The sequence below is a fragment of the Xiphias gladius genome, chromosome 22 (genome assembly GCF_016859285.1).
Source record: "Xiphias gladius isolate SHS-SW01 ecotype Sanya breed wild chromosome 22, ASM1685928v1, whole genome shotgun sequence".
Lineage (NCBI taxonomy): Eukaryota > Metazoa > Chordata > Actinopteri > Istiophoriformes > Xiphiidae > Xiphias > Xiphias gladius.
Window position 1 is genome coordinate 27,819,673 of NC_053421.1, and position 71,727 is coordinate 27,891,399.

Genomic DNA, 71,727 nt, shown 5'->3' on the forward strand with positions numbered 1-71,727 from the left:
TGCATTTCAACAATTTAACACATTTCGACTCTCTGCCCTAGGCGTTATGGCTCCTACTGATGACGTAAATCTTTAAAAATACCTCCCAAACATATAGTTTGATTGTTTTTAAAAGTCTCAGTAATTTCCTAAAACAGCTGCCTCAGTAGTTTTTAGCAAACATTACTCAACAGGAGGAAACAGTCAAATCTGTTGGGGACTATTTTCAGTGGTGGATTAATCCACATTTAGCGCTCTAGGTAGTACTTGGGAAAGTGGGATGGTGCCTGTGGGATTGACTCAAATTAAACTACAGCGTGCGTGTGTGTTCATGGCGATGAAGGAACATGTACCCACTGCAACAGTGTGACTCACCGCGTTTTTAATAGTTTTTGCACAACAATTGAGCTCTACGGCTCAGGGGAATAAGAGCTATCCAGCTTTGATACACACACACACACAATACTTTTTAGTAGGATGCTTTCATTGTTGGTTTGGTTCTTCTCGTGGGACTTTATTCAACAATAAGAAAAATGCAGAATATCACCAGACTTATGTTTGACCGAGTTGTAAAATGACCTGTTTTGTGGTGTTGGGCACGTCCTGCCGGTAGTCGCTCAGAGAAGGCTCATATGAGTCCTTTTGCAGGGCAAGGACAAACAAACAATTTCCCCAGCTGTGTGCAAGGACTTGTTGAAATCACGGGTGAAGAGCGGACACTTTGGCCTGATGGAAGTGCCGGATGAAAGGTCACTGAGTGACCTTTATAGAAAGGGGTTCATCTTCTTGGGGAAAAAGGGATGTTTTAACGTCATGGTGGCGCCGAATGCATTAATCATTAAAATCATTAGGAATCATCACCTGAGGATCATGAATATTCTCACCAAATTTCATTTCAATCTGACCAGTAGATGTTTGAGACATCTTGCACGAATAATTACTTTTAGACAGACAGATGCCAATTTCAGATAGCAGGAACTCATTGGATCATTTTAACCGAATATGATGAAAGATTTATACAAAAAATAAGAGCGAAAAGTTCATTCTCTTATGACGTCACTATGAAACTGTAATAAACATATAAAAGAACTGAAAGAAAATACTGAATGTGTAGGAAGATGGCATTTTTACGAGCAAACAAATGCTTGGGGTGAAATTCTCAGTGTCTTTCCTCCTCTACTATCAAATTAGGCACCTTTCCCTCTCAACTATCCAGGCATTTAGCTGACACTCTTATCCAGAGCCACTTACGAGTGCCTCAGGAGAGTAAGCTTAAAAATTTTACCCAGGTCGCTTCTCCCGTGAATACACCCTCTGTCTGACTGGTACTCACAACACAGGGCACACTGTTAGCAGTCCACATTGAGTTAAATTCTCCGTTTAGCCATTTAGCTGACACCATTATCCAGCGTTCCTCACCATGAGGGCAAGAGTCGGAGTAAGTTTCATTTCTCAGATCTCCTTCATTACAAAGCAAACATCGGTGTACAGAGGCAAATCAAATGAGGAGACGGCAGCGGGACTGCCGGGCACAGAAATGATCTCAGAATCGAAAAGTGTGTCCTTTATCGAGAGAAAAACCTCCACGTTTTGAGTAGATGTCAGGAATCTGCTGACAATGTCCTGTTCCAGCAAGTCCACATGAGGGCTGGAATATTTCAAATATTTGGAAAATTGCATAACAGACATGATTAGAAAGATGTTATTCTGTGATACAAATGTCATATCTCTGCCCCCCTCCCCAGACGTCTTCAACAGATTTCTAATCTAAAGACCCTGAAGTAGCAGTTCATTAGGATACGTTGGGCAATGTTAAGAGGGGCGAGTAGTTTAGGTTTTCCTGCCTTTCCCTTCCATCTTTGGTGTTTCAGCACTCTCCACTGTGGTGAGCCTGTACCGTCCCGGAGATGGCTGGACTGTGTCGTCCTTTATTTATTTACTTTGTCCGTTGTTGAAGTTTGAGTTTGGGAGCTTCTTTATCTGGTCCTTTATCTGTTGGGGTCAGAACCACTCGCGCCGTCGAACCGGGTCTCCTCCTTCTCCCAAAGACACAATCGGTTTACGCATGTGTCCCGTGGATATGCGCTCACCGTTCAGTTCAGCTGAGGCCAGTACAGCTGATGAATTCAAGCGTGCATTTTCTGTTTTGGTGTGATCTCCAGATGACTGTAACTTTATTCAAAGCGAAACCAAACATGTGCAACGCGCCACATCCTTTGCAGCTCAGTATTTTTCCTAGAAAAAAACCCACCAGACAGTGTGTGTTTAGCAAATATCAAATGGAAAGGCTTTCACGCACTGGAATCTGAAACTCTTAATTGAATCACTACAGTGTTATGTTTATCCTTTCTACTCACGCAGAGGCCAGTAAGTCGGAGCTGTGACCGAGGTTTAAAAGCAGTGAGAGGACACTGCAGTCTGTTTCTTCCTCTATAAAAAAAAAAAAAGAGTTTGACATATCCTGTTGTTCAGACAAATCACCAGCAGTCCAAGGAGACACGGAACATGCTGACAGGACTGTGGAAATCCTTCAGGCTCCACAGGGCGTCGGCGGTCTCTCTCTCAGCTGGCATGTTGGGTTGCGGCCCTGCAGAGCCAGGAGGAAGATGTAGCGCTTAACATGTCAGCATATCTGTGTCTTCCCCTGCGGTGTTACCATGAAGAGGGTCAGAAGGTGCGACCCACCCTTTGGCAGCTGTACTGAGGAGCCCAACCACTGGACAGCGATGGCTCAGAATGGCTGGTTGTGTAATTAAACTATATGTAGGCATAAACTCAATGATGTCGTTAAGTTCTCAGTTATCTGTGTCTGAAACAAGCGGATGAGGATGGAATCTAGAAAAGAGGTTTGGATGGAAATCTTTTCGTTGATTGGCTGTAGTGCAGCTCACATGACTGATTGACTTTTTCGTTTTCCAGCATGCAATGCTGATAGAGCAGACCTGAATTTTTGACAACACTGTAAACATTATGAGTGCAAAGTGGGTTTTTGCAGTCCTTGAAATTTTGTTTTAAATTTCAAATTCCTCTTTAAACCTTTGAGATCATAGTTACAAAACTTTTAGATCCTTTAGAACTTTAATTTATTTCTTTAATATTTATTTAGATAGTTTTGTCAAATTTTAAACCTGCATGTTATCGGGTTCACTCAGGGCTCTAGCCGGGACTTTAGGGATACTGAGGAGATAACCCCCCTAATGTGCCCCCTTTTTTAGAAATTCTGACCAGATACAAAAAGGGCAAGTCTCTGAATATGACGACTTATTATTGTTCATTATTTGGATATTTCTTATTTTATTTATTCAACTATCTAGTTATATTTTCTGCATGTTTTATTTCCCCACATAATGGTCCAAGTGCTGTTTCAAAGCATTTTCCACAGAGATGGAATTATAGTGAGGAAAGAGTGAGTACTTTTTTTATTCATTAGTTTCTCTAATTTCAACATATTGAGTCTAAAAATACTAGAACCACCCAACTGAATATCATACTGCGATATGAATTCCACACTTACAAGAAAGAAGAAGACAGTGTTTTAATACCTGGCTCTTAGGTTGTTTTGTGCACCTTCAGGTTACTGGATTAATCCCTGTAAACTGGGTTGCTGAGGGAACCGTGAAATTTCACCTTAAATCACTTTAAGATGATTAGTCATAGTAATCTCCCTGTGCATTACAAACACACACTTTTGGCTTCGACAAATATGAAAGTCTACCATCCAGTCTCAAAGGGGATGCTTTTGTCACTGATAAGTAGGTGGAATATTCCATGCGTTCGCTCAAATAGGTGTTTCCATCTTTATCCTTTTGTGATCTTTAGGTGAAGCTGCCGAAAACTGAAAGCAAGGCTACTTGGACAGTAACTTAAGGTTTTCCCTTTTTGCTCGGACGACTGTCTCTCCCTTCTTTAGTGCTTAAACGTCCAAATTGTTTGTGTCTGAGCGGCTGCATCGGCCTCCGTCCCTTGAGGCGAGCAGGCAGGTTGCGCTGGTTCGGCAACCCGCAACCTTTACAGTCTGCGTGCTCCCTGTGCTTTCTCCTCTGATGAGCAGGAGGAATGACAACAAAAGGGTACAAAAGGGTGATGCCAGTGTGTCCAGAGAAAGTCTGTGAGACTCTCTCCGCAGAAACCCCGTGTCCCTCTATGTGTGTATCTGAAATGTTTTGAGAGGTATGAATGAGCTGTGTTTCATTTTACAGCAGAGGAAAGTCCGTCTGGGGGCCTCTAGTATATTCAGTTGGAAGTTGAATTTGGCTTGTTGGCCCTCCTGGCTTGCAGGATCCAAATTCCAGTATACTCACTGTAGCTGAAAGTCTGTGTGTCAGTTTTGGAAGTGTAATGCAAATGTTTTCAATTTCACGTGCCAAGATTTTGCAGTAATTTACCTTAAGTCCAAGTCTTTTTGGAACCGCCTTTTGATAAAACGGGCCAACAGTGGCACGATTTCAGCTTGGATGACTTTTATAGTTATAAAACAGGACAGGGAGTGGGGTACACAAGCCTAACAACAGGGTTCAGAGGGTGATCTCAGTTCAGAGACAGAGCCAACTCTTACTCTACAAGCATTTTAAGGCCAGAAGGACAAGATTTTATTAAACCAGAAATGGTTCCAGGAAACTCTGTTAACAACCTCTGTTGCTGCCGCAGTAACGACTGAACAAGAAAACACGCCCAGGGCACCGCGGACGGAGCTTAAATTGGGACATTAAGAGAGTCATGGTGAGTCCTCTAGATATGAATCTAATTATGATGGAGATGAGTTGGTGTTTGTGAAATTTGTTTTGATGAAGATAACACTACATGCTCAGACTAATCAAATCCATTTGGCACGTCACACATGGGCATTAAATAAAACTCTTTGCTGCTTGAGGCACAGAACTGTGTGCAGCATGTGATGCTTCATATCTAACTTAGTAGTAAAAGCCTATAATTAATTCATTTACCATAATTATATTACGTCTTGTTTCTCAGTTTCCAACTTAATAAAATTCTCTGTATGTGCAGCTTTTGTTTGTTGTTGCCTTTTGGGACAGTTACGGTTACGGTGGAATGTGTGGAGTGCATCATAAAAAAAAGGATATCTTTCAGTGAGTCAGAGAAAAGAATGAATTTCCCTGAACAGTCAGTGGTGAGAAATTAATCTCTGTGGTGCTGCTGCAGAGACCTGTGTTACAGTACATTTTGACACACATACAGTACACGGGACAACACAACCTCACATTGAGTCCAAAGGCCAGGACCTATCACACAGTGGTGTTGAAATGGATACAATCTTCTCTCATGGTGGAGGCCGTTTTACAGTGAGATAGCATTGTATATCATGACATAGAACATTTGCTGGAAATTCAGTTGGGACAGAGCCAAGTACATAATCACATTAATGCAAAAATTCTTGAAATGCAACATTGCCACGAAGCAGTCCTGGCTCACGAACATGTCTTGACATTACACAAACCCAGGAATTACAACAGAAGAGGGCACGCAGATGGTAGGGTCAGAATTTGACGTCAAAAGCATGAACCCATGGACCCAAGCTGCCCTGGGTCCACAGTCCGGGCTGGGTCAGTGTACTTCAGTGGCCTCCCCAGCCACCAGATCTAACTCCAACAGAACCCGGCTGGGATCTCAAAGAAAAGTATCCAACATCGAGCGGAATCCAGGCCACAAAGAACCGAGGCTGTTCTGACAGGAAAGGGAGGGACTATCCAGTTTAAGTAAGGTGTTCCTAATAAAGTGCTCGCTGAGAGTACATGCCAGTTTTAAATATTCCTAACGCAACTTTGCCACAAAGCAGTCCAGGCTTAAAAATATAACAAGAGCTTGACATTACACAAACCCAGGAATTACAACAGAAGAGGGCACGCAGATGGTAGGGTCAGAATTTGACGTCAAAAGCACGAACCCATGGACCCAACCTGCCCTGGGTCCACAGTCCGGGCTGGGTCAGTGTACTTCAGTGGCCTCCCCAGCCACCAGATCTAACTCCAACAGAACCCGGCTGGGATCTCAAAGAAAAGTATCCAACATTGAGCGGAATCCAGGCAGGAAAGGGAGGGACTACCCAGTGTTAGTAAGGTGTTCCTAATAAAGTGCTCGCTGAGCGTATATGCCAGTTTTGAATATTCGTAATCCGCCATGTTGTCAATCAACCAAAACCACCAAATCAGACGTAACGACGCTTCGCCGCTGCGCGGCACTAATCACTCCTCATACCGCCCACAGCCTCGCAGGAGGGGGCGTTCCCGGTCCGAGGCAGAGCTCGGGTCATTTGCGCAGCCGGCTCAGAGCGGAGGGAGAGCGCAGAGCGCAGAGCGGAGAGCGGAGAGACCCTGCCGCCGCTGCTACTGCTCCTCAGCCCCGGCCCCGGCCCCGGCCCGTCGGATACAAGCCAGGATGTTCCTCCTCTGTTAAAAAACGCAAATCACTTGAAGCCGGGGACACAGGAGCTGCTCGAGAATCCAGCGTGTGGCGACCGGCTGACACAGATGCGCCCGCCCTGCCCGTGGTGTCCGTAGGCAGCGTCGGTCTTTTGTTCGGCTGAGGCGTCTGTCCTCCAACCCCCGACATGGATCGCTCAGAGAGGGAACACAGGTCGGACGACGAGGCGGAATATCAGGACGAGGAGGTGGACCCCAGAATCCAGGTAACCAGTCCGCACCTCACCGTCATCCACCGTGTTGATCGAAACGTTTTCGTTGCGGAGCAGCCGACAAGCCTGCGGCTAGCGGCGGGGACCCGGGTCCCAGCACGAAGCAGCCTCGGCATCTGTCTCTGGCTTCGAACAAAAGTTTGTGTTTATTTTAAAGAAATCCTGCACTCGTGACCCGTTCGCTGCCGACGCACGTGACGTGACGACGACTGGCTGAACTGGTCGTCCATCATCATCATCATCATCATCATCAACAGTTGCAGATTCATTTTCTAGCCATCAGCTAATCGATTAATCGATAGTGCTGATCTACAGCGCACTTCTGCTAGTCTCAGTGCAGTGCCCACCAGCGTGATGGCTTTTAGCCTGAATGACAGCCGTTGTAGTCGGTCTTAAAAGGTTTGATTATGGTTTTCGGGAGGTCATGGTGTCCCACCCCCCCCCCCAGGATACTTTGAACTAATAATCATTTCAGTTATCTGTGAAGTGATGGGTGATTTTTAGTGATAACTGCGTGTTTTGCTCCTTTCTGTCTTGTGACTCCTTAAAAGACCCATGTCACTGGTTGCATTTGTCTACCGGTTATGACCAGTTTGACCAAAGAGTGTTTTTATTTATTTATTTATTTTATTTTAGTTCGATGTTTAGTCGACTAATCGATTAGTCTATACACGGAAAAATAATCTGTAGCGACGTTGACAGTTTATTATACGTTCCGGTCATTTTTCAGGCACAAATAGTGAACAAAGGCCGACATTCTCCGATCCCAGCCTCTCAAACAGGAGGATTTTTGGACTCTCGGTCAAACATAAAGACATTTTGAAGATGTCGTGATGTTGCCATTTTTTTAATCTTTTTATTTTTTTGACTATCTAGACTAAGTGATCAATCAGTTAAGACGATCGGAAAATTAATCGACTATGAAAATGAACGCAGTAACAGTCCTAGTCAGAGTGTCCTTGAATATTTGGTGGACCGACTGGGGCAAAAGAAGAAACTTATCCTTTTAAAAACCCCAAAATCTAATGTGAACTTCAGTCAGTTGCCTTAGTTTAATGTGAATGTGTTACCCTTTATTCGGTCGGGATGTTGCTAGTTCCCTCTCCTGTAATTTCAGGTATTATCTTACGTTCCTTTTCTCCTCCTCTGCCTCTGTTTTTTTTTTTTTTTTTTTTTCCATCACATCTCTCTCTGATGTTCCCTCTCTTCCAGGGGGAGCTGGAGAAACTCAACCAGTCCACCGACGACATCAACAGATGCGAGACGGAGCTGGAGGTCAGTCCATCGACGCCCACGGAGCATGGGCGCTGAATGTGTTTTGCAGGGCCGTCTGTGTACTCGTGCAGGGTGTCGGGTCTCGACTAATGGAGCGTGTAATCGCGCCCGTGTAGCCACTGTCGGCAGATACGACTTCACATCCGCCGCTCACCTCAAGCGTTGACTGACAGCCTGTGAAATCAACCTGTCAGTTTACATTTTCAGACAAGTGTTGTTTTGAAGGTATCGCTGTTTGCAGCTACAGCAGTTTTTTTGTTGTTTTTGAACTGAATTACAGCTCGACCTTTGCTCTGTCTCCAGGCCGAACAGCTGTAAAGTTCACTTTTGTCGCATTTTGCTATGTGTCAGCGGGTTTGGGCGTACAGTGAGTTGACCTGCATCGCATATTGTGGTACAATAAAGTAATCCGGGCAACAGTTTGCAGTGACCAGGCAGGCAGGTTTCAGAGTCTCAAATAAATGATGTTTACCTAAAGGAAGTGGAATACTGCGGGGATTTAACCCTTTGAACAAAACCGTAGTAAAGACCTGCAGGGACACGACCGTCATGTCAAGACCTTGGGCCATCAGGGCCATGTAACTTCAAAACTGATCTTTGAATCCCATTAAAATCGAGCAAAGGCTGAGCGCTTGCGTCAGTGTGGGTCAGCAGCTTCATGTGCAGCTTTATAGAGGTGAAAGTCCAAAGTCTGGCCTCGCTGCACAGTTCTAGATTTAGACATGGTGTCAGTCGGGCAGCTCACAGGTCAATTTGAGCAGGGGTTGAGTTTGTGTCATCACAGGGTTTTGTCTTAAGTGGTACATCTGTTGTTTGGGGAGAAATTCTGACCAAGTGATTAACAACAAGATTTGTAGTTGAGCTGAGACCAAAAGACCAAGTTTCTTTCTTGCCGTCATTGCATAAACGCTGATCAGTGACAAATTATATAACTGGCCGACGATGATGTTTGTCACTTTAACTGGCAAAAATGAAGCCCGGCGCTGTCTAAAAATGCTAGTGAACAAGAACAAGGTGAGATAAAAGATGCAAAAACTGAAACCGATCCAGGTGATCAGAGCCGCACTGATCAGTTCCCATCGGGGATTTTTCTATTCTTAGCAAAAGCTATCAGCTGACAGCTTTTGCTAAGACTGTGCTCCGTGTTTGCCGATATCTGAAAATAACCTTCCTGCAAATCAGAGCCGAGCATTCTTTATGGTCATTGTACACACATCAAATGGATGACCGAAAATAAAAAATTCTTGGGTCAGGGTCATCAGTTTGGTGAGTTGAACCTGTTTGCACGTCTCCTGTAGATGCAGGGCCACGTGCCCGATGGAATCAACCCTGTGTTGACTGTTAAACCCTGACTGATTTATGTTTTACGACCTTTCCTTAAGGCTGCACTCACTATAAAATCCAGTCAAGTTGTTTTCACGTCTCTGGTTCGGAAATGTGACCGTTTTCTGTCAGGAGGGGACAAACAGTTGACTGCAACTTCTCATATGTAAATATTTCCTCAGTTTCTCTGTTCCCTGTGATAGTAAACTGAATACCTTTGGGTTTAAGACTGTTGCTTTGACAAAACGAGACGTGTGAACATGTCTCCTCGGGCTCTGGAAAAATTATAACCGGCATTTTTCGCTATTTGCAAGGCACATTGCTGAATTGAGAAAGTACTAAGTGGCTTTATGAATAATGAAAATGATTTGTTAGCTGCAGCCCTACTGTTCCTGATTCAAAGTCACATATAACTTAAAAAAAATCTGACAACACAATGTAGTCCATGTCTTTCTGGCCCTTGGGTTCAAGCCCAACACGACAGTCGGTTAGTTCTGATATCGGTAACATGATACAATGCGCCATCAGTGGTGAACTTTTCATTCGGTCTCCTCTAGGGCTAAAACATGTCAAGTCAAGTGAACAGTAATTAAGTGGAAACTATTCTGATAATTGATTAATCGCCCAAGTCATTTTTCCAGCAGAGATGCCAAAAATTCTCTGGTCCCTCTGGCTTGTCTAATTTGAATATTTGCTGGTTGTCTTTGTCCTTCATGATTCTAAACTGAAAAACATGGGGTTTTTTTTTGTTTTTGTTTTTGTTTTCATTCCTCCTTTTATTTGGTCTGGATTCCAACCTGGGCTTAACCAGCTGAGCTACCAGTGCGCCACATTTTCCGACATTTTATAGACTAATTGATTATTCGATTGAGCAAGAAAACAAATTGGCAGACTAATCGATGGTGAAAATAATCTCCTCGTGGCCCCATCCTCCTCAGTCTTTAGAGGGAGGTCAGAGATGTCAGCGTCTTGCTCAAGGACACTGAGGGAGGACAGTTGCTCGTCGTCACAGGACCTTGACGCCGAATGTTCCCGTAAAAGTGTCAAGTGTCCATATAAACATACAAAGTGCCTTAAATCCTGTGTGGATTACTGGCAGAATTAATATCTTTCCTCAGAAATGTTTCCAAATTGCCATTTTCCACTTGTGCGTCTGAAGGAGCAGCTTTGGCAGAGCTTCCTGTTGTTCTATTCAAAGATTGAAATCAGCAGCAGCGGCGGTGGCACTGTGAGACCGAATGAAAGGTCCACCACTGATGGCGTATTGCATTTGCTTTGAACTGTGCATGCAGCCGATGAGGGGAATAGAGAGACAGCGGTTGGAGTATTAATGAGGCCAGTGTTAGGAGATATTCAGTGAGGAAGCTCATGCACTTTCATAGCAGTGATGCAGATACTGATTTTAGCGGATAAGTTGTAGAAAAAAATGCCTCGGGGCGCTGCTGTGTGGATAAGGTGAAGTGCGACACGGTGTTTGATCGTCCGAGCCCTGAGTGGGAGGACGGAGACACTGCACTGCAGACTGCATCAACAGCAGTGTCATCTCAGAGACAGTGGGACACGGAGGAGAGCACAGAGAGGGGGAAGGACAGTGATTATACATTCATGGCTTTATAACCTCTTTTACATTTCGCGTGTCATTTACAAAGTGGGTCTGTCAGTATTTTGTGCTGACTTTCATCTTTCATTTGAGGGTGTTTACACCCACATCCGACCGACTGTGTGGTAACTGTGGCACTTCTTTACAGACCGTCACGTAGGTTAAAGAGTGTCACGTCTCCTTCCTTCCCTTGAAACTTGAAGTCAGCACTTTAACCTCCCAGAGTGATTGATTCACTTGAAATCCAGTGCGGTGGAGTACAGAACCAAAACATCTGTACTGTAAACTGTCTAGATTCCTCTTTTGTGTCCGCGAGGCAGTTTGTTTTAGCCCTGAAATGTTTGGTTGGTTAATTGATTAGTCAATCAAGAGAAATAAATGTACAGTGATTTTGATATGAATTGGTAAATCATTGTGATAATTAATCAAAAACATTCACTGGTTCCAGCTTTTTTGCTGCTTTCTGTTTTCTATCTTTATACACGAATTGATTAGAGCTGACACTAACCATTATTTTCATTATCGACTAATTTGCCAATTATTTTCTCAATTTAATCGTTTAGCAAAAAAGTAAAATATCAGAAAAACAGTGACACATCACAATGTCCTAGAGCCCAAGGACACATCATCAAAGGTTGTGTTTTTGTCTGATCAACAGACTGAAACCCAAAACATATTCAGTTTCCCTTTGAAAGCAGCAAATTCTCACATTTGAAAAGCAGAACCATCAAATGTTTGGCATTTTGCTCAATAAATCCCCTAAATGATTCATCTATAATCAAAAACGTTAATGTTCGGTCGAACGACAAATTGATTAATCAACTAATCGTTGCCAATTCAAAATGAATGACTTTGGGTTTTGGCCTGTTGGTTGAAAAAACAAGAGATATAAAGACTGAATGAATTGACAGAAACTCAAGTTTGACAGAAAAAGACAGGGGCTAAAAGTCAGGCTGGAGAGGAATGGAGAGGACTGACTGATGTTAGTTTCAGCTGCCTGTGCAGATCTAACGCATCGGACTGCCACAGCCCCTCGAAGTCTGAGGCCTTCTGGGAAATACGTCCAGAGAGACAGTGTCCTTTTTGAAGCAGAACAGCCGATCTCTAATACATTTTGTTCGCATGTTGAACCTACCTGCAAAAGTGACACACTAAAACTCTCTTAAATAAAAGAACCTGCAGTTACTGCTACTGTTTTTGTCATGTCCTACATCAGTCATGGCTAGTGGTGGAAAAATAGCCGGGAAAATTGCATTTCTGGGTAAGCAAGACAGAAGAGCTTAAGAACAAAATGTGATGGAATCAGTCCCATCAAAGCTCCATTGATGTAGACGATACTGAAACTCAGCAGTCTGTCCGTCTGTGCTTTCTGGTGTGAGAGCCTCTAAGGCGCTGCCGGTTGTTACACTGCAGACATAGGTTTTTGTTTTTTTGTTTTTTCAATAAGTGGGTTTTTGGCATAGATCTCCAGTAGGATAAATAAGGAAGAGCTTTTTTTTTTTTTTTTTTTAGAGACTTTGGCATCAAGTGTCATGAGTTTCCTTTTTTAGACTGTCTTTAAAGATGAAAAATATTAACTTTGAAACATGGTTTGTGAGCAGTTGAAATTTAATTCAGCCTTTGATCCAGTCCAAATCCAAAGTGGATTACCAAATGCCTGGAGAGGCAAACAGTTCCATGCCTTCGGCTGTCAACCTTACCACTCTCGCACTGCACATATGCAGTTTACAGTGATAGTAGTGGTAGTGGCAGATCTACCACTTTGAATTTGTGGGAATTTTTGAAACAATGGGTTCTTGAAATCAGACGGAAGTAGACAAAAGCTGCTTCTCCTTTTTAGCCTCAGTTGTTGCAGGCAGATTTTTATCAGCTATAACTAGCCGGCTGATACAGCTGATAAGTTCAGCTACGTTAGTTGATGGAGAAAACAGCCTCCAGCCGATTTTCAGTGGTGCCAGCTGACTTGTATGAAAATGTGAAACACACAGAAGGTTCTTAAGAAGGAATTTGATGGCTACATACATGATATCATGCAAATTCAGTGCTGTGTCTAGATGCAAAAAAGACTAAGGCGAAAGCTGAAAGTCGGCATCAACACCAGTTGATAATCTAAGGAGACATAGAAAAAAAGAACTGGTCTTTTATCACAGGAAAGCTAGTTAGCCCTAGTGTTAGATTACTGTATTGTAACACCGTTCAAACGTCCACTATAGAAATTCTTAATAACCTACTTGGACAAGCAACACAAAGCTGGATTTCTACTTTTCTTGTTTGTACTGTCAAACGCTACGTTCCACTTTTGGAGGGTGAGGACAATCCCGTGAGTTTTTGCAAAATGACCCCGGTTCAACTTCCCCAAATCCAATGAGGAGCAGGATAGAGCCGCTAACATTAGCGTAAACGCTGTTCAAGTGACGCTAGGTGACTACTGTAGTTAACTCGTTAAGCAGGCAAGCTCAGGTCATCAGCTTATTTTGTGGCAGATATTTCAGATATTTTTTATTTTTTGGCACAGTGTCATTATATTTTTTTTGTTGTCATTTTATTTTTTGGAAAGACCATGAAGGCATCACCGGCCGGAAGCTTCCTACTGTCTTTATTGTAGTGTTTTGTTTTGTTTTTTCCCTCTTGGGAATCTCTCTTATCCTCCACCACGTATAATGTGGATAAACTCATCAGACCCAGTAACACAGGTGTTTTTATGTACAGGGAGAAAAACATGGCCAAAAAGTGAACATTACAATGGCTATTTAACGCTCTACTAAGAACCATTTACAGATTGCGAGAAAGAATTGATCGCTCCAAGTGACCTGATGTTTACAGGACATATGCAAAAAATATGCATTTTTAAATCACTTTGGACCATTATCAATTCAATATTTATAAAAGCACAACACAGGTTGTTGTTTTTCACATTAGACTCAGACATTAGCAAGAGGAAAAGCCAAACAGCTATGCTCACTGTTGAAGTGAGCGCTATGCCCTGAAGTAAACCTTCACATTTTTGTGAGTGATCGCACAGTGCGCCATACAAAATAACTCTGGTAAAACAAGACTTTAGTGAACGGACTTGAACTGCAATTTTCTCATCCTTCCATAGCCAGCTGACAACCTCACAGTTTGGCTACTTATCAAAATTTTTGTTTGGTTGGACGTCTGTAGACAGCTCACTTTCCCAGTGGCCACTAGTCAGCTGACCGAGTTACTGTAGCGAGTCGATTCTTCTCTCTCTCTCTCGCATAACTATTTTCTCTGAAAGTTAACATTTTTCGGGCTTGAGTCTTTTTGAGTTCATCATCTGTGACAGATGTAATTCTCCATGGTTCATTTCCACAGTAAAGACACTGGGAGACGCTAAGAACTTGTTTTCACTAGACGTGAATTTATTTCATCTGTTGCAGCAGAAGATGTTGCACCAGCCTTCAGCAACTCTCGTAGGTTAAACTAGTCTAACACTTTTATGGCTGATTAACCCTGAAAGACTCACTATAGACGGATTCGAAAATGCTCACTAGTCTAGCAACATAATGAAGCTACAAATAACCTATAATGCACACTGTGCTTTTTATATAGTTACACTAGTACTCCATTCAAAAAGAGTATCTTTAATTGTAATGAATGAACACGTAACTATCTAATCTTGAATATAGAACAACTTCCACTTTTTGAAACCTGAGTTTCAGGAAAAAAAAAAAATTGTTTTATCAGGGCCAACATGGTGTCCTTTGTCTCCAGAGCGGTCGAGAACTCTCAGCATAGTTTTATTCTCTTGTTCGGTTTAGGCGCAATCAAAACACACTGGAAATGCTGTAACGATAAGTTCTGAGAAGTTGTTGTATAAAGTCTAAAAACAGCAGCATAGATCTGATTAAGTCAATGAAGTTCAAAGGAACTCTGTCTTAGATGGAAGCAGACAGTCCTCATTCATCACAGAAATGAATTTCTGTTAAAATGAACTTATTCATTACAAGAAGTACGCAAGAGCTCATCCAGAAACAAAAACATTAACGTTACAACATGGTTTTCAGCAGTCGTGAGCTCTTTGTGTGCAGGGTGACACTGGCCTGAAAGCCTTAGAGGCTTATTTCACCAGATTTGCTACATGCAAGAAGCAATTTGGAATATGAGATCGTTTCCTCTTTCTCATTTTGAAATGTTTCAAAAGTTAAAACAAACTCATTACTTACGATCTGCAATGTGCAAGCAACAATCATTCGAAAAAGATGTTGTACCACCGACTGCAATTTGCAGCTTTTGTGAAATGGGTCCCAGACCGACATTTTGTTGTTTGGTTTGTTATTTTTTTGTCCTAACCAGCCAGTAACAAGTGACACATCTGTCATCAGATGTGGTAGCTGTTGTTGTTGATGAGTTGTCTTTCATGGATGACTGTTTCAGAAACAGTCATCCATGAGCACAACATCACACCTATTTGAAACTCTGATCATACTGGAGATCTGGACACTGATTCAGAGGACTGGAGTGAGGCTAGTGAAACATCCATCAGTGCTTAAATATTGAGCTTTGTGGTCTATAAAATTAACAAGAAAGTTTGTTTTTGATTGATCTGAACCATGGTGGAAAAGTGTACCTCTTGGATTTGCTTCATAAGTAGCTTTTTGACCGAACAGTGGTTTGGTAACCTTAAAAGCCACCAGGTCGGAGATTTTAGGGAGGAATACAACCTCCTTCATAAGATGTCAACAAATATTTCCTCAAACCAGAAGGCTATAATGTCTGAAAGGTCTCTCCAGTCTGGAATATTGAAGAAACCTAGTGGATGAGAAACATCATCAGGCCTAAAATGAATTCAGTTGCCGATTGCTCTTGTACTTTTAACTATCCTACTATGTGCCTGATTGACTAATCTAATGTCAAAGAGTACTAAAACCTCAGTGTTAGGCTTCTCACCAGGAGAGTCGCATCAAATGCAACCTTTTGCGTCAGGACAAACAAATTGACTGAAATTTCCGGAGTTTTGCATGGATCATAGCTGCAGTTGCCTGCATCGATACATTTAGTTTCTGACTTGTTTTTCTTCTGGGTGTGTTTGTTCTTGTGCTTAGAAAGTTCTGTGCCCTTCATGCCAATTACATGAGCATGATAAAATTTCAGAGCTGAATCAGTCCTAGAAATTCCCCTTGTGAAGTACCACTGGGCGAACAAAGCTCTCTAAGACTGAACAAACAGCTCACTTCATACCGGGTAACAGAATTATACTGGGTATTCATTTTTACAGGCATCTGTAAACACTGGCTTGAGCCTGTTTTTCAGCATTTACTAGGACACTTGTTCTCAGGAGACCTGTGTCAGCTTTATATGGCACATGATGTGAATACTTTGCCCAGATTAGGGTAAGGGTTTAATGATTGGGAGTTAATGTTTCTTATCCATTATTTATACCTACTTTTTTGGGGTTTTACCTTGGAGTTCTTGGGTTTTACAGTAGATGCTCGAGATCTTACCTGCTGTGACAGAAGCAGCAATAGAGCAAGTTTCTTTTCCTGAACCAGGAACTTTACAAGCAGCAAGAAGAATGGAGATGAAGGGTCAAGAGCTACAACGCCCTGTCAACAGATGTAACAAGTGTTCATTCAGAAGTGCCAAGTGAGAAAAGAGCAAGAAACACTTTTAAAGGCTGAACAGGAGCTTTTTCATTTGCAAGAGTTGGGGAAACAACATCTAACACCCAAACTCTTCTGGGATAACTGACAAGGAAATTTAGCACTGTCCCCTTAGAGTTGTCGTCAGTCGATCATTATTTCCTAATCTGCTCATAAGTACTTCCTTTTAACTCAGAGATACTCTAATGCAGTTTTCACTAAATGAGGTTTTGGCAGAGGCCTTAAATCGCCTAATTCAGGTTAAGCTTTTATTTGGTGTGTTTGTTGCAGAGTTTAGGGGAGTGATAGTATTCACTGTTTGGGTTTTTGGCAGAGCAAAACCATCAAATGCCCACATAAAGAAGGTACTGCATGTAGTCGTACACCGGACAGTATAGCAGAGGTGGGTACTGATTATCTGACTAATTCCAAATTAGTTTTCACAATTTGGACTTTTTAGGATTGATCTTCCCGATCAGAAGTCTCGAAAGTTCAGTTGAGCCCTCAAACATTACAAGTTATGTTGGTCCCCTTCATTTGACATTTACTTTTTATCTATAACAGACAGGGAGCAGGGTATTGATTTAACTTAAATCCAAAGAAGCGACTGAGGTTGATTAAATTATTATTATTTATTTATTTATTTTTTAAGTTCTTTCTAGTTTGTTTTGACTTAAATTACTGAAGCTTTTCTATCTTTCTTTCTTTGATCAGGATGCAAGGCAGAAGTTCCGCTCCGTTCTGGTGGAGGCCACGGTGAAGCTGGATGAACTGGTGAAGAAAATTGGCAAGGCTGTTGAGGAGTCTAAGCCTTACTGGGAGGCCCGCAGGTTGGCCAGACAGGTCAGTCAACAGTGCATTGATGGAGGGGTGGTACAAACATTCAGATCTGTTCAGTTAAATCTTTTGGGCTAAGTCCAAGGCAAGTCTCAAGTAGAGCTCTGGGTCCACCTGCCCCCTTCTCTGGTCAGGTCGGGTAGTGTCCCATTTTGATGGAATTTGTTTGTGTATCAACATGTCTGAACCTCGAGTAGATTTGATTGATCCAAGCCTACTCATTATTAGCTCTGGTCACATGGTACATCATGATCATTGCCGGAGAAAATTACTTTTGAATTTGATTCACAGACATCAAATTGATCAGAAAATTAATTATCCTCTGTCCATCACCCTTTTGGCTACAAAGTATATTAGTTTCTTGTAGGAGGTGAAATAGCACTTTCACTTATTTCTGTAAATCATTCATTGAAGCATATACAAATTATTTTCGGAATTAAACTCTGTGACTTCACATTAATTCCTTATCCACTATTATTATATTGCTGCTCTTTTCAAATGCGGCTACTTGTGGATAATTAACCAATTTTCAATGGATCTGTTTTGGATCGGGTTCAAAATTTTGGTCTGTGAAGACCTGATTATGTAAAACATTTGTGCTTGAAATGCTCATCCCTCTTCCATATTCAGTTTGTTTATCTGTGCATGGCCTGGTTGTTTCCTCATCTGTTTTTTATTTTGGGATTTTACCAGGTCAAAAGTTGAGACTTGATCGTTTTTGCTTTCACGTCTTTAGGGGAGCCTAAAGACGTGAAAGCAAAAACGATAGTTCCTAAGCAAGTGAAGTCTCGAGTCCTCATTTTTGGGACTTAAGTCAAAACTCAAGTCCAAATATCAAGTCGGAACATTCACTCAGACAGGGGGAGGACCTGGTGGTTGGGTGGAAGATGGGATGATGGATAGATGGATGGATAGGATTTATAACGCAGCAAGCTATGACGATGATGCTATGAATGGATGATGATGATGATGATGAGCCTGATAATCAGTTGATGAGTAAGTACTGAGCAGCATTGTTTCAGGTAACATTGTTGAACACATGCACATTTTTTTTATAGTTTCCCTGCAGGTGATTCGTGTGGTTTTAATCGTCAGTAGTCTTAAAAGTACATCTCATTAATTGCCTTCCTTTCTGTCAACTTTTGTTCAGCTTAGGATGATGATGTTGCTTGTTGGTGAGAAAGTAGAGTTTTAATTTCTTTCAGTCTAGTTGATCAGTAAAATGCAGAAATTGGACACAGCTTAAAAATGATAATGGAGGGAACTACACAATCATTTCAGACCACAATCTCAGTTCCCTTTTCAGTCCAGCCTCAGCTGTGTGTGTGTGTGTGTGTGTGTGTGTGTGTGTGTGTGTGTGTGTGGTGTGTAAATAAAGGGGGAAGCAGCCACCTGCAAATCGCGATAAGGGCTCACGCAGCTGTTAAAGCTCAGTCAGGAAGCACAGGGATCGGCTGAGACTCTAAAAGGCTTTATTGTGTAGCTTCCTTGCCTCCTCCGTAAGACATGATATGGTTCACATATAGGTTATCTGCGGTATTCATGTTTTCACATAGACATAAATATTCGCTATGAGTGGTAATTTTCTGTTTTGTGCTGAAATACAGGCAATGGTGAAAGAGTTTCTGTGAAGTGACACTGCATTTGGACTTCCCCTTTCTCAGCTTTATGTCCTTTTTTCTAACCCCTTTAAGCTGAGGATCACATGGAAATGTTCAAGAAGACATTAACTCGATTTCTGGCCCCAAAAACGAAATCTTTGAAGAAATTGAAAGCATCCAGACACTAGTTTGTCTTGCTCTTTGGCCTTTAACCATATGTCCTTGTATTTAATCTGAGATGTCCCACAAAACCCATATACTTAAAGTTTAGTTGATGATCTTACCCAAAACCATTTGTAGCTTTGTCTCTAACATTATGGGTTCCTAATGGGAATCAAACCACCAACCTTGTTAGCATCAATTCTATTCAGGCACCATGGTCACCAGACAATCTATTAAACAATCCTTCCTTAGTTCAATATCAAAAAGTTCATGCAAGAAATGCAGCTCAAAGTGCTTTACAATCAACACAAATACACAAATCAATTGGGAATGAAGACATAAATGAGAGAAACTCATCTTAAATACGTGTTTGTAAAATGATCCTGAGAAAGAATCATCCCTTGTGGTTTCGGTGTACCAAGCGTCTTTCGATGGTCCTCGGGGAACCGAGAGGAGGATGTACAGCATGTGATTGTTTTACTTCCCTCTACCTGTCACCTCACCTGCTGGCCCGACTTATTTCTGTTTCCTCTTGACATTTACTTTTGCTTCTCAGGGGTGTATGTGGGATGACTTGATTTCAATAGTAAATAAGTTTCAATGCAGAGACTGCAGCAGGACTGTATTTATTATGGATGTTTTTCCTGTGTCCGTAGAAAGGTTACGTAGACGTGCATAAATGTGTTAAGGGGTTGGAGCCAAGAATCAGAAAGATGGAGGAAAAAGGATATGTTATATGAAATATATAGGAAATATGGAGGAGCATTAGAAATGAAGAGCAGAAGAGGAGGAGGATCAGGGTTGAGGTTGAGTTTGTGCTTTCCTCCAGGGAGGCAAACATTTTGAAATCACCACAATTTTTACTCACCCTTGTCTTTTACTCTGTAAGGGAAACCACTCGCATAAGTTCTTTATGAATACTGTTTTCTAGTTTTGACCTGGCTGTCGTTTATGCTGGACCATCCTTCTATGTGTGACTAGCCTGATACAAGACCCACAAGCTCTGAAGCACAAGTTCCGAAATCCGAATAGATTTTAACAGCCATTTTGGTCGACTCAACCTGAAAGGTTCAGACCAGGTCAAAGGTGCAGGGCAAGACCAGATTCCGGTGTGATTTTATTAATTGCTGACTATGATAATCTGCTAAACTCTTGACAATAAAACATGGGGCGTTCAGCTCTGCTGCATTGCTGTGACACCTGTATCTAATGGGAAAAGTTAAGCTTTTATAGTTGTTGGGCCTCATTACATTTTGGGTTCAGGGTCAGGTTTAAATAGGAACCACATTAGTTCAAGTATTTTTAAATTATAACTGACCCTCATTTAACTAAAATGATGAGATACAAACAGCTCAAGGAGGTTTGTCCTTAGGCTGTCTGGCTTTAGATTCTGTGATGGTGATGATATCATTTTATTTTACCAGTAATAAGTTTAAATTACAGCTCTGCTTTGGAAGCTGAAACGTTGTTGAAGGTTAAATGTTGAGGATAAAACAAAGACATGCATTTCCTCCCATTCCAGGATAAGGGGAAAGATCTGGTAGAGCCTTGGGGGGGTCAAGTGCTAGATCATTCATTTACATGTACATATGTATGTGAATGCTGTATTTCTACTCTTACTGTTATTTAATCATTAGCTCTTGATAGTCGCTAATGAGTAAATAACTGCCATCGCTTACTTCCTGCAGTTGTCAATCCTTCCTCATAATGTTATAAACCACTATACTCATGGTGCCGTTGCTCAAACTGGCCTTCCTGGATTGCATTTCATGTCTCACAAATACCTGAAGCAATACACCCCCCTCAACTTCCATTTTTGGGCTGAACTGGGCTGCTGTTTTTGTCCGTTGCCACGTAACGTCGTGAGCTGGATCGATTTGTATTCGTGCTTGAAGACAGAAGATGAAAACTTGTAACTTGGAGCTCTGTGTGTTCATCAACACACATCTCATCCTCCCATTACTGCAGTATGCACCCAGCTGTTTTCCAGTTTTCTTTGAGCCACAGATCAAGACTGTATTAAGCAGAACAATGATCTGTTCGAAGTCTGGAGGCTGCTGGCTTAGTTGTACTCTTATTACTATTATTCAGTTTTTTTATATTTGTGCATCTGCACTGCTGAGGTTTCTATCTGAACGTGTTTGTGGCTGAAACATCTTGTTCAAGGGCACTTTGCTCCAGATATTCTCAGCCAATCTGAGGAACCAATGACGAAAGACTAAGAAATCACAGCCAGCTTTTCTAACCTCACCATAGCTCAATCCACTGGCCTATATAAACACTTTCCATCTGGTGTATCTATCAGCGCTGGCTATCCAAATGCTTCCCAGGGCAGATTGAGCCTTTTGCTGTGCTTTATAGCAACAGTGAAGGTTAAACGTCAGTTTTGGTAAGCCAGACTCGCTCTGCTCTAAGACGATTTCGTCGCTCGCCTCTCTCTCTCTGTCCCTCCCCTGTACCTCACTCATTCACTTCATTAGTTTAGCACCCAAGCACTGAAAGCCAAGGCTTTGCTTCTTCTTTTTTGGCTTATTGTTCAAGATAGGACTACAGCTATTGTTTAATATTGAATAATCTCATGATTATATTTTGATAAATTGTTTAAAAACCCAAAGATATTCAATTTACAATGATATAAAGCAGATCAAAGCAGCACATACTCACTTTTCAGAAGCTGGAACCAACATTTGCTGATTTGATAAACTGACTAATTAATCAACTAATCGTCAATTTTAAAGTTTACCCATAAATACCAAGCAGCCATCATAGCAGAAATATCAAAACCTGTAAATGTCCTGCCCGATGGAAGCAAGTATGTTGGTGGTTTAAAAGATTGGGAAACTATGATAAACCTCCCCTTTGGCTGTTGTAGTGTCCTTGAACAAGCTCTGTCAATGGATGTATAAAGCTGATGCTGCTGCCTTTTGTCCCTGTGGAAGGACGGGAAAGTGGAAATAAAATTTTACATTGTGGTTCTGTTAAATTTAATGTCACATTCCTAGGATGATGATAAAACAAAACAGAGTGTGCCGAGCAGGATCGAATAAATGTTTACAATGCCCAGGAAAGTTGGGCTGCGTGATCGGGGGAGCGTAGCAGTAGGGTTCTATAAACAGCAATGTCAGTTGGCCGGTCGGTTGGTCTACTACTTTGGCCCAGGGTGAAATATCTCAACAACTATTCAGTGGATTGGCTTGAAACTTTGTGCAGACAGTCATGGTCCCCAGAGGATGAATCATAATGACTTTGCTAATCATCTGATTTTTTCCTCAAAATCCCTTGCCCTCTACAACCTTGCCTTTTATGAATTTGAACAAATCAGCCCTTATTCTCCCCCTTCATATATCAAGTATCGTGTTTAATTGTAAGACCGGGATCTTTCAGAGCAGATAGAAAGTGGGCTCTACCTCTTGCTCAGCGTGAACAAATTGGCCTCATATTCCTCACATGGATTTAGTATCTGTCTATATTGTCATGTTTCCTTGTCATTTATATCTAATCTATCTGTAAATGAGACGCTGCCCCTTCAAGGCATTCAGGTTACAATCCTTTATATCCCCTGTGGCACTGTAGACGTTTGGGGTTAAGCATTGACACAGCTTCGTTTTCACCGTCTGAATAAATGGTTAAATAAGGCCATTGGAACTGAAATAGAAAGAGCTGAAGTCAAGTAAAAGCAGTTGTTTATTAGAGGCTGTGAACGTTTCTCGTCGGTGAGGGCATCTGATGTCTTTACCAAAGCTGTTTGTTTGTTGGAAATGGTTTCACAACTAGGCAGAACACAAATCACCTTGATGTCAATTACTTTAATGATTTGCTGATTTAAAGTTTCTCAAATTAAAGAAACACTTGGTCTCCTTGTCACTGTCCTAATATAGTCTTCCATCACTCATGCTGGACCCAGTTCATAACACTGCAGAGTGTGATGTCTGGCTTCTGTTTGTGACTTTGCTGGTCTGGTTTGGCACAGGACTGAATCTGTAATTGGTGTTTTCATTACACTTTGCTTTGTTTTTTGACTACTGAATAAGGAGATCTGTTAGGGAGCGATGTAAGGAGATCTTGACAACTCAGCCCCTTTCTTTCTGTGTTTTTGTCCTGTTTTCTTTTGCATATTTCCCTCTTCCCCCCCTTTTCCCTTTTCTTTCATTTTCATTGTTCTGTTCTTGCTATTTAGTATTCGGTACTTCTTCCTTTTAACTTTTCTTTATTTTCCTGCCCTCTTTGCACCCCTCCTTCCTGCCTTTTGTCATGTTGTTTTTCATTTTCATCTTTTTTGTTCACTTATTAATTTACTTTCCTTGGTTCCTTCTCATCTCCCCTGTCACTCTTGCCGTCTTCCCCTCTTCCATTTCTTTATCTCAGTTCCCTTTCTCCATCATCACAGTATGCACACAATATTTAAATTGACTCACTGTTTTCTTTGCCCGTTCAGAAAACCTCTCTCTTTCTCCTCGTGCTACTTCCATCGCTCTCCCCCTCAGTTTGATTAGAAACACATTATTTGCTGTAGCAGATAAGCAGCAGGCGGCGGCCAGGGAGCGGCGGAGGTGGCGGCAGCAGGTGGAGACAAATGAATCAGTTTGACCTTGACTGCAGATATTAGATAAAATACAGACCTAGAAGGCCGAGAGTGTTGGATAATCTACATTTGCATATCAGGCATCTTGCTAGCAGCTAATGAGTTGTGAATCGTTGTACAGGAAAACAATGAAGGGTTTCCCCCCTGAGTTACCTAAGGGTCTTGAAAAATGAAAAATCCTTGACTTTGAGAACAAAATAACTTTGTTTTTCTTGTAATTGTACTTTGAATGGCATCACTTTAATTAAAAGAACAAACAAACTGTTATTCACATATTTGTGTGGCTCAGCTTGATCTGTCCTATGATCCACATTTGATTAGACAGGTTTTGAGTAAAAGGCTTTGGTCTAATTTTGACCACTGCCATGTCATTATCTAAAAACATGCCAGTTGTGAAATCTTCAATTACGTGGCGAGTCATCGCAGTATCCTCACGTTGATTTCCAAGTGAGCGTGGGAAGCCTTCCTCCATTCTCAGACCTCCTAAACCAGTAGTAAAGAGGTCAAGGATCACATGGCACGGCACCCTGATAACATTTACGTGACCAGCAAATGATCCAGAAGTATCGTCCGGGGTTTGTTGTCACCAGACGCACATTGTTTGATCCTCTATCCACCCACGGTTTGCTTAAAACTTGTAGTTTCTTCCTCAGATGTCTCAGACTCAATGAGAGACTTTGTGTTTTTTAGCTTTATACCACTTCAGATTTAGTGACTGGTCAAGAAGCTGAAACGGTTTGTTGATCAATAGATTAGTACACTGTCAGAAGAGCAATCAGCAACACTTTTGAAAATCAATTCTTCCAGTTCTAACTCCGTAAATGTGAAGATTGGCTTCTTTCTTTGTCACGTACCATAGTAAATTAAATATTTTTTGGTTTTGGATTGTTGGTTGGGTCGTGGCAATCACGGGTCGAGAATCCCTAACAGATTCATCTATAATGAAAGCGGATGTTGGTTTCAGCCCTATCTGTTCACATCAGAAAGCGGCACAGCGAATTCCATGCACGTGTTTTCTGAATTTCAGTGATATAGGAAGCTTGGTGACATAATCCCACTGTGACTCATGAGACTCGGCTAATAGGATAGCTTCCTCCATTTTGGACTCGCCGGATCTTTGTTACATCAGATGTCAGCGCTGACAAGATGGTGTAAAATTGGTCAACAGCAGGAATTTGTGTGTCAAAGTTGACCAGGGTACACAAAGCAAAAGTACTGTGTGAGTTCACTCTGTGAGGGAATCCAGTGATTGTGCTGATTTCCCCTGAAAAGAACTGATTATCATATTTTGATGTGTGACCCAGCCCTTAAAATTTCCGATCAGACAGGACTCTTTCCCTCAAAGACACGCTAACGGTGGCATGAAACAAACTCACGACCTCTGTGAGGGAACGGCGTCTCTAGATATTTTCCCTTTGATTTCCCTGGTGAAGGTTTGTCAAGTGATCCAGACAAAAGTAGATGCAGTTACTGATGATGACCTGAACCCTGACTGAGGAAGTCGGTCAGGGTGATGAGGCTAAAAAGTTTGTGAAGTGATCGCTCGAGTGCACATTGCCTCAGAGACGCACGCTTTTAAGTGCTGATTCTGGCGGGGCCGCCGTAGCTCAAGTTAAACTCTCAGCAGATGTTTTTTCTTTTAACATCATGAAATATGCATGTGGCTCACTTTTTATTCCAGTTCCCCTCTCAAGACTCGGTTGCAGATCGAAATAAGGGAGACAGATTTCCTCACATACCGTATCAGCAGTCAGATGCCATCACCGAAACACACTGGCATTTCCCGACTGCAGAGGAAATCAAATTCTGCAGTGTTTTCATGCAAATGGCTTTGTGACTACGTTTAAAAAGCAACAAACATTTAAAGACTTCCATCGGATCCCGTTGTTGAAAGTGTTGGTATTCTCTTAGTCGAAGGTAGCCCCATTGTGGATTTTATATTTCGGAGCCAAACCACTAGTATGAGGGTCAGAGCCGCAGTGAATACTCTGAATCTAGTGGTGGAGTGGATGACTCAGTCCCTCTTCATCAATGTGGCAACTGCAGCAGCACTCTGCAGGTTTGCTGATGTCCGATGAGAAACGGGAGAGGTTGTTGGAGTTATCGTTTGAGAGACAGGAAGGCAGATTGAGTTCCAGATGGGAATGCACAGGATTTAGATCACGCGGAAAGGAAGCACCGAGTAAATTTGTAGATAGGAGGATGATCTTTAAAGAGATTTCTTGTGATAAGTCCGATGCAGTGACGCAAAACGAGCTTTTCCCAGGGGGCGGAAGGAAAATGTGGATGGCTCGGATGACTTTGTAGGTTTCAGACCAACACAACTTGGAGTAAAAGATTTTTGGAAAAGAAAATAGCTGCTACCGGTATCTTCTAATCATAAAGATATGGTATCCACAGGTCATTAAATAAAATCTGAAAAATGACTGATTCAGCAGCTGTAAAATTGCATCCAAAGGTCTGAATTTTTCACAGTTTGCACCCTGATCAACATACAGCTTGAGCTAATTAAATATTAACAGAGAGGAGAGGATGTTAATATTTCTAGTAAAAAATTGGCATGAAATTAAAACTGATATTAAAAAAACATCTGATGCCTGGAGATACCCCGAAAGATCACATATCAGATCAGAACACTTTCTAACACTTTTTTTTTTTTTTTTTTAAAAAGCCCTGGGATACTATCATAAAGTGGAAAATGTGTGCTTCTTCTGGGTTGACTTTAAACTTCACCGCCTACTGCTCGTCATCCTCAGATGGTGGCTGTGAGGATTTCCTCAGTGACCATGACGGTGGCCTGACATGTAGAACAGAGTTCAGGGAATTGGTGAGGAAGAGAGGGGGGAGAAGGGGGAAACGACGAGCAAATCCCCGGCTGTGCAGACGATGATATGCTAGATTTGGAGGAGGATTTGCTGCAGCTGGAGTAGAGAGCTGTGGAAAAGGATAAAGTGAGCGATTGTGAGAAAGAGCAACAAATAAACGCTCCGCTTACTGTAATGAATGTGATTGTTTTGGCTCTGTGTCAGTAGACCGCACCAAAACCTGTGCGGCCTCCCATCCACTCCAGCCCCGACAGATGGGTCTCAGAGAGACTGGGTGTCTTAAGTGTCACACTGTACTTGACAAAATGAAACTACAAACTTGCTGTAAATATTCAAAACTTCAGAAGGGGATGGGGGATGATCCATTAATTACATGACTTCCTCACATAACCCCCCCCCCCCTTGCTTTTGCTTTCAGTCTCCTTTACCTTCTTGTCCCTTGTCCATCTTGGTTAGTCTTTCTCCTAGTCTTTCCTTCCCCCTCTCTTAAGGATGGATGGATTGAAAGAAGGACGGGTTGGGGGGGGGGGCAGAGGAAGCTGCTGCAAGGTCAAAGCCATCTTGTTTTGCTCTGGTCACCTGGGATGCTGTGTGTGGGCGCGAATGTGGTGTGTGTTGTGTTGTGTTGCGATGCCACCGGCCCTTCCCATTGTTGCCTAATGTTTCTGGCAGGCTTGTCATTGGAGCAGCTCTGACGGTGTTTGACGGCTGGGCGTGGGTTTCCTTTTGTATTTCGACTGTGACTCAGTAAGATCATTCACTGAAGTGTGATAATGAGTGTTTGTATCTTTACTGCATGCAGCTTGTTCCTGGCTTGGATTTAATGTTTTCATTACCATTTATATGTTAAGTGAATTTTAAAGCATTTGATCCTTCGGGGCTCTTGACACACGGGTGTTATTGTGCAAGACTCTGCCTCTTAGCCAACACAGTATATGGTTTAAAAGTTTTGGTTTTTTTTTAATATGAAAAAAAAACAATAAATACAAAAAAAATGTTGACATATGTAAAACATTGAGCAATTACTTTGTAAAGGGCTTTTAGGATGTTGATGTTGGTTGTTTGCTTACTCATTCAGTTGATACACCTTCAGTCACATTGGTTTAAAGAAGCATCATGGCCGCATGAAGCCACTTTTTTTTGTTTTTTTTGTTGACGTTGTTTATTTTGCTTATTTTTACCCCCGTTTTCTCTTAATTTACAACGTCTTTTTCCCTCTGCTCTGCAGTCTAACTCTGCTGTTGACCTGGTAGGTTCGTGCTGTCCTCCCAGATCCCACCTTATCGCCTCGCAGGCATTACAGCAGTCACAAGGACATGATCCCTCCCAAATTATTGTAAGGTTGTTAACTTGGTACCTCACATGAAATTAAATTAATAACAGTGCGCAATACAGATTTCGCAAAAGTAATATTTTATGTATCGGTATCTGCTAAAATAACCCTGATCAAAGGCCGATCATGTCTTTACTATACCCTACTATGTGTTGTCCACCTCAGCCTTGTTGCAGCACTGCTCTCCTTTACGACAGCCAGGCGCTACAGTGCAAGCAGAATACACGGATGCTCTGAGCTCCGACGTTCCCATCTCGTTCTTATTAGCGAAGAGCAGTGTGCAGAACATTCAGGTAGCAGCTCCTCATTTTTACTTTATGCTGACTGTCGCTTTCACCAGTTGAATTGACAAACATTGCGAGTGGCAGGTCCCACCATCTGCTGCTAATTAATGTTAATTCTGTGAGTATGTTGATGGCCGGCCAAAATGAAACCTTTCTTATGGCGGGTTTGTGTTCTCTCTGCAAACCTGGCGTCTGTACTCGTCTGTACTTGCATCTCACCAATGAAAACCGTTTCGTCCAAGGTTTTGCTGAGTAACTTTATCCGTGAACTCTTATTCTTCTGTGGTTTTGGTGAATGTTCACCAATTGCAATGAGCATGTTTGAGTAGTTAAATTCGCCAACAGCCCAGGTGTAAGTGCTACGAATGAAAACTGTGCTTAATGGCATTAAAGAGCTCTGTTGATTTACAGTAAAACCCCAGTACCAGCCGACAAAACCTGTCTAATAAGTGAGTTCTTGCTATAACTTTCCCTCTGAACTCTCAGCTGCAGCAGTTATAATTCTTAAGCCTGGACGTATCGGGGTTAATTTGCCATTAAAGACCGTGAAGCGGACATCAGAGGCTGAGGCGTCCTCCCTGCTGTTGAAGTCGTCTGCACTTCGTTCAACCCTGAGGCCCTTCACATATCTAGGCCAATCACAGTTTGTTCACCTCTCTCCTGCGATAAACGGTGACAATAAATTTGGCCATGCACGATGGGACAGTGAGGACGCCGTGTTTACAGTTCTCACATGATCTCCAACTGCCAGCTTAAATAGACATTATTTTTCCAGATCGTTCTTGCTCTTTAGAGGAAATTAATTGCCAGACGTGGACAAGGAGCAGAGATAAAATAATCGGATTTCCTGGAAAATTGGCCAAATCAGGTCACTTTGAAAACAGATACGGTCTCCTACAGCCCCTCCTCCTAGTCTTGTATTCATTGTGGTACACAAGCAGGTTTTGGATTTGTCTGGACCAGTCTGTCTTGATGCCCCGGAGCACTGCAGCTACTGCTTATCGTGAACGTAAAGATCGGTGTTCCAACCGTTCCTCCCCTGGATGAATGACGGACAAAACACTTGTACATGGCAGTGCATTTAAGAGAAGAAAATGTTTTCGTTGTCACGGGGACCGTGTGAAGAGCAATTGAAAATCTTTTTTTATGACCCACGGGATCATTTCTCCAGAACGTCTGCATTCGACAGCTGTGACTGATGAGATGTCTAACTGTCCTCTCTGCCCGTCCTCCCATCTCTCTTCTTTTTATGTCTTTCTCCTTCTGCGGGGGTTTGACCGATAAAGAGGTTTTGAAGGCCATGATGGATGTTTGACTTAAATCCCATCCAATATAAATGCTTGTATTGAATAGGTACAAATTCAACCAGTTTCATGTTAAGATCTGGCAAGTGATCAGTAGGTCTTCCATCATTTTATGGTGAAGGGCGTGAATGTTTTAGGTGGGGACGGGTGTTGTTTGAAAAGTGCTGATATCAGACTTCCAGTACTGATACCAACTAAAACAGTACGTTTTGCACTCTTTTAGTTTGGGGAATATAAACAATTTTCAACCCGTTTCTTCATTTAATATATGACAGACTGCTCAATGCATCAGTGTGAAATAAGGAAAGGTACCTAAGAAAAATCTAGTCTCAAATTTGAAGTTAGAAGTTTCCTGATTTAGACCAAGACATATTCGTACAGTAGACGAGCCTGAGAATCTGACCAGTGAATCAGTGTATATTTGAGACTCTGTTATCTTTCAGTCGGTGCTCAAAGCATTTAGGTTTTTAACCTGGCCCTAGTTTTAGATGCCTAAAGCCCTTGTCAGACTTCACTTGCTTCGTCGAGTGATGTCTGTTTGTTTGTCTTTCAAACACAGGGGACCCTCAGGTGAATGATGGTTATGGCTTCATTCAGACATGGCGGGGACACTCATAATAGTAACCTGAGTAAGGGAGCGGTGGCACCTCTGGAGACCAGCACTGAGTTTAAAACTCATATGAAGGAAGAAGAGTGATACTTTCAAACCTTAATGACCATTGTCAACACAGGGGACATTCTGCACTTTTCAGTTTTCCATAATGTAGTTGTCGATTTTATTGTACTGCCTATTTTATAATGCCCTTTTAAAATGCCGATATCTGGTTATCAGATTTTTTTTAACTCAAGACTCCAGAGTCCAAATCCAGTATTGGTTGTGCTGTAATTAATAATTTCACTCAAGCTATTGACCTCAACAAAAATTGACAACTAGAAGCAGGAAGTGCGGCTGGTTTGACGACCGTCTTTCTTTTACCCCACATTGCAAGAAGGAAAAACTCATTTTCTAGACTGATCTAACATGAAACGAATCTCCTCCACAACTTGCAGTTGGCTCCATTTCGTGTTTCCTTTTTAACAAACACTTTCTGATTTTCTTTCTGCATGAGAGATAATTAAGTGATGAATTTACTACAGTGAGCGTAATAAGGCATCCTGCGTTGGAGTGTTACAGAAGAGGCTGGTGCTTATTCAGAGATGAGTCCGACATGCAAAAGTACCAATGCGTTTACGCAACACGGTGCATGTCTGAAAAGGCGCTTCCTGCTTTCAATATATATGTTGATTTATCTTAAATGAAATGAAATGAAAACAGGATTTGATAATAATCAGTAAGCATAATGGAAACCTGACACAGTTAGATCCAAATGATACCCAGAATGTACTGTATGCTGCTCTTCCTCCCCTATGCCTTCATCCCTCTTCTTCCTTTCTTCTCTGACAAGGTAAAAAAGCCTGTTTTCTCTGTTTAATGGTTTCCTGAATAATTGAAGCGCCCGCAGATCCGAATAGTTTTTTCTCCCAGAGACGGACAGAGAGGGAATCGCAGCGCGGGGTTTGAAGCTCTCCATTACTTACACATCAGCTTCCCTCCGGAGGCTCGTCTCTCTGAAAATTTCATAGGCTGCATGCAGAGTGATTCAAATATGAAACGGAGGACCAAATAAGAGGGAGGACTGGGATGGAGAGAGAAACAGAAAGGTAAAGATTAAGTAAGAAATGGAGTGAAAGAGATGTAAAAGGAGGCAGACAGAAATGTGGCAAGCAAGTACGAGTAAGTGGGGAAATAGAAAGTGACAGACGGGGGAGAAAGAAAAGAAGAGAATGAGGGAGATTGATGAAGAAGGGAAAGAGAAATGGTGTGATGGAGGGAGAGGTGGTATTAAGCGATGGAGATGGATGTTAGGAGACAGATCGATAAAGATAGAAACAGAGGAGGAGAGTGGTGGAGTGGAAGAGACAGGGTGATAAGAGGGAGGGCGAAAACAGGTAAGACTGAAACAGTGATGGAAAGAGATGAAGGAGAAAGAAAAGGAGGAGAAAAACTCTGAGACTGATGGAGGGAACACAGACGGAGAGATACAAGTGGAAGAGATTACTTAGGAAAAGAGAGGAGGAAATGAAAAGGAAGGACAGAGTAACAGAGGAGAAATGGGAGACGCGAAGGAATTTTTCTTCTTGATGCACTTGGTCAAAGTGTGATACAGCACACACATGATTATACACTGTTAAAAAGAGAAGTGATCTGCTGTGGCAGCGGCACCTTTGTAGACTAGACTCAGCCCTAGGAGGTAGGAGCGCCCCACGCTGTGAACTGTGCCGACGCAGCCGAGGACAAGGGAACAGGCCAAGATTTCAAACAATTGTTGGTTATCAACTTAACAGAATGTCACCAAAAATTACTCCTGGCTATGGACTTCTCTGTATTCTTGGTCTGGGGCTGTTTGGACTAAGTTAGTCCGGTTCTAGTCCGGTTTGGTTGGTGTTGACAGTCAGGAGATGAAGTCCCAGAGTCTGTGGTGTTGAAGGATTGCAGCTGTCTTTTGGTTTAACCGCTGGCCGTTGTGCTCATTACCATGATCCAAACACTTTTATCTAATCGGTTCTATCCTACAAGCTAGCACGGAAGGTGCTGGTCTGACCGCCGGGAGCTCTTTGGGGTCAAGGGCACTTGAGCAGCCAGGGATCGAACCACCAACCCACCGACCCACTCTGCCTCCCGTGCCACAGCCGGATTGGGACGTGACAGGTGTGGGTGAGAGCGATAATGTACGGCTGAAACTAATGATACGTTTGTCCTCGTAGTGTAACTGGTCAGGACATACTAACGAGGGTGTCTTGCAAATCGACAATGCACGGCAGATTTTAAAAATAAAATCTCATCTTCCACTCATCTCTCTAACTCTTTCATCCCCTCCTTCCCTCTTGTCACAACCTCTGTCATCCTTCAGAGTGTTGGCTTTGAACGCCGGTTATTAGATGACGGCGTTGATGTTTCACTTGCCCGTAGCTGACACGTTGACAATGCAATGGAAAAAGTAGGACAGGAAGAGGGGAGAAAAAGCATGAGAGGACGAAACAACAAATGCTCTATTTCCACGCCGGATTTAGTCGTTTGTCTGTTGTTTTGCTTCACTTGGTCTGCAGTCTGTTTGTGCTTTTCATTTAGTGTCTCTTGGTTTAATCTATAAACCATGAAAAAAAATTAACCGTGGAAAAAAAGCATGAACAGACTTCTTTGCTTTGGAGTGAAAATGCCGTACAAAGACTGGTCACCAGTTAAAGCGAAACGAGTCCAAAAACAATTCGATGACTCCGTTTTTTCCATGAAGTCTGGTAAGTGATAGAAACTGGAAAGTGGTTACTGGGAAGACATTAACCTTGAATTTCTTGAGCACCCTCTCGGCGGCGTATGGGAACAAAAAAAGACCCTCCGATATTTTTTGACTGAGGCAGCGCGAGCAGAGTGTTTGTGTTTGTGTGACAGAAATGAGGGAGGCGGGGGACAGGATGGGTAGAGAGGGGGTGAGCACGTGTAGGGTGGGATTGCTGTCGGCAACGTGACAGCACAGGAGAGGGAGGAAGAGAGGAAAAAGCGAGACGAAAACTCTGCGGCACAAGTGGCCCTGTGAGGCTGTTGTCATTTGAGAGATGACTTATCACTAAGTAGGCTGGAAATGAGAAGCTTGGCCTCGGGTTGGTGCCAAAGGGAAGGCCATGCTGTCACTTACATCGAAAGGTTTTAACGTCTAAGGACATCTAAGGACATGTCCGGCTCACCGTGTCAGGCAGCAGTCGAAAGGCAAATAATTGCCGCCACAGCCTCAACATTTCCAGCGCGAACATAACGGCGGACGCGCCAGCGAGCTTGGCAGCAGTGCAGAGAGAGAACCAGGCGTGAGGGAAGTGATACAGGAGCTATTCTTACTGGTGTTGGAGTTCCCTGAATTATACCTTTCTTTACTAACAGTGAACACAGCCCCAGGAGTTATTTTGGGAGCCATCCTTTCAGAAACTGAAGAGTTAGGCAGGTGGAAATTTTGACTAGTTGGTGATGCTTGATGAAAACTAAGCGGGTTATGAACGCCACCCTCTGCAGTTAGCTTCCAGTCAGCTACCCACTTAAACAACATCTGACATTTAACACCAGAGCTGCAAAATACTTTCTCTCTCCTTTTCTTTTCCAAAACCTTGTAGTGCATGGATGAAACTGTAGCCCTTTACACACAGCCATCAGCCACTTGGTTGGACGACATAAACAGGCGGATGAGGTGAGTTTTGTTGATCAGTGAGGACAGTAGACGCCAGTCAAGTCATGTTGCCTACAGTGGGGGCCTTCTGGCCGGGAATAATTTAATTTCCAATCCAAATCGTTGCTGTCGTGACCAGGCTCCGACATAGAGGACCGTAAAGCAGGAGACATTACTGTGTAGGTATCACGTGGCTTTCTGCGGCGTTCAGTCAGCACGTGCGTTCAGGCAGCTGCGGAATACAAAGCCGACCACATGACGGCAACGAGGCCCAAGCTGTTTGGATCCTGCTGTGCTGGCACGCTGAGGACCATCAATAATGAAATTGCAGGGAGCATGTGGTGATGTCAGAGTGTCTGCAGACCACAGTTTGACTGAGAGAGACAGATACTGGCTACGTGGATCGGAGCGGCCGATAACCGACACATGTTCCGCAAACCTCCGGTGCATTTTCATTTGACGTTGCATTGTATAATGTAAATGAACCAATAACGGATAAACATACGTGCTAATCAAATAAAAGTGTGGCGTCGGCATTAGTTCAGCTGAGGATATTCCAACAGACAAATACTGAGGTGTCCTTTTCTTTAATGTCTCTGGTTGTAAATAAAGTCATTATGGGCAGTTGTGCAAATGAATAAGCAGGCCTGCTTTCTATTGGATTAACATGACCTTTTCATGGTCGTCATTGACAACTAATCATTCCCGTCTGGTTCTTCAATCTACAAAATGTAAATGTGTCCATCAGCTGATGGCGGTCACTGGCTGATATTTGATTTTTGGCAGAAAGCAAAGCAAAGACATTGGCCACTGCCAAACTGATGCGTCAGTCGGAAACTCATGGAAATTCATTTGTTCATTTAATTCATTAACTCACCGATAAGGGTCACTGATTTATTCCACGCTAAAATGCCGTAAGCAAAAAACCAAATGGAGCTGAAAAAGGTCAAATTTATTGTCAAACACACTATCAAACTTTGACAATAAAACTAGTCAAACGTTGGAATAATGTTACAACTTTAAAGTTATTAATTTATTTAATAAATCGCAATTTTTTTTTTTTTTTTTTTTTTTTTTTTTTACTACGAAGTTTCTTGCAAGACATGATCTTTTTAATAAGAGAGACGCAGCTGAAATGGCACAGTAGAGTATTTAACACAGTCACAGTCATAAACATACACAATTAATATTAAGTGTTAAAGTGATAAATTTGGGAGGTCGTTGTTTACATTAACCTGAATTTGTATAGAAATCTTTTCAGACCATTCACTTACACACACGCACGCTCCCGCCATGATTACAGTTGTAATCCGTAGGAGGTTTTCTGGCAGAAGATGCAGCGTTATGGGTCCCCGCTGAAATATATGGAGACATGGGGGTGGAGAGAGCAACACGGAGACAGGCAGCACTAGGTTTGTACAGTAACTTAGTCGACATAAATGGGGTCGGTAGGATCAACTCCGGATTTAATATTCAGTAAACTGCTTTCAGCTGCTTCACATTCACGTTTTTCTCTTTCAGTCTCCGTTCCCCACTTCTTGCTGAGCTCTTCCTCCGAGTCGAGGGTTTTGGCTTCAAAGCTCGGGGAAACTGGAGAAATGCCTGTCCAGCTCTCAAAGAGCGAGGCAGATGAGCTGGGATTTGCCGCACGGCGCCGGAGATGATTCATCGCTTTCATGTGACGTTTGTGCACAAGTTCGACATCCTGTACTTTACTTTACGTTTGGATACTCTGGGTCAGAACCGGTGCTGTCAGCTCCAGCTTCCGCTGACACCGCCCTACACACAAACACACTCGTGCTGTAAACCTTTTGTCAAAAAAACTGGTTCCCTCTGGTTTCGCCACTCTGTTTAAGGCCTCGGACTAAACGAGGAGCCAGAGGTGTCATGAGATAACTAAAGGGTTCATATCTGTTAGACATAAATATTTTTATTTTTATTTTTACTTTTACCTTTTCAGACCTGTACAAAAAAAAATCCGTAAATCTGCACCACTCAGTATTTTTCTATCAAAAATGGAAGAAATTAGGACTACTGATGTAAAAGCTGTCACTCCTTGCCATTATCACCTGACTTTACACCTGTGTCTTTCAGCTCATTGTTTTGGTTTTATTGCCTGCAGCTTTAGCTGTTGCGGTTCAGTCTCACCGCTCTAATCAGGGTTGTTTTTTGGCAGCAGCAGGCAGTACTGTTTCCAGTACCTAAAGCTCTGACAAACCCACCGTCTCCTACCTGCTCAGCAGCAAACGGCCGACAGACACAGTCAGAGACCAGCTGGTGAACACGGTGGAGCATTTAGCAGCTAAAGAGCCAGATATTTCCCTCAGGAGCTGGTGGAGACCAAAAATAGAGCTAAAAGGACCGTGAATGTCGGACTTCTTTTCATCAGGTGGACACAAACATGGTTCCAAATTAATGCTGATGTTGCTCTATATCTGCTTGATGTGTAAATAGGCCACTGTTTGCTAAGAACTTAGCCATAGCAAGAAAACAATTCACTGGTTACGGCCTAAATGTGTGGCCAGAAGGGCTTGGGTGGAGAACTGCTGTAGTAAGTGACGACCACCTGAATGAAAAAGTACCTGCTAAATGTGACGGGATCATTTGATATTTCTTGACTTCAGGGGGAGCACCTGAAAGCACAATTAAACAACTGGCTGGCACATACGGGATGCATGGGATACAACGATGTGTCCTCCAGATGTGGTCAAAAGAAACCTACACTTATGAGGAGTCGCGCTGACCGACCTGCCCGGTCCTGAAATGTGGACTTCAAGGGCGCGATCCCTGAAATATGACTCAGCTTGTGTCTCTGTCCTCCCTGTCACCTTACCCAGCTGCATCTGCAGCTGCGACAGCTGGAGTGAAATAGGGAGCGTTGCAGTGTTGAGGCTGCCGGAGCAGCTCCGAGCCTTTACAGTCCGCCTGTTTTCTGTTTGTTTATCGGCTCGCAGCGCTGAGCATTGAACGCTGCAGCTGATGGGTTCAGGCGGAGCTGACAGCGACTGATAACGCTGACAGACGCTGCAGGACACAGAGAGAGACACGGAGGGGTCCAATTTGTCCAATGTAGCGAAGAGACACAATTCTTCCACATATTATACTGTCTGTCATCTTCATTAACAGCCAACAGTCTAGACACATTTTGAAATTACATATTTATAATAGATATTTTTCACACTTTTCAGACATTTTGTAGACCAAACAATTGATTATTTGACAAAACAATCAACAGTTTAAAAATAGTAAGTCTCTGCTCTAATTTGATCTATTAAAGGAAACGTACAATATAGACGGTTTGATCCTAACCACCGCTCCCGCTAACATTACAGACTTTAACACAACTGCAGTAGGTGGTTGAAGCCTTTTGCTGAATCTAGAGGCTTTTTAATCCGCAGCAGGTGCCTGGCGTTTCCCCTCAGAGGTTCCTAAAATAAAACATGACGTTTACAGCTGGAGAGTCTACAAATGAAGGTGCATACCGGAGAAAATCTTTGCATTTCTCTACAGCGAGGAAATCTGTGAACCCCAGAAGGGCAAAGCCGAGGTCACGATGACTCGTATCATTTTTGGAGTTTTACAATTACAAAGGAAAGCAGAGGTTTTTAAGCTCTTCTTGATAAGTCAACCAATTTTACTGGCATTTCTGTTGTTTATATATTTTTTTCTTTGACATTTTGTGGGGACACACCAAGCGTCTCCATCAGAAACTGCAATATTCTGTTACTTCAGTTTGAATACTGTGTTTTCCTCATGGACGGATCGTTGAAAAATCCACCTTCTTAACATACTGTCCAGCTGTGGTGGTGTGTAGCTCCGCCAGCTGCCTGGAGTAATTTGATTTTACGCACACCCTGTCCACCCTCTCCTGTCCGTTTTATCGTGGATTCACGGATGAAACGTTCCTTCACACCGTGCACACGACCACAGTCTTATCAAGTGTTAGTAGCTGCAGCGTGTGACGCCTCAGCTCCTCCTGTGAACCAGACGGACGATGTCAGTGACGTCTTGTGTAGCGCATCATAGCAACAAAGAGCTCTACTGTTTTTGTAGGTTTAGTGCTGTAAAGTTTAACTATTTTTAAACTCAAACGTCTGATCTGGGTTATTTTTGGCCTCGTGTGTATGTGTGTGTGTGTCATATGGACGCACGTTTTCTAGACATAAAACTTAACAACGCACTTTAAAGAACTTGTTGCATGAGTTGATCTGCTTCCTGAACGGGGAAGAACGCAAAAATGCCAAATATTCTTCTCATATCTTGAGCATTTTCTACTTTTCTTTATCTTATGTCACTGTAAACTGAATATCTTTGGCTTTTAGACTGTTGGTCGGACAAACCCAGCAATTGACATACGTCTCCTTGGGTTCTGTGAAAGTGGGATGAGCATTTTTCACAATTTATCGACTAATTGGCAATTGAGAAAAAAAAAATTGGCATATTAGCTGGTAATGAAAACAGTTGTTAGTTGCAGCCCTAAAATATATATAAACACATGTAACAAAATTATCCATGGCACGTTCAAATAATAAAAGTTGCTCCAAGTTCAATACAGAGGAATCCTGCAGAGAAACCCTCACATCTGCTGACCCAGCAGGTCCGTAATGCTTTGTACCAGACTGATCATATTACTGGAATGATTAGTCAGTGAACTGAAATGAATCTGCAGCAGAAGTGAGAACGGCTCTTGGATAATGCGTCTCTCTCTTTCTCTCTGTGTGTCCGTCCTGCAGGCCCAGCTGGAGGCCCAGAAGGCCACCCAGGACTTCCAGAGAGCCACCGAGGTTCTGCGGGCAGCGAAGGAGACCATCTCCCTGGCCGAGCAGAGGCTCCTGGAGGAGGACAACCGGCAGTTTGACTCCGCCTGGCAGGAGATGCTGAACCACGCCACCCAGCGGGTCAGTTGTTGGGGGCAGGGAGCGGGAAAGCTAACACCAGGAGCACTTTTCTTTCATTTCATTTTGTGGCCAGAAAATCGTACTATTACTGAACCTGACTTAGACTCATAACCTTATTATTATTATTATTATTATTATTATTATTATTATTATTATTATTAAACTTTCAAATCTGTGACCTCCCATTGACGGGACGCTGGGTAACTTCTTGGCCTCCCTGTTTACTAAGATTTTTGACTAAATGCGACAGAAAGTCGACGGAACATCTCATGGCCGACGCCGACAAAAGATATTTAATCTCAGTGCGCCGCTGTGCTTGGCTGTCGCAGGTGATGGAGGCGGAGCACACCAAGACGAGAAGCGAGCTGGTGCACAAGGAGACGGCGGCAAAATACACGGCAGCCATCAGCCGCATGAAGCAGCTGGAGAAAAAACTCAAACGCATCATCAACAAGTCCAAGTAAGAGCCTCGGTTTTCCTGTAGCGTCGCAGCCTGGAACTAAACTGCCTGTCAGGGACAGAAGGTTTGGTCAAGTGGACCATCGAGCTGTCTGCTGTTTCAGCTGCTTTACTTGTAAAACCTGGCTGATCAGTACGAACGAGTTCAAGGACCACTGTTGGGGAAAAACACATTTTTGAGATTAGAGTGGGAATCTTGAGCAAAAACCTCAGACAATAAAGTCGTAATTTTACAAGAGAAGTCAAAACTTTCCCTAATGTGACAGAATGCTCTCACTTGTTAACAAAGGCCGTGTTTTCAAATAAACATATCTCAATATTACAATTTATAATATATTTTCTCTTAAAATTACAACTTTGTCTCATAACATGTCACTTTTTCTTGTAAAATTATTACTTTTTCCACATAAAAATTACAACTTTATCTCAAATTATGACTTTATTCTCAAAATATAGTGAATATAGTTGCCCCAATACATTGTCCTAGTTCCAGCACCACGAAAGTTGAGGTGAACTATGTTTTGGATGAGAGTCCAGGGCTAAACAGATGATTTTTTTGTGTATTTAGAAACGAATCCACCGGATCAAACTGTTCGCGTTTGCACAGAACATTACTGAATGGAGTTATACGACAGTGCAGCAGTATTTTCTAGCTCTGCTTTCCAGCCTGGCTTTTTATTCAGACATTAATTGTGTTCTGTGCGGAACCAGCGTGGGGTCGAGCTGCAGAGCCTCTAAAGCGGACTGTCAGCGTGGTTGATGTTGGCCAAATGTTCGGCCGCTCACAAAGAAGTCAAGTCTCTCGCGACTTCTTGCGACTCCGTGTCCTGCCACCAGACTTGAATGAAACATGGACAAACCATCTAATGAAGTGGAACTGTTGGCAGGGCCAGACGATGTGGTCTGACGCCGAAGCTCAGGCTGCTCTTCTCTCTTCAGCTGAAAGTGGCTGCTCTCTGAAGGAGCGAAACCGGGTCCCAGTCATAACCACATCACAACCACGCCGGTCTGACTATTTTAAACAGTCAGGTGTTAGAGGGGAAGTCCGGTTAAATCTGGTTGCAGTCACGAGTCGATTCCCTCCTGCAGTTTCACAAGTTAGATGAAATGATACGGCTGCCAAAAAAACCCAAAAACCTCAGAATAAGAAAAGTTCCAGGTGACATCTTTGAAACTCCAGGACACAAAAGTACCTTTGTTATTTTTAATCACATCATTTCTGTGTTATTTCTGTCCCGAGTTTCTCAGAGATCACCTGCCATTCAGCTTCAGTCGAAATTTCAGATTTTGTTGGTACTGCGCCCTCAGTTGTTAAGCGATGGTGTTGCTGCTCATGGTAGCTGCAGTGTTCTGGAAAAAGCAGTTCATTCGTTAGCGGGAAGGTAACAGACTCTTTGCATTACCTGGAGCGGCGCAGCGTCACCAGTGAAAATACATTTATTGGTTTTATAAAATACGGTTTTGTTTGTCGCCAGTTTGTCACTGAAAAATACCCATATTTTTGAAAAGGGGCAGACAGAGTAAAAGCAAAGTTCCCCTGGATTTTATGTCACTGCCAATCCGAAGTTGTTGTTGTTTTTTTTCTGCTGAGGTGAAAAAACAAAGACAAAATTGATGGTTTAGAATAAACAGCTCAGGAAATGCTTCCTGCAAAGAGACTGGGGGAGAAAATGGAAGAAACTGTGAAACCACGGACTTTTTGTACACCAAACTGTATGTTTAAAATCCAATTTTTTCATGGATTTTGTCTTTTAAACACCAGTTGGAAATTCTCATCACAATTTCCTAGACCCAAAGGTGGTGTCATCAGATGTCTTGTTTTGTCCCAACAGCAGGTCAAACCCTGAAAACATTCAATTAACTGTAATGTTAGGATGAGGAGAAACGGCCAAGTTTCACATCTGAGAACCTTAAACAAGGGACAGCAAATGTAAACTTGACATTGATACACGAACAGTTTGTGCAGCAACTCTACTTTAAGTCCGACAAAGTATTTAAAAGGTCGATGAAAGTCTGCATATGTTCCCTGAATCCAGCTGAATCCAGAACAGGGTTGGTAATGATATATAATATGTGTGTGTATATCTTGTCTGGTTTCGTTTTCCCTCAACACTTGTTTCCCTGGTGCTCTTCCAGTTGTGTTCATTTACAATTTGAGAGCTTTTCCTTTCCATTTCAGGGATCCCTTAAGTCCGAAACAGGCTGGTAGTCCCATCTGGGTTTTTTTCCAAATCAGAACCCTTAAATGTGTCTCTCTGAAACCTGATACCCTGCACACTTACATAGGAGCACAGAAACAGTCGGTGAGAACTTGCCAAAAATGACACTCACCGACGGCTAAATAGTGCTAAACATTATTGGAGTCTCTTTGAAACGTGTCACCAAACAAGTCAAACTCTGTCCCTGCTGATCGCCGATTGGCCGGTCCCTTCAGTCTGACAGGAAGCGATTGGGCGAAGGTCTCAGATGAAACTCTGACATGAAGTGAAGCGACGATCCAGCGGTGGAAAGTACATTTACTTATTTCCATTGCCCTCCATCACTTTTTACCCCACTACATGCATTCAACAGCTAAAGTTCCTCGGCAGATTCGGGGTTTACGTCTAAAATGCAGCATGTGATCAGGCCGTAAAATGTGATGCATCGCAAAAGATTAAAGTGCTCAGTCATCCGGTAATATAATCCATAATACCAACACTGGCAGGGGCCGTTCTGCTGCATAAAAACTACTCCTACTTTTTGAAATATAAGCCAATACTTACTGATACTTACATACTTTTACTAGAGTAGAATTTTGGACGCAGGATATTTTTTACATTGTGATATTACTTATTTTACTTAAACAAAGGATCTGAATACTTCTACCGGCACTGAGGACATGCGGTGTGAGAGATCGGTATCTGGATTTACAGAAAAGGATTTCTTTTTCTGGATCCAGTCTCTGTTCATTATCAGCCTTGCTGTGTGTTGCCTCAGCATAGTGTTAATCCGTTCTGCATCGTTCGCTCGTCGCACATCACAACTCCTTTATCTCCCTCTCCTCCTCCAGGTTGCCATGGTGATTATGTGGGTACTGCTCTTTTCTGGGTTGCTCTGTGTTTTTCCCCTCTGATCTAATCTCTCCCTCTCTTCCCTCCCCTGACCGCTCCTCCTCCTCCTCCTCCTCCTCCTCCTCCTCCTCCTCCTCCTCCTCTACAGGCCCTACTTTGAGATGAAGGCGAAGTACTATCTGCAGCTGGAGGTACGTGACCGCCGCTCGGCCAACAGCGATTCCCCCTCGACGCCGCTTATTGGCCTCTGAAGGTTATGAGCACGCTGTTTGTTTGTTGCCACTGTTAATGTGGCGCCGGCAGAGTTAGATACCTTGACCACAAACTGCAGCGTTTGTTTACTTTTTCCTCTCCTCCGAGTGAACGTGCTGTAGATAAGTCTGTGTGCTTAAGGCTGGGATCAGATGGGAGTTGTTTTTCTCTGCTCGAGCCCAAATTGCAGCGGTTTGCGTTGTTAGGAACAAAGAGCGCCGTGACTGTTAACATCAGTCTGGGTGCCGGCAACACGCGGTTTGACAATAACTCACGAGTTGTTTAATTTTTGGAGAGGTTGGATCGGTTTCTGTGGATGTTTTGATGACTTTTTTTTTTTACTTCGGGTCCGTTGGGATCCATGTAACTGTGAATCCGAGCTGCTCTTCAGAACGACCCCTCAAACCTACAGGTGGTCTGTGTTTGAACGCTCATTTAACATGACGGGTGACATTAAAGGGCTTAGAGCAGGAGCATAATGAATGCGGGGGCTTCCACAGGAGACACAAGGGCCTCGCTGGATCAGATACTGAGGCCTTTACAGACACCAGATCTCAACTGAGCACTTAGTCGTTAACCATCGCTGTCCTCCACCATCATCGAGACGCCAGATGAAGGAATAGGTTTTGAAAGAATGGTGTTCGCCCCTCCTGCGGAGCTCAGACTTTGAGGGTCTAATAAAAATGAGCACTGAAGCTGTTTTGGAGGCCAATAGTAATTCTCCCCCCTCTTCGTTTCCTCTCCTCCAGAACCTGAAGAAGAACGTGGACGAGCGGCAGGCCAAGCTGTCTCTGGCCAAAGGCGAGTACAAGGCGGCCCTCAGGAACCTGGAGATGATCTCCGACGAGATCCACGAGCGACGGCGGAACTCCGCCATGGGCCCCCGGGGGAGAGGCGTGGGCTCAGAGGGCGACAGCGTTTCCGGAGACGACATCTCCAGCTTCAAAATGGAGTCTGATGGAATATCCAGTGAGTACAGTACGTCATGTCCCAGACTCTGTCTCACGTCGGCTCTTCGGTCTGACGAAGATGTTTGTTACATAAACTGAAATGTATCGTTGGTCTTCAGCACGACTCGGTCGATTCTCCTGATGAGATAAAAAGGCCAATTAGTAAAGGTCAAACCTCCCCGTCTCGTCGCTCTGCTGTCGACCTGCACAGTAGCGGCTGCCCACCTGGTGACTCTCTAAATGTCAGGTGTAGCTGTAAGGAGATTTAGTCACCGTTCTGCCGTCATTGAGCTTCCTTTAGTGGTAAACAGCACAGAATAAATGTGTTACATGTGAGAGGGAGAACCGATTCTGCGAACTTACTCCCTGAGTTCAAACTGAGCTGCTATTGGCACTAGTGGAGTGGAGCGATACTGACGTAGGCGTTGCTCCTTAACTGTCTGTCTGTTCGGGACAACAAACACACAGCAGGCTCTTGTCCGCTTCTCTGAATTCCTGGTTTCGATCCTTGGAAAGTCTGATAAAGGCCCAAAGTTTGAAAGGACTTCAGAGAAAACAAGGTTAATGACATCAACAGTTTAACTTGAGCTAAGTTTGGTTTAATTCAAATATTCTGTTAAGGAGAGAAGAGTCTGTCCGACGGGTTCAAACTCAAACACGAATCCACGTGTGTGTTTCTAGGCTTGCGAGTCCCCCTCAGTGAAATAATGCAGTTACTGACGGACAACCCTAAAAGTCACCATCGCAGCTACACGCCTAACCCCAGCTCTTACTCTGGAACTAATCCTTCATACAAGCCTTTGAAAATGTCACAAAAAAAAAAAAAAAAAAAAGAAAAATGTCCTCAGTTTCAAGGTCTACAATTTGGTGGCTGACAGATCAGTGCACCGCAAATGAATAAAACACAAGCAAATGAAGAAAAATGTTCACCAATTTGACAACACACACACACACACACACACACACAACGAGAGGAACACGCTGCAAATACAAGGAGAAAAACTAAAAATACCTTTGGGGAAAACTCGACAGCAGCGCGTCTTTCCAGACACAATGTCTGAGTTACCCCGGATCGTCAACATTTTTCAGTGTTTTCTACAAAAGGTAGAATCGCTTTTTAGAGCTGCAACAAGTAGTCGATTGATGGAAAATTAAGTTATCCGGTTTCAGTTTCTGCCGTCTGATTATTTGCTGGTCTTTTACATTGTAAACTGAATATTTTTGGGTTTTAAACTTTTGATTGGACATTAGATTTTATTGAATGCTTTGAGCTTTGCAAAACTATTTTCTACTTAATGTAACCTCATAAAAAGTAATTTGATCAATTGGACATTGTTTTTGGAAAAAGACATGCAGCTTTATTTAATTACACTCCTTGAACGCCGTAATAACCTCGAACAAAACCCGGCGCCGTAGTTGCGGAATTCGTCCAACCATGATTCCGAAATCGAAAACTGGGATGTGAAGCTTGGCGACCAGATCTTTCTTAGCAGAATGCACCTTGGGAGTCGTAGTTAACGTCCACCTCGAAGTCTTTATGTCCGCAGGCTTGTAACTCTTTCTAATACAGTTGTAATTTTTTTTTTTTTTTCGATACTCATGATTCAACCAGGAGAGTTTAATGCTGAGCCAAGCTGCAGCAGAGCTCCAACTGTGAGTCATGTAACAGTGCCAAGGGAAAAACGAAGAGATATTTTACTTCTGGAACCAGGGGCTTGTGAAATAGCTCTATACAAACCTGTTAGTTAGTTCCTTGGCTTTTTTTTTTTTTTTTTATGATAATGTGAGTGAACTCAGCATATTGATCAAAAGCCTGTTTGATCGTAGTCCAGATCTACATCTGAAGGAAATAGGTCTGTAAAATCTGCCTCTTGAATCCCATTGGCCTGGACAATGGAATACATAGGACGGCGTTACCGTGGTAACCACCGAGCAATGGATGCACCTAGTCCAAAGCGGACGGCGTGACTACAAGTTGCACGTTAACCCGTGAGGAGGAGGGATGTGAAGCTGTGGCTGAATATAGCAGATGCCGACGATGCGTTTGTGTGCTTTGATTCAAGTCGGGGAAAATGAAATGCCTCCGCTGGTTGTGATGTGTCACTTTAGAGTCCTCTCAGTTCTATTTATATCTCTGTTTGCTCACACTCACTTATTTTCTTCTCCACATCTTTCCATCTCTTATCTCTGTTCATTCTTCCGTCCTTGTCCTTCCTCCATCTTTCTTCCCTCTGTTTTCCAACATTTCCCTCCCTCCCTCTGTCTTATTTTTCTCCTACTTCTATCTTCCTTTTTCTTCCACCTTATACCCTTGTCTTTCCCTTTACCGCCCATCATCGACCCTTCCTCCCCTCTATCATCCATTCATCTCCACTTTCTTGCTCCCTTTGACTCCTCCCACATCATTCGTTCCCTTCCCTGCCTCCCTCCTTTTCCAACCACTCCTTCCTGCTTTATTTTCTCCCTTTTCTTCCTTCCTCCCTTCTCATCACTCCATCTCCACCTTCTTGCTCTCCCCCTTTCTCCTTTTTCCATCCTACCCTCCCCATCTCTGCTTTCTTCCCTCTCTCCCTATAACTGCAGTGGCGTCTGTGTGTTTCGACGACGATGCGTGCGGCGGCGGTGGCGGCGGCGGCGCCTTGTCTGAAGAGGACTCGGAGACTCGCTCCACCTGCAGCTTGGGTTCGTCTCCCAGCAGCCCTCAGGATCTCATGTCGCCCTGCCCCTTCGCCGGCTCCTCCTCTTCCTCATGCACCTCCTCCTCCGCCCCTCCGTCACCGACTCCCTCCTCCTCCTCGTCCTCCCCTGCTCCTCCCTCCAGGCCCTGCAGTCTGGATCTTCCCAGCACCGTGTCCTTGTCCGACTTCAGCCTCATCTCGCCGGTGCTGGGGCCTCGCAGCGAGTGCAGCGGAGCGTCATCACCTGAATGCGACCTGGAGAGAGGTGGGTGATGGGGGAAAAAGCTTAAGTTAGATACTGGTCTTTGTTTCAGTATATAGACCAAAATCTAGGAAATAAGGGATTTAGGGGTTTACTACTCCGGTCTCAAAAATTCCAATTAACTTTGTATCCGTTTCATGAAAACAGGTTATCTGAAGGTCTTAGAGGGTAACAGAAGTCTGAAAATATTTTCCCAGGAGATGTTCTACACCTCTAAACTGAAAGCGGGGTTTTTGTGACAGTGGATTGTGCTTAATGTTTTTTTGGTCGAGTTCAGTCCGCAGCATCAGACCTGTCGCACACACCGTCTGTACTAGCTAGCTACGGTTAGCATGGTCTCCTAACGGGCAATTTTTAGTTTCAGCAAGAACTCAGCGCAATTCATTTTAATTGCGTTAATACTGCTTACCCAGGTACAGGTCGCATTGAATTAATTAGCTATAGTATTTGGAATTATTGTTAATATGCAGCTGGGCGGTGCTGAAAAAAGTGAGAATAAATAATTCTAAGCCATATTGAAAATAAACAACTCATCGAGTAATTGAGCAGTGGCTAACAAATGTTTTCATTACCGATTAATCTGCAAGTTATTTTCTCTATTAATCAATGAATTGTTTTGTCTTTAAAATGTCAGAAAACAGGGGAAAATGCCTGTTTATAATTTCCAACAGCCCAGTGCAACGTCTTTAAATTGTTTTGTCTGACCAACAGTCCCACAACAAAAAAATATTCAGTTTACTATCATGTATGAGAAAGAAAAAGCATCGAATCCTCACATTTGATTAGTTTGGAACCAGCAACCATTTGTCAGTTGTGCTTGAAAAACTGACTAAAACAGTTATTCAGGTGTCACAATAGTTGTGAGTGTATGAAAAGGCGCATGGACTGTTTTTGGTGCCTGTGAGACTCACCATCAACTGGAGATTGTGTCCAGCTCGCACCGTTACGCAGACGTGCGACCTCCTGCCGCCTGCTCAACCAGAGGAGCCTGTTAGTCGCAGTGACAACGAGCCAAGAGCCTCAACTGCAGAGATGAAGCGCGCACGGATCCTCCGGCAGGAGAGGGGACGGCTCACCACACTTCAGTCAGCCTCCATGAAAACCCCCCAAAAACAAGACACATTGATTTCAGGCTCTTAAGGAATTATAAAGTCCTAAAGGTCTTGAATACTTTCTCTAACCTGCTGTAGGCAGTAATATTACTTAAAGGTTTTTATCTGGGATTTTAGCTAAAAACTGTCCGGGAAAAGTGTCATTGTTCTTGACCTCTGATGGTGCTGAATTATTCGTATGTGGACCTTTTTAAGTAAATAGCTGATCTGTTGAAAGTGGCTAATCTTTCCAGCCATGAATCCATTTGAAGGTCCAGATTGTGTTGAATTATTAATTACGATATTATTAGGAATTGTTGTTACATTACAGCTGGGAAGGACTGACAAATGTGAGTTAATTCATGGCCTTGATAAATAATTCTAGACCATTATCATCCCTGGTGGTTTTCACTGATATCTTTCATACTTTGGTCAGTATGGTAAGAAGCAGGTATTAAATTCTACGTGGTATTAAAAATGTCTTCAGTTTAACTGAAGGTGAACCCTGCAAGAACCCTGATCAGAGGTAAAAAGGCTCGTTTCACTAGAGCTAGAGCTCCAACCCTTTTTGTTTTTTTTGTTTTTTTTAAATATTCAACCGCGCCACAAAGCAGAGCGCGACCCGTAAACCGGACTGGTCGACATTGGCTTATCGCCGGCACGTATCAGGATCAGCTTGTGTGTTGGCAAGAAACTGCAGCACAGAAATGCCAGAGATATCTTTTTAGTTTTTTGTGGTTTTCATCTTTGGACGTGCGAATCAACAAATCGGTGCTTATTGGGATTTTTTTTTTTTGCTTGCCCCATCATTTTTTTCCACCGAGATCGTTTCTTTCTTCTCTTCAAATCAAAGAGGAATTCACAACGTATCTGAGCCCCTCAAAGCTTAAAAACTTTGTCCTGAATAATTCATTTCCATTTAAAAAAAATATATAAAACATTAACCACGCACTGACCTTCTCTTTTGCTGCAGGAGACCGGGCAGAAGGTGCAGAGGGGGATCTGGACAACGCTCCCGCCACGAACAACAACAACAAAAGCGGCGGTGGCGGCGGCGGCAGCAGCTCCACCTCCACAGCCAAGAAGACCTTCAGCCTGGAGGCACGCTTCAGCTTTCTGAACCTGCGACGCCCTCGAGCCGACAACGCCAAAAAAATGGACAACTCTTCCCAAAAGGCCGAGCCCGCGCAGAGCGGGGTCCTGGTCATGGGAGTCTGAGGGACAAAAAGAGAACTTGTTAGAGGGATTCCGACCCACTGGTGAACTATTATGAGCTGTTTATAAGCTAACCGCCACAGCTGCACTCCATTTCCAAACTCCACTATGTTGACATTGTGTTGCTGAAGGGGGATGGAAGAAAAAGAGAGGAGGAAATTATTCATGTTATTTTTTTTCCCCCTCACTAACAGCTGAAAAAAGGCTTCTGTCACAAAAGCGGAAGTACACAGGCTGCCTGCGTACGACCTTTGACCTGGGGATCATCTTAAAACTGCTCTATTATTGTTGAATAATTGGTGTAATTGTTTAGCAAAATTGAGAATTTATTACTGTTAAATGGCATTTAGCATGCTCTAAACCACGCAGAGGTTCAACGGTTGGAAGAACTGAAGTCACATGTTGAGATGTTCAACAGATAACTGGTCTCTCGACCTCCTGCTATACATTCCCGTGTTTGATGACATGACTATGTTGTATTTTCTGAAGTTCTGTATGTGAATTGTTCAGGTTTGGCCACTGTGGCCCTTCTAATGTTTAAGCTGTTTATTTTTCAAGTAAGCTGCTCGAGGTGTAATCCTGGTTTATTCGAGCTTTGGCCTTTCATGCAGAGGTTGTGCCGCCACGATGACTGTGTTTTAACTTAAAGTCCTTGTGGTGCACATTCAGCAAAATGACTGATATTTAAACACAATACGTCCCTTAAACAGTAACAGTTGCATCGCAGATAAATACATCTAACGAGCTGAAAGTGATTAGGTCACGCTTTACTTCATGTCCCCCTGTTTAGCATTTATAAGAAGTAAAACATGTAATAATTGCCCCTAATCAGATGTAAGTGTTTATAAAGGTATTTGTCAACAACTATAATTCCTCCTGTGAGCTCCCATAAGCTGAAGCTAATGTGTAAACAGATATTTAATAATATAGTAAAACACAGCTGTAATATAAAATGTTTTCAGAGGAGAAGTTACAATTGTTGACAAATACTGTACATTAATAAACACTTGAAATGTCCTACTACGTTATAGTGTTGTAAACATTTATAAAATTTTATATGCTGCTTATAAAAAACTAAATCGGAGGATTTAAAGTAAGGTGTTACCTGTTGTAACTTCTCATTTAGCTGAAAACCAGTGTTTAGCTGCCCTCTGTGCTTTAAAGCTGTGTAACTTTTCTTTGTTGAGACTCACGTTTCTCTTACAAATGAAAAGTTCAATTTATAATAAATAAAAACATTCTTATTTAATTCAATACACTCTGGTGTTGTGGTGCTACAGTTGTATTTGGTCTGGCACACGTATACATATACACATATACACACACACATACAAATATATTCATACACACACATATACATGCACACACACACACACACATATACATGCATACACGCACGCACACACACACACACACACACTCACATACACACACACACACACATATACACATACACATACACACACACATACATACATACATAAACTAAATGTACATAAAGTTAATACTTATATATTTCTTATTGTCAAAGAATCGCATGAAAAGAGCAAAACCAACAATGTGTTCTTTGACTTTTAATACTTTGACTTACCTGCCCTGTCTGTGGCTCTCAGCTCCAAGCCCATTGGCTCCTGCTAAAGACATAGTCCTTTAAAGAATGTAGTTTCATTTTCAGACAAAGCTCAGTAAGTCCCTAAAACAGCGGGCCACTGTAGTTTTTAGCAAATGTTTTCCAACGGGAGGAAGCGGTGCATTTGTTGTGGAACTATTTTCAGTGGCGGATGGATCCATATTTGGCGCTCTAGAGAGTATTGGAAGCAGCCAGATGGTGTTTGTGGGATTGCGGCTTACTGATGTATTTTTAATAGTTTTCGGACACAGCAGAGCTCTATGGCACGGAAGAATAAGCTTTGTAGTTACAGACAAAACTTGTTTTACCAGGATTATCCGAGTATTCATTGTTGGTTTTGGGTCTTTTCTTGGAATTAATTTGTATAAGGAATATATTGAAAACTTTGCCAGACTTATCCTTTAATTTAGTTTGACAACTGCCATAGACCACTGGGTTTTAAAGGATAATTCCACTTTATTTCGACTTGTCGTATTCCCCATAAATGTGGCTGCTGTGGCTCTGTGGGTCGCGCTAACTTTGCACTCACCACCTCCATTGTTGAGATCCGCGGAAACAATGATTTGCGCTAAACTTTCCAGACAAACGCTTCAGACGTTTTTCTCCGAGTCCGACCCGAAAGTAAACACAGAATGAAGCGGCTAGGAAACGGCCATTGTGGCTGGTTTATAGGGATCTGCATCCAGGGCAACTTGCCGGCTGAACTGATCGCCCTGCACACTCATCCAGATTGTGTACACGTGCGAGGCCGACCGTCACTGCTGCTGTACAGTCTTCTGAGGAAACTCAAAAAGGTCGTTTCGCTGGGGTGGTCGACTTTACTTATCCGAAACCCGAGCAGACAGACGAGGAGCTAAAACAAAGAGGCAGAAAGGCAAGAGGACCGTCCCGAAAGACAATGGAGCTCAGGAACCAGCCGGCTGAGCAGAAAACCTTCTGCTGCAGAAGGAAGGATTTTGCAGTGCTTATCGACGACTGTCCTCCGGGGGACTTTTATTTCACCTCCCCAAAACTGACTGAAGACAGAGGCCGACTGGACAAATGCTCAGCTCTCCACACGGTAAGAAGAGGTGAGTACAACACGGGAAATGCCGTGTGAGGGATTACAACATGTGTCACGCTAGCATCTGGTCGTGTTCCTGGAGCCACAGTACAAAAAAAAATGTGACATCTCAGATTAGGGTTATTGCAGGGTGATTACTCCAGCCGGCAAGTTGCCCTGGACGTAGATCTGTCCGTTTCCTGGCAGCTACATTCTGTGTTTGCTTTGGGTCGGACTCAGAGACAAACGTTTGAAATGTGTATCGGGAGAAGGCTGAACCTCAGCAATGGAGGTGGCGAGTGGAAGCCCAGCACGACCCGTAGAGCCATGGGGGAAATACGCCGAGCAGGAACAAACCGGAATTACCCTCTGATGGGGTTTCAGTTTGATCTTAGTCTGAGATGCGCTGTTTCGGCTGTGACTGTGACAGCAACGACGTATTAACAACTCCACCGGGTTCCATGCTGGTGAGAAGAGAAGGGAGGGGGGCAAAAGAGGTCACTGGAGAGCACGGTTTAGTCATTCTTTTTGGCTTGTGTTTTATTATAAATTTGAGAGAGTTATTTAAATTATTTAGGTAATCTGAGGGTAAGAATGAACTGATCCGGATTCATCCTAAACATTTTCCTGACACCTAATAAACTGTAAAGAGCAGTGCCTCGTGATCGGAAATAGCTCAACCCCTGCCTCATCGGCATCGTGGTAGAAACTGTTTGGAAAGGAAGGTGGTTTATAAAAAAAAAAAAAAAAAGCATTTCCTCTCGGTATCTTTTTTCGGTCCGTGTTTTACGGGCGTGTATGAACGAAATGTGCCTTTGTATGTGTATTTCCTTGCACTGTGTCACTTTTTGATGCTGAGCTGAGGGTACGAACCGCTGGCCGGTCTCCCCGCCCATAGCTGTACAAGGTGCAGTGGGTGTTTAACTCTGCGTCGCCTCTCAGCAGCTTGTGTGCCCGTTTTTTGTTTTTTTTTTCAGATTAGGAGCAAAACAAACGGGCGTTCACTTCATTGTGGCTCCGGTTCATTCTTCAGTTCACCAGTTTGGCTTGGACGCCCCTGCACACGCTCTTAAATGGGCTTTTTCTTCAGACTCTAGGGTCAAGATTTTGACTTTGATACTATAGAGACCTTCAGTCTGACAGAACAGCAGCACGCTCTCTCCAAGAAACACGTCAGGCTCCTTTAATTTAAAAACACGATGTTTTGCACTGTGATTTAGATAACTGAGAGGGTTATTAGGCACTCTGACTTCAATTAACAACTAGCCGGGAACTGCTTTAAGATCAGCCAGTATCTGGGCACATCTTAAGAGAAGCTGTAATTGATCTAAATGGTCATCACATTTTTCCAATGAAGATGACAGCATCAACACAAAGAGACCTCCTTGTCCTGAAAGTAATGCATCACTGCTCTAAATACCAGCGTATTAAAACTGCTTTTTTTTTTTTTTTTTTTTTAAATTTTCTGTAGAATGCGTCCTCTCAGGCTTCGCACGGTGTCGGAAATGCCCTAAAGGGCTGGTTCACTCAAATCTCCGGAACAGGGCATGTTTCTTCCGCAGGGCAAGCCTTAAGCAAGAAAGCTCCTTCTTGGCCTGAAAAACACTGCGACTGACGACTGACCAATCATCTGTGGCTGTGAGATGTGATAAACGGTTTTTAGTAACTTTACACTGGCAACCTGTAAATATAAGAACAGATTTTTCCCAATTTAAAGATTTTTTAGCCACTGTTTCAAACTCAGTTTTAGATGTTTTATGTAATGTCATTTTTAAAAAATTCACGAGTCTGACTCTTGCGTTGCATTTTCCGTATATTAACAATAATTGTAATTTTTTTTCTGTGTTTTTTATTTGTTGGTTTTCCGTATTTCCAAAGCACTGAGAAAAGTGCTACATTGGTAAAAACTACTTGGATACCATTTTTCTTCTTTAATTATTTCTTCACTTTTTAGACTTTTAAATACATTTTTCCTTATCTCACTTTTAAAAAAAAAAAAGGTTAAATAAAATTATTTTTTTCTTCTGGTGTGGGCCTCTTCGCTTTTTATACATTGTTTCTAGAAAACCCGCCTTGTGGCTGATATGTGTTGGTCATATTTTTAATTGTGTAGCCACGACGATGAAGTATTTTAACTTTCGCCACGATTTTTTTTTGGCTGCAAATTTTCACAATTTAGAAGTTGGAACTGTGTTTGGCCTTTTGCTTAAAAATGAATCGAACAATTAATAATTTATCAAAATTCATCAGCTGATCGATTAATCATTTAGCTCTACTATATAGTCTGTATTAAAAACTTTGTATATATAAAAAGCAATTCTTTTTCTATAGGTTCATGCTTGAACTGAAGTGAACATTACGAGAGCCGACAAGGTCATCGTTGTCTGAAATGAATTTTTCTATCAGTGAATACTTCATACGTACAGTACAAATAAAAACGAGGAAAACCAAGAAAGACGACAAACTTACCAAACTGAGTTTTCACAGCAGCCAATTCCAGAGACGCTGACGAAACCTCGGCTGACACCAGCTGCACTGTGCATCTGACTGAACATACTTGCAGGTAATAACGAAAAGGAGAAGGATTTTACCGTCCCACAGCTTCAGAATGACCGTCAGCAAGGGGACTGATGTGGTGGTTTTACCTCTTCATTTAATGTTTCCGCTTGATCCCTTAAAGTGGAAAACGCTGAATTTTACGTTTATATCAGTTACAGGCCACCAGGCCTTCAATGGAGTCAGCACAGACATACATGCGGGAGGAGGAGAAGTCTGCCTGCACTGTTTCGGTCTCTCCTGGTCATTAGTACGGGCAAATAGCTACGTTTTTAAGCCTCCTTCAAACTTTTTGTTTGGCACTAGCGTGGCAGAGATTCGTTTTCACTGCGGCCAGAAATGTTAAGGAGAAAACTTCTTGTGATCACTTGTATTGTGTTTGAATATACAATAAGGCATCACGCTGTACAGGTCATGTTGCCATACGACTGCCTCGCCATTTATCGAGTATCTTGATTAAAAGTCCCAAGATGCCAACAACCCGGGGCACGAATATTAGCACAAGGTACTAGATCTGATGAATGTCGTCAGCGCTATCAAATAAATAAATAAAATAAATGAAGAGCAGAGACAGAGGCAGATTTCATTTTCTGTATTCAAGGTTTGAACACATCGGTCTACCCAACATTTAGTGCAAGTTCTGCAAACATTACATCGTCATTCATACAACAGGTCGCTGCAAGATTGTCCTGCTGCATCTCTAAACGAGTTGGCTTGTTGCCACAGTAACTGAATACGGTGACAAAGACGGGGCACTCTTAACAGTTTTTCAGATTCATCGTTAATGAACAAGTGGACATTCGACAGAAGTGCTTGGCAATGGACATTTAAAGCTATATATTACTCTGAAAAAAGAACATTTCGACCTTGTAGCACGCAAGCGTTCACTGACAGTCAAGCTCCAGTCAGCACTGGTTTTACTATGAGGGACTGTTAACAGAGATTAGAAGAGAAAAATTGTCAGCGTGTTCCCTCGGAGCATCACCGTGAAACAGGTCAAGGTTTATCTCTGTGTTGAGTCACTGTGAGCCGCTATGTGGCCCCGTTGATTTTAAAAGTCTTGAAAATATATCAGCAACAATTCTGATTCAGAAATGTGACGGTTTGCATTTTTATAAATCACCGTATAAATTTAATATTTTGAGGTTCGGACTGTTTACATTTTAAGCAGTGTGAAGATGTTACCTTAGCGTCTAGGGACTTGTGTGGGACATTTTCCACAATTCTTATCACACTTAACTGGCTAAATAGTCGATTAAAATGTAATAATCAGTAGTTGAAGACGCCACTGGGCTGTGTGACAGTGACTTTAGATTTACTCACGGCAGCGTACAACTGTGCATCATGCTCAGAAAACACACAAAAAGGTTCGCGTTTGTGGACACGGAGTCTCAACACTTATGTGACCCTGGGTGGTCTGCCGTACGCCGCAATCAGATTCACTCCACGAATGGGGAAACGCGTGGGACTTAAGGGCACTGCGCGAATGTAAGCTGTCCCTGGCTGGAAATAAGGTAACGGACAAAGAAATCTCACCTCAACCTCCACTCACCAGGTTTTTTTCTTGAGCTTTCAATTGCGTCTCATCAGCAAATTCAAAAAATTGCTCAGTTGTCAAAAACTTGGTGACAACTAAGCAAAAACCTCGTGAGAGACGCAGTTGAAAGCTGATAAAAGAGATAGTAATGTGTACCTTGAGTTCCCAAACTATGTTCCCAAGGTCAAGAATCAACTTTTATGTTATGTTCATTTTTTTTCCAAAGAAAAAACAAGAGCATGATTTTAGTTTGAGAGTTTATTAGGTACACGAGCTAAAACTGATGCAGTCTGATACAACAGTCCTGCAGTAAATCCCCCTTCGTGATGGGTTATAATGTTCAGTTTTTGTTGAAATTGCTTTCGAGAGTCATTGAGTCAACTGTGTGGTCATTTTTGGAGGGTGTAGCTTGTGGTGCTGCTGAACTGTGTTGCTCTACACAGAGAGGCATTTCTGTCAGTATACACACACACAATACAATTCAACAGCAACACAAACCGCAGCCTCCAAAATTACCGTAGAGTGGAATCCACACCTCTCCAAAACAGTTTCGACGAAAAATACACATTAAAACCTTCATGTAGGCAGAGTTGATCTCAGGACCGTTGTATTGGACTGTGGTAGTTTTAGCCGGGTGTATCTAATAAACCGAGTGTATGTTCGAGTGGTAAGTTGCAACATAATAAAAGGCTCTAGTGACAATGTTTGACTCATGACTGAAAGTCAGTTGGTGCTTGTTTGGATGTTTTTCAGACACAAATGTCTGTATATACGGTTACTGTACCGAGTGAGCTACCGGACGAATGCTTCCACGTGATGCGACATAACCTTCACGTTAAATTTAACACTCAACGTTGCTGGATGGGCTCACACCGCAACGTGTAGCCCGGATCCAAATCTCATTCAGCAAGTCCACCGAAGCACTTCCGTCGTCTCAACAAACGCTGTTGCCACGGGATTTGAGACGAAAACTGCAAAGCTTTGTGCTAGTGGCGCGGAGAAAAGCAGCACGGAGTTCAGCAGCAGCAGCATCTGTAGATGGCTGGCTGCTGATGGGAGACGTCACCCAAAAGAAACTTTTCACACTGAAAACTGGGGGGGGAGAAAAAAAAAAAGGTGAATTAAGAAGAGCGGCTTTCTGATAACTGTTTGAACTGCTTGCGTTGAGGAATCAAGGCGACATATTCATTTCCATATATTGTGTTTGGGGGGGAAAAAAAAAAACAAATAAAAAAAAGTGCAATTCGGTAAAATAAAAGGAAACAGAGGATGTTTACTTGGCGATACATATAGCTTTTTAACTTTAAAAAGTCGATAATGAAAATAAACATTTACACACATAAATGCATGCACACACACACACACACACACACACACACACACACACACACACACACACCCACACACACCCACACACAGGTATAACACATACAGCATGTGGTACCTGTCTCAAGCCGAGTGCTGACGTGAGGCCTGTCAGTGAAATCAGGCCGATAATTCTCACTCAGCCGTCACATCCACAGAAAACATTCAAAGTGACATCATTCAGCCGCTGCCATACTGGATTCCCTGTGGTGCTGCTCTGCTGCACTGCTCCTGAGAATAAAAATAACCTTCACGGTCATTTGAAGAAAACCAAGTGTCCCTTCAACCTGTCAGACCCTAAAAACAGCTTTTACTATTTTGGCAAAGAGGAAAAACGTTTTGTTTTGTAGGCTGCCAGTATCAAACAACTGCTTCTTCTTCCAGTAGTTTTGCAGTAATGAGCATCTCAAACGTCTGACAAATGCTGTGGTCCTGGACACGTTCAGTAACTTTTCCATGGCTTTTCATGTGTACATGCATGGGTTTTCATGAACCCAAATTTTATTCCTTTCAGATTATTTTATTTATAGCTCCAAACAGCGTGCTTTGGAATTTATACGAAAATACCAAATAGAAACCAAATAGATGGTATTTCCGCTTTTTGTTAAGAAGCTTGTCGTTACTTGGCAGGTCTATGGATGTATTTACCAGAGACAGCTGTCGTTTCAAATTGGCTATGCACTAGATGATTGACGGGTCATGCTCTCTTTGACTGAGACATCATCGTGAACCCTTCCTTCGCCCGCCTGTACGTATCGATGGCTGGGCTGTCACCGGTCTGATTTTCTAACAGGAAACCAAGGCCGATGTCCTAAAATCATTGTCAAATAGCATCCAAAGTCCCAACTGAGATCTACGACTTGGCGGAAAGCATATAGAGAACTAAACATTCCAGCCATATGTGATAGCTGAACATGTCATTCTTAAACCGTGGCCATTAATGAGCTGCTCTAAAAGCCTGCGCTCGTCTGGCTTTGAGCTTTCTACCAGATGTTGGAACCTGGATGCAGGGATTAGCTTCCATTCGGACACAAGACCATTAGTGAGGTCCAGCACTGATGTTGGGTGATAAGGTCTGGCACACAGTTGGTATTACAGTTCATCCCAAAGGTGTTGGACCCCCCCCTTACAGAATTCACTTCTGTACTGACGAGGTGCTCACTGCAGCAAAAAAAAAAAAAAAAAAAAAAACAACGGAAAAGAATTTGCTGCTTTCAGGCAGCCTTGACACCAAACCTGTTCAACCCTGTTACTTCTCCACATCCAGTCAAGACCAGGATGTGGTCACTTTGTTACTGTCGTCTCATGAAATCCGTCAGATTTGACTGTTTTATCAGAACAACAACGCTGATGCTAATTAATCCATCTGGTGGAGGTACATACAGTAGATGCGGTGTCTATCTTATCCTGGCAAAAATACCCGCTTTAAATCACGATCACTTTGTCTGTTGCCTCTTTATTTTTTGGTGACAGTGCATTTTATTCTGTCCCAAAACACCTTGACGGTTGACGGGTTTCTATTCCATACTGAAATTCCTCTTGATGGCTCCTTTTTAATAATTTATTCCTTCACCATAGCCGTGTGGTATCATCAAATCAATGTTGAAGTTCAAGCCCACCATCTGTCCATTTACGTCAGCAATGGATTCAGCGAGAGAGGACAGGGAAAGGCTGTTTGAGATGGTGTGCAGATTATGCTGCCAGTCACATTCTGGGCTCTTTGAGCATTATGGAAGGCTTGACACCTGATCACATTCAATGAGAAATATCTGAAATATCCCTTGATGCCCTGACGAGTACCTTCCTCCCAATCCCTGCCCCGTCCTGTCTCCAGCTCCATCTTCATTGGAGCTGCGAGACCTTGAGGGTCGAGGTACTGGCGAAGTCCAAAAAGAAGGGTCCTTCCTGTTTGGGGAGGAAGGTGGTGGGGATGACGTTGTAGATGCCTGCTGGGACGTGGTCTGCCTCCATGTAGCAGAAACCACATCTGAAAAAAAAAAAAAAAAAGGAAAGACCAAGAGTAAGACACTTTGAGAGTCTACAGAAGTTAATATTTAACGGTTCAGAGACAGAGGCAACCCAGCATCACAATTTCAATGGAGATAAAAACAGCAAAATTATCAGACTAATTTGCAGAACACTTCTCTCCTTCCCAACTCCAATTACCTAACTTTGATTAAAATTATACAGCGAAGAAGAACTGACAGCAGTGTGCGTGTAGAACAGAAACCTATCAGACAGACAGTAGAAACTTTAGGAGCGGCCAAATCAACTGTTTGGTACATTCTGAAAAAGCAGCAAGCTCGGCAACACCACAAGGCCTGGAAGACCATGAAAAGGTGAAGAAAAACCCCTTCACAACATCTAGCCAGGTCAAGAACAGTCTTGAGGAGGTTGGCGTGTTATTGTCAAAGTCTACAATCAAGAGACGCCTTCACGAATGTACATACAGAGGGTTTTACCACAAGGTGCAAACCACTGGCAACGCTCAAGAACAGAAAGGCCAGAATAGACTTTGCCAAAAAACATTTAGACAAGGCTGCCCAGTTCGGGAACAAGATTCTTTGGACAGATTAAACCAAGATTCACTTCCCAGAGCGACCTTGTTTAGGTTTCTCTGCAAGCATTCAAATGTCAACACTTGCTGCCTATCAAATGATTCATTATCATTTCCTTTAGCTGAAACAGCGAGGTTGGAAATTCATTTCACGTTATTGTTCTGTGATGATAGTAAACAACAAGACTGTGAACTTCTCCAGCCTTCACGCAGTGTTTCTGTGCTGATGACGCAGCCAGGACGGAGTCCAGCAGACCTCACTGTAGGCCTGAAGAAGACCTTAAAATGTTAACTTTTGCTCTACATGTGAGTGCTCTCTGCCTGGAGTGTGCTTTTCACCACTGATGTTTGTTAGGCCTGTACCTGTAATCTCCGCTGCTCTTCTTCTGGAAGGCTGCTGGACCCGGATCCCCCACCATCGACACGGTCACCACCTCAAAACCGACACTGTACTGCCTGTACACACGCAGACAGAAAATCAAGGACACTGAAAAACCACTAACTTACACACAGATGAAGCTCAGGCTATGGTGGTGGTGGTGGTGGTGGTGGTGGTGGTGCTGGTTTTGGTGGGAGCTGATTTTCAAACCTAAAAACTTACAACTTTCTTTTGTTTTTATAATTATTCTATGATTTGTATTCCATTTCCATTCCACTATACCTGTTTTTTTTAATTTGTACATTTTGAGTATATTTCATCCTGCATTTAACCTCCAACTGTGCTGAATAATCTCCCACTGTTCCACCCTTTTATCTTTCTTTCTAATTAAGTTTGAGTAGGCTTTATTCAGGAGTAGAACCGACAAATGATAAATGCTAGTTTATGGGATTAGTTTAACACAGATAAATTAGTATCAGTTCGCAGGTTGGCTGATAAGTAACAAGAACTGCAGTACAGTAATGGATAGAAGAAGATTTGTTTGAAGTAATTTAGACATCTAGACCACAAAGACCACAAACAAGTTTATATTTACACTGTGAAATGTCCCGCTCAGTAAATCTCCTGCTTGTAATTCTTTAAAATTCTTTACTATCCAGTATTGGTGGGAAACTATTCAGGAAAATGGGGAGAACGCTGTTTGGGGATTTTCTATGCTGTAAAAATAGCGACACAGTTTTTCAGACCTATTTAAGATTTCATATGAAAAATGCTGTAAATGCGTCAGTCTTAGAAATTTCTTGTGATCCTTCCCTCTCGCCAAGTGGGTCCCAACCCCAGGGGTTGAGACACTCTTGTCTGATCCTTGACACTCTGTCTGTGTGTCCTGTCTTTATTCGGTTTGCCTCGATGCAGTGTCAGGGTTTAATACAACAAGCACATGTTTATTTTCAAAATCGTTCACACATTCCTTTACAGTCTGTGCATGCTGGTGATGTTAGAATCTGAGTTTACAGTACAGTCACACTGATTTGTAATTGACTGTAGAAAATGCAGATAAGTCAGTAACTTAACTTAATGACTTGAGTTATGTACAGAATTATCTAAACGTGATGGGAGACAGTTTAAAATTTAATGTGCAACAGAATACTTGTCGTGTCACTGGAGACAGAATCAAACACTGTAATTACTGAGTCATCGAGGTGCGTGTGCGTGTGTGTAATTGGGAAGAGGGGGCGGGCAAGAAACAGACAGAGAGCAAGATCCAGAAAATTATTAGGCGTAAACGTCACAGTGGAAAACTCCCCGAGTCGTCCTGTTAATGAGTCCTTATTAAGTCAGACAGATTCATTTAAAACAAAGTGAAGCAAAATGGCAGCAGGGGAAGCACCATTTCTAAATGTGCATGGATTTAAAAAGTGACTGCTAGGGTTTTTAATCCATCTCAATGTCAGAAAGAGGTTGCTACAATATCTGTCTAAATACTGTTAATGTGATACGGAAATGACAGGAGTGGGTTTGATCTAATATTTCCGTTATTCTCAATTATGAGTTTTTTAGTTTTGTGTCATAAAATCTAATTTTACTCATCAAGATCTTTGCTGACATTTCTGAAACGGCACTTGCAAACCCTGACCAAGGAGTTTGGGTGACGCTGAGCCTAAAGACGGTAGTTACCATTTAAGTTTTAGATCAGCGAAACATTTCCTGCTACCACGCATCACTGGAGCTGCTGATCTTACATCAAAGAAACATCAGCAATGCTGGTTTTTTTACAGACCACAACCTTGAATCTAGTTGAGCAGAAAACATACGATTTGAGGCAAACTGTCTGGCCATTGTCAGATATTATTTGAAAAGTTCATATATATTGGTCAATAACTATGTAAACCAACCTGAATTGTCTCTGTATGATACTGTGACCCTGTGCTATACAAATAAACCTGAATTTGAACTTGAAACTATACTGGCCACTCTGTCCTGACCTGGATCCTCGGAGCTCGATGAGCAGCGGTGCCGACCGCTCCAGGTTAATCTGATAGATTGGGTTGTGTTTGTATGAGTCCTTATAGTTCCCACAACCTCCAGCACTGAGCCCCTTCCACTGGCCATTGATCTGAAGACAGAAGCAGAGACTTAATGCATGAAAGTGCACCACAAACACATAATGTATGTCTATTCACTGTTTCCCATTATGGGAGAACTGGCATCAGACGTTTGGACCCCACTGTAGGTGTTAGTTACGTACCCTTTTGGTGTGAGTGAACGGATTTGGGATCTTGGAGAAGGTGAATTTGCATCCAGAATACACCTAGGTAAAGAAACAAAACCTGGTATGTTACACTGAACGCGAGAAGGTTTATCAAAAAGAAATCTGGTCGGCAGAGGGGGTTTTTAAAAATAGGCAGAAAATAGGCACTGGGTATAATTCAGGTCAGTCAGAAAGAGAATAGCATGAACCAAAAAGCCAACACGAAGCATAAATACATATTATATGTAACACACACACACACACACACACACACACACACACACACACACACACACACACACACACACACACACACACACACACACACACACACACACACACACACACACACACACACAAACGAACAGTCAATATTCTGGGGCAAAATCTGGTGAATACAAGAACAAAAGGTGCAAACGACGAAAAGACTGCCAAATATTGCTTTTTCATTTTCAGCAACTGTGTATCACAAAGTGTGACATGTTTTGTAAATGGTGGATATCTCTCTTTGAAACAAAGCTGTTAATTTATTCATGACTACGTGCGCACAAAATAGATCTTTAATATTAGCGCTGTTCTGGTAAAAGAAAACACATTTCCTGCTCCTTGATTTGATCTCTGTTGAAACCTCAGTGAGCGAGAGAGAGCTGAGTCTCAGGACTCTCTCTCTGACGATTTTCAGAGAGAAATGCTGATCTGAGCCGAGGGGAGATCAATTTCGCAGTTAGCTTGGTGGAAAGAGAGAAAGACAGAGAGAACTTGCAGCAGTTACGGCAGTCGCATAGCTGTTACATACAGAATAGACACACACACACACACACACACACACACACACACACACACACACACAAACACAGAGTAAACACACAGCAAAAAGAAGACACGTGTATGGAGTGCATGTATTTTTTAATGACTGATTTCAGTATAAACTCTTCTCCACAGTCCTCTCTGCAGTTAACAAGAGGAGTCCATGAATTATAAATTACTGAAAAATATATTTGGGTCACACGTTCTCACACACACACACACACACACACACACACACACACACACACACACACACACACACACACACACACACACACACACACACACACACACACACACACACACAGACACACAGACACACAGACACACACAGAGTGGGTGTAATTGAATAATATGAGATGTGAATTTTAAGAGGGGGAAAGAAGAGAAGAGAAGAGCATTACCCTGCAATAAACAAGTCTGACAAAAACAAAAGCAGTCATGCTGCTCCTTGCAGCTTGGATGACCCATCTCAACCAAGTTTCAAGTCTTTGAAAGTTGATTTTTATACCTTACTGACACAAAAACAAATCCCTGCCTGGGAGACACGTCAAATATATCCGTCTAATAACCTACCATCTGCTTTGAAAGTAGTTGGTGTTAGTTCTTTCTACACTAAAGGACCCGGTTGAAAATATCAGTATAAAAAAAAGTTTTCCCATATTCTACAGTCCACACAGAAGACCCACCCTCAAGACCAAGGTTGGATTCACAACCTAGCGTGGTAAAACAAAAACATGGGACAACATGGGACAATTAGCTGACCACAGAGTAGACACTGGTACAACACTAAACACCATCACTGACATAAAAAAGGGGCATACAGTGGATTCAAACAAAGAAAAGCTGAAATGTTTGAGACCCTGAGCCAATTTTAAGACAAGACTAAACTTGTAAACTTTAGTGGCCTAAGCTTTAATCCTTTGTTCTTGCTTTGGTCTATGACACAGGGGAGGAAAAAAATGGGAACTTGACAGTTTCACTAAGAAACCGCTGTGCTGACCTCTGCGACAGATAATTCTATTCACTTCATTTGCAAGGTTGCTGTTTAAGTTTATTATCATTAATTAACACTTGCGGGTGTCACGTTGCTGAAGAGAGATAAACGAAGACAAAGAAAAAATCATCTCCGTGTGAGGGAGAAACTTTCGGACTGACATTTTAAAACCACTTGTGTCTTCACTCAAAGGATCAGACTCCACAAAAACACAAGAGTTCAAATTTGCTTCAAAACTTTTTTTTTTTTTGTTTTAAATACTGTACAATTGAATGAATACAAATAGACAAGTTTTTTGTGTGGAGGAGCATAAACACACACACACACATTTATACCAAAGTTTTTCTCACCCGTAGTGTGTAGTTGATGGTGTTTTGTTTCTCGTACTGGGAAACCACCAGTGTGAAGGTGTGTGTCCCTGCGCTGGTCAGTCTGATCTTGGTCAGGTAGTGTGGGCTATTGATGCGGATGCCATCGATGTAAGGAGGGGGGTCCGCTGTGGAGGAAGCCAGGGGAGTTTATTTATAGTGGCTATTCGGACGGTTGAAGTCGACACCATACAGCATTTTCCCAACTGCCTGCGTCTATTTTTCATGAAAGTAAGAGTTTGTTTTTGAGGTGAAATGTTTCTTTTAGAGTCTGCTGCTGTCTTTGTGAATAGAGTGATGTATCAGAAAAGATAAGGGGTTGTGATGGAAATAATCATTCCTCCAGGCATCTGACCTTGTTGTGTGACTGTGGGGGCAGAAATGAGGGCACATGACGGAGAGCTGCCTTCAAACCCTGCTGCCACCCATCTACAGTACATATCTCACAGTTCAGTGCTGCACAGAGAAATCTATCAAACTTTACCTGGGTAGTAAACCTTCTTCCCATCTGTCTTGTAAACTACCAGGGTGATAAACTCCCTGTTTTGTGCAAAATCATCCTGGACAAACAAACAAACAAACAAAAAGATAACAGTCGTTGGATAAAACTGAAGTGTCCCAATATCAGGTCACCACATTACTGATATTGAGGTCTGACCAGAATACAAATGTCATAATCTGACTTTGTCGGTATCTCCCAGCTCTGTATCTCTACCTTGTCAGTGATGTGCCTGGTGAGCAGTACCCACACAGCAGCTCCACCTGCTGGACACTGGACCTCCAGCTTGTACTGGGGATTGTTGGCCAGACTGTAGACATCTTTCACTGGGCCCTGCTTTCCATCCCAGCTACTGCAGACAGTATACAAACCACAACACTTACTTCAGTACTACTACTTACTACTACTCTGATCAAAACAGTAGGCATACTAAACACCTCACATACAGGATTTTGTTCCTTTGCCAGCTTTTCTGGTTAGTGTTGAGTATCTTCATGTACAATTTACACGGAAGCAGGCACACAGGCACACAGGCACACAGGCACACAGGCACACAGGCACACACACACACACACACACACACACACACACACACACACACACACACACACACACACACACACACACACACACACACACACACACACACACACACACACACACACACACACACACACACACACACACACACACAGACCTGTGAATACAGGAGGACTCTTTGAACAGGGCAGGGCTCCAGCTCAGGTAGATGACATCATAGTACTGACAAAGGTCCTCCCATGAGATCCAGAAAACACCTAGAGAGCAACACAGGACAGCAAAATAAATAACCTCAATTAAACAATGAATAATTTTTGACTTATGTTTTAATTTGTACTGTATTTCTGTGCCTTAAACTTCAGGCATATTGTTGTTTACTGTTTTTTTTTTTTTACTGTGACAGTATTAACTTTGATGTGATTAGTGGACTACCCTAGTGAGGACGGAGAATTACCCCCTGATGCGATTCACTTTCTAAGAAGGTCAGCTGTAAAACGGCAGTCCTGGTAGAAATTCTATTATTGGCAGGGCAAAACGTCTGAGGCTTTTAATAGGAAAAAAACATTTCATGACATTTCTTTCTGTATTATTTATGCCACTTCGACCTGTGCGCTGACGCTGCACTGCTAATGGTTTTTGATGGAGTATTCTCCCAGCACAGCTGCTGAGGATTCAACCCAAACTCACTCATTTCTAAAGTAGCTCGGATGAAGGTGTGCTACTGCTAAATTGTTATTTTATGGAATAAACTCCACGCTGCGTATTATTCTAAAAGTTCTTCTACTTCCTTTGCAAGTAGTTATACATTTTATGTTGCCTAATCTTTCATTATCAGCATTATCACGTGTAATTCTGCTCTAAGTACCTCCCTGGGTATAAAACAATTCAGTCTGCCTGTCAGCTTTACTGTGATAGGAGATTTGAAGATGCTCCACGTACTGGGATCTTTTTAAGGACAGCAGCTAAGATACTGACTTCAACATGAATAGCATACTTCGTCAATACTAACTTCACACGGCATTCTTTTCTGCTATTTAGGAGAAGAATGGCTATACCATTATCGAACTTTTGTGCCGTCTTGGGGTCAAAGTTGAGGTATTTGAGGAGTTCGGGTGTCCAGTTCTTCTCATCTCGCTCACTGTAGCGCCCCTTCCACCGCAGATGACTCCATGGATTCTTCAGCTGCAGAAAACGCATTCCCTACAAGAATGACATACCCGCAGACACGATGTCAATTAAAAAAAGGATGAAAGGATGGTAAATGATAGTATTTATCCACTGGCCCTAGAGACTGTTGGATTTGAATCTGCCCCAGACTAATTATGCTAACCTTGTATTCCCTGATGTCAAGAACAGCGTAGGCGTGTGTTGGCACTAAACCCCATCTATCCCCCTCTTCTTCTGTCATCACCCCCGTTGCCGTGGTGATGAGGACGTCCCCCCTGTGAAACCTGGAAACGAAGGGAGAGAGAAGCAGATACAGAGGGAGAGCAAAAACCAGATGAAGTCGGACGTACAAAAGGGACAAGACAAGAAGAGAGACAGAGACACAAAAACATAAACCAACAAGACCGTAAGAGAGAGCGTGAGGAAAAAAAGGTCAAGAATACATTTTAAACATGAATGTAACTTTTTTGTGAAAACTGTGTTTATGTTCACCTCTGGAAGAGCATGCGGAAGGTGCCGTCCTTGCTGAACGACTGATTGTCAGAGTGCATAGCGATGCGTTCGGGGATCCAGCCAGTGAGCGCATGCAAATCAATGTTCTGCAACACACAACAAACGAAATTAAAATTTAATTCTGACTCTTTTTATGACCATTTTGACTATCACAGCCTAATTTCTTAAGAAACATAAGACATTGGTTTTGTCTTCATTATGACGACTGCTGAGAGTGAGTTGGCAAAATGGCCGCCAATATTTTAGAACTTCTTCCAAAACTTTCAAGACGTAGAAGTGATCAGATCTGTTTTATTCCAAACTGATACAATTGCCAATGCTGCCTTAAACACGAAGAGAGACATAAATGACACTGTGAATGAAACATTTATTTTTTTAACAAAGCTTTATTTAATTAACAAATTTCTATGCTCCTCATTTTCAGCAATTATTTGCTTTAATTATTTTTATCTAGGACTTGTTAAATAATCCAGTCTTTGTGGAAAGTGTTGGATTGTTGTGTAAACGTAGTTGCATCTCTTGGTCTCTCCACCTTCACTCACCGAGTTGGAACCAGGGAAGTCATAGCCTCCCATCACCTTCATGTAGGCTTTCTCTATCAGGGACACCCAGAGCTCGTTCCTGTTGCTGGAGTAGGAGCACAGCAGCTCTCCGTTGCGATCCACTGGCAAGTAGTCGTCTATAATCACCTGGAACCGGGACAGAGACAGGTTGTTGATCTGAGGAACGTTGTGCAGATGAGTTTGGGTGATGTTAGAAAGATCACGATATGAACTTAGTGGCTAGTTTGTCTATATAAAGAGTGTCGTTGATACATCTTCTCTGTGCTTTATAGCAAGCTTGCCACCTTCAAAATTATTTTTACAGCAACAGATGATTTTTCTATGTTCCCCAGTCTATTAACAAACAGGAAAGTAAGAGTATTTGAAACTCAAACCAGAACACTTCAGGTACCTGTCTTGAATGGCCACCTTAGCCTTTTAACAGTACACATGAACTGGCTGTGATGATTTGTCTTTTACCTTCCTGGGAACTCCATTGATGTGAAGCTTGACCATGTACTTCCCACAGGGGTTATATTCTGGTTCTCCTCGCCTGTTCTGAGGGTAGATGATGCTGCAACACACACGCACACACACACGCACACACACACACACACACACACACACACACACACACACACACACACACACACACACACACACACAAAATTACATATTTAATGTCAGGTACCCAACGTTTCCAAAAACAATTCAGTGCAGTTTTTGTTTTTTGTAAATCAACTCTTTAACTTGTCTTTTCTACTATGCTTATCTACAGGAAACCTTTGATCTCAACTGATTATCATGTCACATTAATGAGGTTGACAAAATTATCCTGGAATTTGTCAGGGGAATTATGTTCCTTATTGAATTAAAAGCCAATTCACATTTCCACCTTGACAGGCATAAAATTGTGAAGGAAAACAACATTTTTGTAATATGTACCTTGGACAACAAATATGGGTCAAACCCTAAAAACACCATAAAGTACCTGGTGATAAGTTTCTTGTTGTAGCGCCGCTCGTAGGCGGCGCTGATGGCTAGTGATGCCACAAAGGAACAGTCAGACACCACCGTCTGGAAAACAGGGGTGAAGGTCACGTTAATTAGACAAGTTGAAACGATGTGACAGTTCAAAATCAACTGCTGTACGAGCATTCACACATATACAAGCATACATTCATACATGTAAACAAAAATGGTTGGATAGTTAAACATATTGAACAGCATTTGCATTCGGATGCTGTAATTTTTTATACTGTTTATGCACTCAATTATTTTAACATGTCTAACACGAAGAGCCATCTATTGGTTGAATTTAAAGACATTAACACAGAGTAAATAAAGTACGCCATGTTAACATTTACACACAGGAAAGAAACATACAGTACGGCTAAGAACTCTGGGTTGACTAGAAGTGACAATAGAAGGATAGAGAATATTAAACATAGAATTAGCAAAGATTATGAATAAGATTATGAATAACTCAAGTCTTCCTCAAAAAAATGCATAGACACAAAGCAAATGGTTAAAATGAGATGACAAGATTATTTTCTATTTAAGATTCAAATACAAACACTAAATGTGCTAAAATGTTCCATATATGCAGATTAAGTTCATCACACCACAATAAAAAACAAACAGATGAGAAACTGTTGGTACAGGACTCAAGCTGCTACTCTGACCTGTTTGATACTGAAGCTGGACACGGACATGATCATGGTGGGGTTATTGCAGAGCTCGTCTGGCCGGACCCAGCGGGAGAAGATTGCTTTCTGTTTGGGTGACAGTGCCAGTTTCCCTGTTTTGTCCCTGTTTGGAGGGATTAAAATAAAGACAAAAAACAAAGAATGAAAGTGAGCGTACCTCACTGAGTCAGATCGACTCACACCCACCTTCACTTCCTGTTTGTCCACCACACCAAAACTCATCTAAAAAAAAAATCTGACAGTTTGATGTAGCTTTGCTTATCACCAACTTTAAGTACAGCAGTTCAAACAATATGCAGTAGGTTTTTGACACTGATATTACTGGACTGAAGCAGTCGCATTTTTGTGTTGACATGCAAGCATTCTGAATTTACCAATCATTTGAACCTTGGCAAACCCTTAAAACGCAGACACAAAAAAATCACTTCACCTCATCACCCACATGGCAATGCAGACTAAACCGACAGATTTCGTGGTGTTTGTAGCTGAGCAACAATTTCAACATTTTTTAAAGAAAGAGTTGTTTGGTCAGATGTTGATTCTCAGCTGTTCCTGTACACCCTGATGATTCAGACGTGGGCTTAGTTCTCACTGAGTTTGACATGACAAACGAGAGAATCCCTTTCACAACAAACAGTGCACAGAATATGAGGTATTTTAGTATAACGGGGGATACATGTAGAAACCCTTTTCTTTCAATGCTACAGAAATTGTCAAGGAAAAACGATGTAGTGAAATTCAAAATGTAAAGCTGAACCTTAACTAACCCGTGTGAAAATGTGAATTGCATATATTAGCATTGACACTGTGCTGCTAAAATTAAAAAAAAAGTGACATTAAATAATAGAACTCAAACTCACGAGAAAGGGACAGGAAAGGCAAATCGCTCCTTCAGGTCCACACTCATGAACGGCACATAGGCTATGCCATTGATTGTAGATGTACTCCTGAAAATTAAGAAGGGCAAGATTAGTCCAACAAAACAGACTGAAAACCCCAACACCTGACTTTAGTCAGTAGTAGTGGCAGAAAATGAAACAATCTTTGACTTGTCTTTGGTATGGAGAACAATTCCTTTTCTGTGGGGGTGTGTTGGCTGTCAGGCCACCACCAGATAACATCAATTTCTAATCTTTTTCCAGACATCTTTTGCACTTTTTTAGATTTTAGACATTTGAGATTTAACAGGGTTGCCACCTTTTTTCCTTTTCATATTTCAATGACATTTTCAATGACCAAATCCTTGTTTTCGTTTTTTTAGTTAGTTGGTTAGTTTATGCTGAAGATGTCACCAGGTGAATATTACACAATATGAGCAAAAGATATCATGAACATACATTTTCGTATTTTTTTTTGGTCCAGTTTCAATTACCTTTAAAAGCCTTTAACAGTCACAGATTAAGACAGTAAAAATTTGATTCCCCCACATTTTCAAATTTACTTTGTCCCTAACCAATCAGACACAAGTAAAATTGGTGACTGGTGACTCCTGTGACTGTTTATATAGCAATGGTAATTTCACTGCAGATTAAAAACATCTCCAAGAATTACTTTCTAAGATGTTTTGGTCAACTTTGTTTTTTTCCAAGCGTTTTCCTTAACCGGAGATTAGTATTAAAGAGTTTTCCACGTCTGTCGGGATCTGTATGTCTTCTAAAGTAGTATCACTGGCCAACAGATTCCACCAGCCAGCTCACCTGAGCACCTCGATCTCTTCAGATGTGTAGCGCTGACCCTGGGGCTCAGTGGACTGGACTGCCCGGACCGGCTGCGGCTGAAGTCGGTCGTGGATGGTGAAGTCTGGCCCGAGGGGGAAAAACTGACGGACTGGTCCCCCGGAATTGCCACCACTGACAGGCTTGGTTCCCGAGGGCCCCGTCCTGTCCTGAGTCTGGGCTTGAGTTGATTTGGACTGGGACTCTTTAAGACCTTCTGCCCTGAAAGAACATAGAGCAGGAGGTTTTTTAATTAAATCTGCAAATTTAAGTATGACTTACAGACAAAAGAGGAAAAAAAAAAAAAAAAAAAAACATTTTGTAAAATGAATATAAAAAATAATATATTTTACAATATTTTGTAAAATACACCAACCATAAAAACTCTTAAACTAATCTATGGCCTAGATTTTTTTCATTTGAATAAAACACAATACACAAGAGCCATAAAACTACCACAGGTGTACCATGTAAAATTTCTGTGCAATTAAGAATCATTCTTAGCTCGATTGAACTGATCCCAAAAATTAAAAACACACAGATCTCAGGGGCTATATCTACCAGTGTCACAATAAATTAATATAAAATACAGATATAATAACATGGTCTATTTTTTGTCATTCATAACCAATGTAAAAACGACACTGCTACTTCTATACATACTGTCATCGTATCCTGTGGCTATCAGTAAACTGCTGCCATCTATCCAATCCCAGTAAAGAGAGTTAATCGTGGCTTATTAGACAAATGAATATTTATGTCTTGTTCATATTTAAAAGTTCATCACTTGGTGAAAAAAATGACATAAATTAAATTAAATTATAACCGACTAACAACTATAATCTGCTATAATGGTTCTTACAAATGTACTCATCTTAACAAACCAGTGTGTGTTGATAAGCTATTTTTAGTGAGGGGGCAATTTATTGCTTAGAATGTAAAGTTTCAAATAGAAGTCAAATAAAAAGTAAAAAAAGAGGACGAGACATGCATAACTGAAGGCCAAAAGTATGGGAAAGCGAACAAAAGAACTTGAAATATGAAGACTCAAGAGCCGGGTGCTAAAACACACGCTGCCTCTGAAAAGCTTC

The 71,727-nt window shown here is 42.3% G+C and overlaps 3 protein-coding genes across 3 annotated transcripts in view; 2 read left to right on the forward strand and 1 right to left on the reverse strand.

Moving 5' to 3' along the window:
• Positions 1-4,698, forward strand: part of LOC120784217 (snaclec crotocetin-like) — a 14,150-nt gene extending 9,452 nt beyond the window's left edge. Inside the window, exon 7 of the mRNA XM_040117811.1 lies at positions 4,627-4,698. The gene's annotated coding sequence lies outside the window, so the exon portion shown is untranslated. The remainder of the gene's footprint in view (positions 1-4,626) is intronic.
• Positions 4,699-6,256: 1,558 nt separating this feature from the next.
• sh3bp5b (SH3-domain binding protein 5b (BTK-associated)) lies at positions 6,257-49,716 on the forward strand. Its single transcript, XM_040117809.1, has 9 exons — positions 6,257-6,622; positions 7,841-7,903; positions 17,144-17,272; positions 38,341-38,505; positions 38,835-38,965; positions 42,163-42,205; positions 43,016-43,235; positions 45,800-46,159; positions 48,221-49,716. The coding sequence occupies exons 1-9, from the start codon at positions 6,545-6,547 to the stop codon at positions 48,463-48,465; spliced, it is 1,434 nt and encodes a 477-aa protein (XP_039973743.1). The 5' UTR covers positions 6,257-6,544; the 3' UTR covers positions 48,466-49,716.
• A 4,551-nt stretch (positions 49,717-54,267) lies between these two features.
• Positions 54,268-71,727, reverse strand: part of capn7 (calpain 7) — a 20,315-nt gene continuing 2,855 nt past the window's right edge. The window contains exons 5-22 of the mRNA XM_040118354.1: positions 70,619-70,858; positions 69,782-69,868; positions 68,898-69,024; positions 68,204-68,289; positions 67,693-67,786; positions 67,213-67,359; positions 66,650-66,756; positions 66,321-66,441; positions 66,046-66,190; positions 65,148-65,247; positions 64,667-64,802; positions 64,436-64,511; positions 63,934-64,079; positions 61,777-61,839; positions 61,514-61,644; positions 59,513-59,605; positions 56,672-58,579; positions 54,268-56,319 (exon numbers count right to left, since the gene is read on the reverse strand). Coding sequence (XP_039974288.1) covers positions 58,435-58,579; positions 59,513-59,605; positions 61,514-61,644; positions 61,777-61,839; positions 63,934-64,079; positions 64,436-64,511; positions 64,667-64,802; positions 65,148-65,247; positions 66,046-66,190; positions 66,321-66,441; positions 66,650-66,756; positions 67,213-67,359; positions 67,693-67,786; positions 68,204-68,289; positions 68,898-69,024; positions 69,782-69,868; positions 70,619-70,858 — 2,044 coding nt within the window. The 3' untranslated portion in view covers positions 54,268-56,319; positions 56,672-58,434. The remainder of the gene's footprint in view (positions 56,320-56,671; positions 58,580-59,512; positions 59,606-61,513; positions 61,645-61,776; positions 61,840-63,933; positions 64,080-64,435; positions 64,512-64,666; positions 64,803-65,147; positions 65,248-66,045; positions 66,191-66,320; positions 66,442-66,649; positions 66,757-67,212; positions 67,360-67,692; positions 67,787-68,203; positions 68,290-68,897; positions 69,025-69,781; positions 69,869-70,618; positions 70,859-71,727) is intronic.

Bases quoted from the DNA above. Each gene is read 5' to 3' on its own strand.
- sh3bp5b (XM_040117809.1), top strand. From the start codon at position 6,545: ATGGATCGCTCAGAGAGGGAACACAGGTCGGACGACGAGGCGGAATAT. The intron at 6,623-7,840 runs GTAACCAGTCCG...CCTCTCTTCCAG, and splicing joins AGGTGGACCCCAGAATCCAG to GGGGAGCTGGAGAAACTCAA. The intron at 46,160-48,220 runs GTGGGTGATGGG...CTTTTGCTGCAG, and splicing joins TGAATGCGACCTGGAGAGAG to GAGACCGGGCAGAAGGTGCA.